The sequence below is a fragment of the Zea mays genome, chromosome 4 (genome assembly GCF_902167145.1).
Source record: "Zea mays cultivar B73 chromosome 4, Zm-B73-REFERENCE-NAM-5.0, whole genome shotgun sequence".
Lineage (NCBI taxonomy): Eukaryota > Viridiplantae > Streptophyta > Magnoliopsida > Poales > Poaceae > Zea > Zea mays.
In genome coordinates, this window is record NC_050099.1 from 224,860,723 (window position 1) to 224,932,811 (window position 72,089).

Genomic DNA, 72,089 nt, shown 5'->3' on the forward strand with positions numbered 1-72,089 from the left:
TTAGAAAGAATCAGAGTAGCAAAGGTAAGTAGGTAAGGGTTATCTAGTTTTGTTTAGGTTACGTCCTGCAGTACATTGCCTCTGATACCACTTCTGTCACACCCGGATTTAAGGGGCAAACCGGAGGCAAATCAAATGTGTGCTAGGATCAAGTCTCACACATATGATGACTCATGGTATAGAAACAAATGTCACATCTTTAATACATAATGGAGTTCTATACAAAATAGTTAAATAATTACATCATATGAGGACAAAGATCCAGCAACCATAGTTGACTGGGAGACGACAGCCTAGACCTCTCACGAACACATTGCGACATCATTCATGCTCCTTATCCTGCAGCACCTATTGTTGACCCAGGGTGATGTGAGTACAACAATAGTGAGCTCACATACATTCATCGCTAAACAAGTTGTGGGGAATAAAGTGAATGAGCTCACTTACAATGGGACTCATGTGAAGTGTAAGCCTTACCAAAGAGGATGGATAAAGCTGAGCATTGCTTTTAAAGTTGGTCAAAATTTTATTAGCATTTAATAAGTATAAGTAGATACCAACCCAAATAAATAAGAGATCAAAATTAATATTAACAGCCAAAATGCAATGCATATGACAGATTAAGTTTAATTCTATAAATTAATCATGCGAGAGTCCTGAGTCGCTCTTGACCGTAAGCACGACTGATATACCAGTTTTACACTCTGCAGAGGTTGCACATCTTTACCTATAAGTCATGTTACCCATTTGCCACGAGGTTGTACGGACCCCATACACCTCTACCAAGGAAGCGAGGCAGGGTAGCACTACGAGGCCTTTCCAAAGTTCCACTAGCTCAAAAAAACCCATTATGGTTTCAGGAAGAAGGAAGCATATGAATCCCTTATCCGAAATGCCCTCGCAGCAGTTCGACCCGAGGACCTCCCTATACTCTACAGAGACGCCTCCCCGCTTGCCCTTTCTGGTAAGGTAATCTCTCCCTAGCTTTCCTAAGTACTTGGCCAAGGGCGTCCCATTCCACCCTTGTGGTAGCACTGTAATATATATTAAGTTAAGCTCCATTTTCCAATTAACACAATAGTCTTTTCATGAACAATAATTAAATCCACAAGAATATTGGAACATGATCATAATTCAACATATCATTAATCCCAAAACCAGGTAGAGCAATAGCAATACTACCCAATAGATCATTTGTTTGCAAGTTGTGGGATAAACAATACTAGGGAAACCTATTAGGTCCCATCAAATTAACCTGAGCATGTCACAGTGATTAACAAGAACATTATTAGGTAAAGAGAAAAGTGATCAAGGGCACAACTTGCCTTATACTTGAGATTCCAAGGTATTTCACCAAATTGGTCTTCAGGTGACTCGTAACCTCACTGCTACTCATAGCAATACATACAAATAGACAAGAAGTACATAAAAAGAGCAGTACACCAAACATGAGAACAAACAACGTAAGAATATTCTATGCGCTGCTACGAGAGCGTAGGTTCGAGGATCACTAAACTTGTAGTTACGGTTAGTAAGATATGGTTTTTCGAAGTTTTATGTGTTTAAATAATAAAACTATATTTTACTAACATAAGTTATGTGAGAGGATATATAACTATCTTCGTTCAACTTTTAATCTGAGTTATTACTTGATTAGAGATTATCTTTTAGTCAAATTATAACTATAAGATCATAATATTATATTAATGCTGGAAAAGCTAATCCAATAATCATAGATTAGTCAAATTAGTTACCTAATTATAAAAGTATGTGATATCATATAGTTAATGTTGTTACTGTGTAGTAAACATTTTTACGAGGCTAATGCAATTCGAATGGATCAAATCGGAGCTAAAATAAATAAAATATGGATTTTACAAGTTAGATTTATTTTTACATATATTATTCAATTTTTCGGATTAAATTCATAAGTATACCAAATTATTGGACTGTGACCACCATTACTGGAAAGTTCAGGGGAGCAAGTATAAATAATGGGACCTACTTGTGATTATTTGCCACAACAAGAGGATGGCGGGTTAATTTAGAACATCTTCAGGGGCTCTTTATAAAGTTTGCCACGCGATGGGGTATGGGTGGATTCTGGATGTCCAGATCAAGCTTCTATGGCCGAGATTGATTTGATCGCGACCGAACCGGTATCAAACGACCACCGTGAGAACAGCGATCAACGGTTCTACTTTAAAACGCCAAGATCGGAATATACGCGTCAGATCCAAATCGAACAGTCCATACTAGATTTATCCGAACCGGTAGCTGGGATCTAATCCCAGCCCTTCATCTACGGGTCGATGGCTAGGAGCCTTCCTCCTTTGACAGTGTTGGTCCGAGGTGGCGCCGCCGGCCATCACAGTGGGGTCTTCGCTGGCGGACATATCCACGGCCCTGGTGACCCAAAGCCCCATACGAAACACTAAGAACGTGACTGAAAGCGGCTAGCGATGGAGATGTGTCGAGGCCCGACCACGTAAAGGAGCGGCTGGTGGCGCTTTTCTATGTCCGGTGAGAAATCCGCCATTCCCCAAGGCTCCTCCACACCTGGTGAGGCCACAGGTGTCTTCCTTGCAACTGGCGAAGATCCTGAGCACGACACCGATTGCGTGACGATGATGGGTCTACGGGATTGAATTTGGTAGCGGCTTCCAATGTCCTCGCGACGATGAGGGTGGCTCACGGTTGACAGCACCGATGGATGAGGATAGGGGAAAGGGGCACGAGTTTTATACCGGGGCAGAGTCCGCTTTGTGGAATCCATGGACAAGAATCTCGCCGGCGCCGTTGGCCGACCCGCGGATGCGGTTGATTTGGTTGGGGAGGAAGAGGAAGCTGGTGACCAGGGTGGTTGACAGGGCCGGCCCACAAGTCGGTGAGATACCAGGGCACGCGTGCAGCTCAGCAGCTGTGATATGGAGGTCTGACTAGTGGGGCCCGCATGTAAGTGGCTGTGACCAGGTTATGGCGTTGGGCCGTGTGGGAGTGAAGGGAAAAGGGAATATGGGCTTGGCTAGCGAAAATAAAAGTGTGCCGAGGAGGTGGTTTTCGGTCCAGCGAAGTTTTCTTCTTTTTGTTATTATTTTTATGTTTTCTTTTCCTTTTTGATTTAGAATCAGAATTTGATTCAAGTCTAAACCTCTAATTTCGAAAATGCATCAAACCAAGATTCCAACATGTTCTGAAGAAATATTTTATTTATTATTAATGTATTTATTTATTCATTAATATTTTAGACTACATAGTTTTTGAAAGGAATAACTCGTTTTAACACACAAGAAAAATCTTCTTGTTATTAACTATCCAAATCATATGTTTTAAAGACACAACTACTATTACATAATTTTATACTAAAAGATAGTTTTATCTCAACCCATTAGAGAATATATCCATTTATTCTATCCAAAAGAAGACTTCGACTTATATAAGACCTGCTTATTCTAATCTTTTACTATTAGCTATATTTATTTTAGGATATATGACTTTCAAGGTGAGAAAATTCTTATTTAAAACTATTTTGTTTTACGATCTCTGTATTGTTTTAGTAAGTACTTAAAATAAAATTTTGGGGGTACTACATCTGCATTCACTTAGGAACGACTTGAGAGCTTTTTCATCGTTACTTGGGTGAAATGAAACATAGCTCTGCATTTCCTTAGGAACGACTTTGGAGCTTTTTCACGGTTGCTTAGGTGAAATGAAACGTAGCTTTTTCATCGTTACTTGGGTGAAATGAAACATAGCTCTGCATTTCCTTAGGAACGACTTCGGAGCATTTTCACCATCACTTAGCCAAAGATTCAATTGCAACATTTTTGTCATTGCACTCAAAGGTGCGAGATTATAACTATATTAACTTGCATGATTTAGGAAAAGTCTACGAAAGTATAATGACTTCTTGATAACTTCAGCCTCATTTACCCATCCCCTTGGGGTCTTTAATATATGTGTTTCATCTTTAGGACCATACTGTTGATTGTATGGGTTTTAGATCCCTCCCTTCTGTCCCTTTGCTGCAAGTTTTGCCTTGGTAACTTGGGTTGACCAGTAGGCACTTGGTCATAAGGAGGTGGTCCTAGGACGAAGGAAGCAGATGGTGACCACACACTCATCGTTGGGTTAGTTGAGGCATTTGAGGCTGAAGGCAGACTTTGCCTTGGCTCCTGCGACTGAGGCTAGACATACTGTGGGATGTAAGGTGAATAGTATGAGGATGTACTGAACACCTCTTTTTACTGTGAGGGTTGCGTGGCTGATGAAGCAAGATCCTTCTTCTTGTTGTTGGTACGATGACATGTTCTTGTGGTGTGGCCTTTGTCCTCAACACAAAACAAGTAGAATGGTTTCCTTGGGGTACATTGAATCTACCACCAAAGCTTCAGCCTCCCCTTCCTCCTCTCGGTGTAGGTGGACGAAGCGGGCTGTGCAAAAATTGGTGCTGAGAGCTTGCCTGTTGCTGGCCTGATTGACCCTAAGATTGGGCCATCTTTTCCTCACCCTGCACCGGGTTATGCACTTTGAATGAAAAACTTGCATCGTAATACAAAGTAGCTAGATTGCCACCAACAAATTTAGTTCGTTTGTATTATACTAGTGCATGATGGTATATGTTCCAAAAAGAAATAGAAAATAAACATATTATATAGAGGTTTGGTCATCATCGACGAATAGGATAGAACCCTAGCATCTATCAAAATGGACCTCGTCCAACCAACGATAAGCTCTTCTAAGGCTGGCTCCAACAGATCATATATATGGACATGCAAAATAATATTTTGTATCTAGATAGTATTGTTTATAGAGTGAAGTTTAAAATAGAAAGAGAGAAAGTATTTTGTCAAAAGAGAGGAACAAGGATGATCTTATAGGACTGCAACAAGGCAACAACACAACTGCTTCTACTTTAGGGGTGTCTTGTAGTATCTTCTGTAATTCTTTTATGTACTTTGAGTTCCATCCATGTATCGTAAGTTCTAACCCTATTTGACCTTGTTGGGGTGTTTGCAGCTTGCACACCTACAAGATATTCTGATTAGAAATCAAGCAAGGAAAATGTGGAAACTATTGAGCAAAATAAAACAACTTGTTGAACTACTTTAATGTTTGATGTTCCACAGTTGTACATGTTTGGCACGATTGTTTATGACCTACAAAAGTATACCTTTCACTCAAATCGTAACTCAAAGGTATTATCAATTTTTTAAGAAATGGAGGCAGTGGATCGTCTGGGATAGTGCAAAGAGTTCCAAAAATAACATAAATCCCATCTCCTAGGAGTGATCTTGTTGGGGGTCTGCTTCGTCACCGAAGGTCCTGTCAGATGAAGCGCCTTCAGAAGATCAGAACAAGAACAATGCCGAAGCTACCAGTCACGAAGCTTCGTAGTATATTTCAAAATGCACCGACTTAAAGATGAGATGACCAATCGGCCCATGATAAACTGTGTAATAATTGTAATCATTTGTAGATGACATAAATGTAAATTCACACAGGCTGCGCCCTATGCCTATAAATAGGTGAACAGTATCCCTGTACTGTTCATGCTTTCGCATCACATTTATATCTTCGTATTCAGTCAAGCTCAAGGTACAAATGTAATTTAGTTTAACTTTCATGTATTCATGATTATTTAACAATAAATGTTCATATTTCGATATTATGTAATTATTTATGTTATTGTCTTATGTTTCATGACCTTCATTCTTTAATTACACATGTCATGTTTATGAAGGTATGTCCTTCATAACCTTCATCTGAAGATCATTATATCCTAAGGGAAATAATGCTTCGAAGGACGAAGGACATTAACATTTAACATTTTTCTTGTGTGTTGCCTTGTTCTTGATTCATAGCATTTGAGAACAAGTCCCCAACATTGGCGCCCACCTCCGGTGAACTCACTTCCACTGTTGAGCTGATGGCTTCGTTCAACAACCAAGCTGAAGCACCTTCGGCTACGAAGCTTGTGCTCCCGATAATAGGTGGCTCAAGTTCAGAGCCGGCTAGCAAGAAGCAGAAGAAGGAAGCACAAAGAACAGTGCAGCATGTTGGGGTGCAGGGACCCTTAATCTAGTCAAAATGGTCTCACATCCCAATCACATTCACCCAGGAGGACCTTCAGCTCAAGGATTATCCTCACAATGATGCTATGGTCATATCTTGCGTCATCAAGGGTTTTCTGGTCCACAATGTTCTGGTTGATACAGGTAGTGCCGCGGATATCATATTTGCTAAGGCCTTCAGACAAATGCAAGAGCCAGAAGATAAGATTAACGATGCTACACATCCCCTATGTGGCTTCGGGGGAAGACAGATCATAGCACTTGGCAAAATCACAATGCCAGTTACCTTTGGCTTTGTTCATAATACAAGGACTGAACATGTTGTTTTTGACATTGTTGACATGGAGTACCCCTACAATGCAATCATTGGTCGTGGGACATTCAATGCTTTCGAAGCAATACTTCACCCAGCATATCTATGCATGAAGATACCTTCGGAACAAGGGCCCATTGCTATTCATGGAAGTCAAGAGGCTGCTAGAAAGGCCGAAGGAAATTGGACAGATTCAAAAGCAATCCACAATATAGATGAAGTCGAAGCTTGTGAACAGTACAAGTATAGAAGAGAGAAGGCTGCTTCAGCTGATCAATCGAAACCCATGCTTCTATGTGAAGACATAGCAGAGCAGAAGGTACTGCTGGGGTCTCAACTATCTGAAGAGCAGGAGAAAACTTTGATAAGGTTTTTATTCAACAACAAAGATGTCTTTGCTTAGTCAGCCAATGACCTTTGCGATGTCAACAGAGATGTCATTGAACATTCACTCAATGTCGACCCATCCTTCAGGCCAAGAAAGCAAAGACTTCGGAAAATGTCTGATGATAAAGCCGAAGGTGCTCAAAATGAAGTAAAAAGACTCCTCAGTGCTGGGGTCATCAAAGAAGTAAAATATCCAGAGTGGCTAGCTAATACTGTTATGGTGAAGAAGTCCAACGGCAAATGGAGAATGTATATTGACTTCACAGATCTTAACAAGGCCTGTCCAAAGGACGAATTTCCATTACCAAGAATAGACTCTCTTGTAGATGTAGCAGCTTCTTTAGAGCTTATGAGTCTGTTGAACTGCTACTCAGGATATCATCAAATATGGATGAAGAAGGAGGATGAGGCAAAGACTAGCTTAATAACTCCCAGTGGCACCTATTGCTATCTTCAGATGCCTGAGGGGCTCAAGAATGCTGGAGGAAGCTGCAGCAGAATGACAGCCAAGGTCCTTCATTCCTAGATAGGGAGAAATGTGCTAACATACGTTGATGACATCATAGTAAAAAGTATGAAGCAAGAAAATCACATTTCTGATCTGCAAGAAACATTTGCTAATTTTAGGCAAGCTGGCCTGAAATTAAATCCAGAAAATGTGTCTTTGGAGTGAAGAAGGTTAAGTTCCTTGGATGTCTAGTTTCAACAAAGGGGTTTGAAGCTAACCCAAGCAAGATCGAAGCTATCCTTCGGATGGAACCACCAAGTACAAAGAAGGGGGCCCAACGGCTGACAGGAAGACTGGCATCATTGAATAGATTCATATCTAGATCAGCAGAAAGAAATTTGTCATTCTTTGAAATACTAAAGTCAGCCGAAGTCTTTCAATGGGGCCCAGCTCAACAGAAGGCCTTCGAAGAGCTGAAGCAATATTTGATTGATCTAACAACATTAACTCCACCTGCGCTAGGGGCTCCGTTACTATTGTATGTGGCAGCTTCGCACTCTGCAGTGAGTGCGGCGCTTATACAGGAGAAGCTTGAAGGACAAATTAAAAAGCAAGCCCCAGTATACTGTGTTAATGGCCTCCAGGAAACTTCGGCACTATTTTCAAGCATACCATATAATTGTTCCTTCATCACAGCCTCTGAAGGATATTATGAGGAACAAAGAAGCTACTGGAAGGATTGGAAAGTGGGCTGCAGAGCTTAACGAATTCACTATTGACTATGTCCACAGATCCTCAATTCAGTCCCAAACGTTAGCAGACTTCATTGCTGATTGGACGCCAGGGGCTCAGGAAGAAGAAGCAAATAAAGATGCCGAAGCCTGGACAGTGTTCTACGACAGTTCCTAGGAAACCTTCGGTGCAGGTGCGACTGCTGTCTTAGTTGCACCTTCCAAAGTCAGAACATGCTTTGTGGCAAGGCTTGATTTCAGCTGTACAAATAATATTGCTGAATACGAAGCATTACTTTTGGGACTTCGAAAGTTAAAGGAAATGGGAATGAGAAGGGCAGTCCTCAAAACCGACTCTCAAGTTATTTCTGGACATGTTGACAAGAGTTGCAAGGCAAGAGATCCGAAGCTTGAAAGATACCTGGACATAGTTCGAAGGCTTGAAGCTTCTTTCGAAGGATTTTCTGTTAAAAATATTCCAAGAGGGGAAAATGAGCATGCTGATCTGCTAGCCAAGTCAGCAGCACAGGGGCTCCCTCTACCTTTGGAAGTGTTTTTCGAGACAATAAGAGCACCTTCGGTAGAACTCCTCGAAAGAGCAGTACTCACAATATCTCCTGTCCATAGTGAAGATTGGAGGACTGAGATTATATCTTTCCTCCAAGGTAATCATCTCTCGGATGATGAGGTTTATAATAAAAGAATGGAAGCAAGAACAAGACCATATGTCATAATAGAAGGGGAATTATATAAACATGGAGTTTGTTCCCCACTTCTCAAGTGCTTATCCAGAACCGAAGGTATAGAACTGATGAAGGAGATACATGTAGGATTGTGTGGATCTCATATTGGGTCCAGACCTCTTCTGGGAAAGGTTTTCCGATAAGGATTCTATTGGCCGAAGGCAACTTCGGACGCAGCATATTTGGTTCAAAAGTGTGAAAATTGCCAAAAATGTGCAAGAAATCAGAAACAACCTTCGTCTTTGACTCAGCTAATACAACCAACCTGGCCATTGCAAAGATGGGGCCTGGATTTGTTAGGTCCACTTCCACCAGCACAAGGCAATTTAAGATATGTTGTGGTGGCTGTAGAATATTTTTCCAAGTGGATTGAAGCAAAGCCTTTGGCTACAATATCTTCGGCTACAGTCCAGAAATTTTTCTGGCTGAATATAGTTTGTCGCTTTGGTGTGCCGAAGGCTATAACTGTGGACAATGGAACGCAGTTTGATGCCGAAACTTTCAAAGATTTCTGCGATCAGATCGGTACAAAAATTCATTTTGCATCAATCAGGCACTCGAAATCAAACCGATTAGTTGAGGGCAAATGGTATTATAATGACAGGAATAATGAAGTTAATAGTCAATCAGCCTAGAGGAAAGTGGCCAGATGAGTTGGTTAAAGTGGTGTGGAGCCACAATACAACTATATCAAGGTCAACAGGTTTTACACCATTCAAGTTATTGTTCGGTGACGAAGCCATAACCCCCGAAGAAGCTAAAGCGGGATCAATAAGAACAGTAGCTTCAGCCGAAGACGAAGCTCATTATTCTATGACAAAAGATACTATAGAAGGGACCAGACTTCAGGCTGTGAAAAATATCAATAAATATCAAGCCTAAACAATAAAATGGCGCGATAGAAAAGTTTGATTGAAAGACATTAAGCCAGGACACTTGGTGCTTCGAAGAATAGCCAACCCTGACACAGTAGGCAAGCTTCAGCTGAAGTGGGAAGGACCCTTTCTGGTAGTATCTTCGTCAAGACCCGGTTCTTACAGGTTAAAGGACATGGATGGCAACGACATTTCTAGATCCTAGAATGCGGATGAGCTTCGGCGATATTATGTATAAATTGATGTAATCTTTTTCATTTTTCCTATGGCACCCTTTTCCTTTCTAAAGGGGAGAAAGGTTTTTAATGGGGCCATAGATTGTAATTTCTCCTTTTTTATTCAGCCCTACGAGGGAAAAATCCCCCAAGACATGTAAATGTAAAATCTGAGCATGCACCATCGAGTGCAGAGAGAGAGAGAGAAAAAACAGGGAGAAGCTTGAAAGTCGTCCGTAAGGGGATGCAGAGCACGATGAAGCTACAAAAAGTCGTTCCTAAGGGAGCGCAGCGTAAGTTTTCTGCTCAAAAGTCGTTCCTAAGGGAATGTAGAGCCAAATACCTCCAAAATATAAGGCGAAGCGAGAAAAGTCAACGCGAATACCGCCGAAATAGAAGGCGAAGCACGAAAAGTCCACATGAATACTGCCGAAATAGAAGGCGAAGAAGTTCAAAAGATGTTCCTAAGGGGATGCAGAACTTACACCGAAAAATAAGCGGTGCAGCCGAAAAATAAACGGCAAAGAGACTTCAGTCATTCCTAAGAGAATGAAGATTATGGATGTGGCTTCGTATGTGTGTGTCTGGGCATTCACTTGCACGATACATTTCATCATACATTGCATTCATAAACATTCATTTAGGCATACATAGGATCATCATCATCATATCATACAGATACAGACAGTTGCTTCGGCTTTATGGATACGGCTTCGAAAGCAATTTTATGCTTCGTTGTGAACGAAAAGAAGGGAAGGTGTTTTTCGCCTTCGGCTCAAAAATACAGGTTTCGTCCACATCAAAGCAGTTCATACATGGACGAAAAGGTAAAAATATATTACAAGGTATGGACGAATTTACAGAGTAGTATCTGATTCTCAATTTACAATATTCTTTACAAAGGAAAATACAAGAGTTTCTTTTAGAGTTTTTTCACAGCTAGGTTTTCAGCTTCATCATCATCCGCTAAGCTTCGGATCGTCTGTTAGGCTTCGGCTCAATGCTCCTCGGCTTCGTCATCCTGTACATATCAAAGCATTATAAGGTAAATTCAAGTATTAAGGAAAAGGTAAGCACAATGCATGAGTTTATTACCGGTTTAAGGTGACTTTGAGCTTTGTCACCAGCCAAGTTCCGCCCGCCCTTTGCCCAGATTTGGGTAACGAATCTGTTTCCGATGCTTTGGGCCAGGCCGGGAATGTCATCCAAGTCTGCTGGTGACAGGCTGAAGTTTGGTCTGTTTACAATATTTCCATGTGTACAGCCAGCCTTCATGAAAGCGACAGCTGTGCCTTGAGAAGCTAGCAAGGCACAAAAGTCGCCATGTCCAGCTATAACTTCGTCGAGGGCATCAACTTCACCTTCAATATGATCAAGTGTGCCCGACAGGTCTTCAGCCGAAGGTTTAAATTTTTCGGAACTGGCCCCAACTGAGTTAAAGACCTGTTTCAGCCATTGAATGCACCGGGTGCCGAAGCCTAAGCATTTTTCCTGAAGATCCTTGAGTGATTTCTGTAGATTTGAACTTTTTCAGCCTCGGCTTCAAGTTTTGTTTTGAAATCTTTCTTCTCTTGCTCAAAGCTTTTTGACTGTAGGGAAAGTTCACTGTTTAATCTAGCGATCTCGGCTTGAGCTTCTGCCAGTGAACCTTCAATCGTTTGAAGCACGAAGTCTTTCTTTTCTAAGGCAGCTTCATGATCTTTAATCTTCTTCTCTAAACCCTCAATTATAACTTCGTTTTTCTTGTCCTCGAGGTCTTGTTGCATCCTCAAGGCTTTGCTTAGCAGTAAGCTCTAACAAAATAACCTTCATCAAAAAACATCTTCATATCAAAACAATAAAAAGTAAAGGGAAAAATTTAACCTTAAAGTTAGAATAAAACAGACTACCGGCGATATGCTATCGCCGGTATCTGCTGAGATCAGCTTCGAGCTTTGGGAAACCAACACTTTTTGATAAAGTGCTGACAACCTTTGCCCCAACTCGGTCCCGAAGGGATCCTAAACTCTCTTCGGAAACACCGCCGAAGAGCAGTGCCCCTGGCTGGTACCCACACGATATGGCATAGTCCTCCAGCTCTTATTTTTCAGCCTTTGACAATTCTTGCCCAATTATGTTTTGAAAGTTGAAATTTTCTTCTTCTGAGGTATCTTCGGCAGGCTCCTTCTCTTTTCCAGGCATCTTATCCCCTTTTTCAAGCACTGCGGCCGGGGTTTCCTCAACAGCTGCAGCAATTCCTTCCTCAGCCATATTCAAAATCATTTCATCAATATCATTGAGTGTGTTTTCCAAATCTGTGGCTTCGGCTGCTGCAACTTCGGAAGTAGAAGCTTCGGCAGGAGCAGCTTCGGCTGCTGCTGTTTTCGGCGCTGAGGCCGGTGGCGGTGTTTCTTCAATAGCCTCAATGACAGTAATAATTCTTCGCTTTTTTGGCTCAGCAGGCTTCTCGGCAATCGAAGGCTCCTTCTTCTTCTGTAAAAGCTTCATCAGTTCCGGTCCCAGCGGACTTAGCTTATTAGGTAGAGATTCAGCCATTACCTTTAAAATTTCTTCTGCGTCAGGGGCAGAAGGTGTTGAGGGAACTTCTTCTTCTTCTAAATCAGCTTTTGGCTTCGAGGCTGGAGCTTTTCTTTTCTTCGACACAGCCACCTTCGGCTCAGGACTAGATTTTTTCTTTTTTGCCAAATTTTCATCCTCTTTTACCATCCTGGCAGCTTGTCTTTGTATAATACTGACAGTCCTTTTTTGTTTTGGCCCTTCGACACCTTTGCCTAACCTTTCATAGTCTGGGTATTCAAATTTCAAAGCGTCCATTACTCGGTTTAACCTTCGTTTCGGCCGAGTGCCGAAGGCTGCTATCATCAGTTGATCCTCTTTTTTTTGTATAATTGACCAAGATTTTATTGCACATAACTTCAATTGTATCCAACCATTCCTGGCAGGGTTCTTTGAAGTGTTTCTTGAACTTAAAATGATAGGGCAATCAGGCGAGTTCATTCTTTTTCTTCTCTCCTTTAAGCTTCGGCATACCCCATTCCTTTAATGTTGGGAATACCCTATTGGCTAAGTGTTCCTGGACTAAATCCCTAGTACCAATATGCTCAGACACAACCCTAAATTCGCCCACAACATTTGGGCATGATGTTCCCGGCGTCATGTTGCACTGAGGCCTAGTCAACTCGAAGGTTAGCTCCAGCGGGCTCTGAACTAGCTTCTCCTTTTTCTCGTCAATCTTAACATAAAACCATTCAGTTTTCCAACTGGTCGGCCATTTGGTGCGATAGCTAACCACCGGTGTCTTCATGTCTTTGCGATAAGCAAAATTATAGCAGCCAAAGTTCTCGTGCAGTCCATCTTCTCTAGCCTTCGTCTGATAGTGAAGTTCGTGTACCCGGCAGAAGGCTTCGGCAACCGACTCCACTCCTTGGCTTTGGAGAGCCTAGATAAAGACGTTGAGCCTAACGATAGCGTTAGGAGTCAGCTGATGAAGATAAACTTCGAAATTTTCCAAAACATCTGCAATCATCCCATGCAGAGGAAATCTTAATCCTGCTTTAAAGAAGCTTCTGAAGACTACCACCTCATCGCTTTCTGGCTTCGGAGTGGTCTCTTCCCCGCCAAAGCAAATTAGCTTTTTCTCGGCTTCCCCGAAGTAGCCTAGTTTTGTCATTATCGGCATATCAGCTTCGGAGACAGTCGACTTCCCAAAATCCAAGTGGCTGGGCTTAGATGGCGCGGCGGAATAATCTATATCTTCCTCGTCAGCTTCACCTTCTTCAATATCTGCCTGCTCGGCTTCGGCAGCAGGTGCACTTTCGTCAGTAGTACCCTCTGGCACAACTAGTCCCAACTGCCTCATTACTTCGGAGATCGGGGCAGTTTCAGCAGCTTCGGCCTCCTCTTTGTCCCGTGTAACCCTAGCTGTTGAACGGACCCTGTCCATTTGATGCTGAATTTCTTATGTCTTGACGAAGTTGAAAACTTTTTATTTTTGCCGAAGCTCCTCTTGTGATGAAGCTTTGATTTGGAGTATGGTGAATAAGCTTCGGCTGTGGTCAATTTTTTTGGCAGCACAACAGTGCAATAGTAGTAAATGCTGTGGTAACTTCACACCTACTCGTCTGTATATATAGTGCTGCAGGTGGGAAGGTAAATTGACAAGACAATCGCACCTGCTGAACAGCCGCCCGCACCCACTGAACGGTGGACCATACTACGCGAGAAGACAAATCACCAGATCGAGTGTACCCGTCTTATGGTGGGAACGCCTTACACTTGGAATATTTAAATCGTTTCTCGGCAACGAGCTCAGGGAAGGTGTTTTTGGACCTTCGGCATTCCGAAGCATAAAAGTTTTTTCACGGGTCGAGCTCGTTATGAAAAACGATCTGGCACCGTGAAGGGGCTACTGTTGGGGGTGTGCTTCGTCGCTGAAGGTCCTGTCAGATGAAGCGCCTTCGGAAGATCAGAACAAGAACAATGCCGAAGCTACCAGTCACGAAGCTTCGTAGTATATTTCAAAATGCACCGACTTAAAGATGAGATGACCAATCGGCCCATGATAAACTGTGTAATAATTGTAATCATTTGTAGAGGACATGAATGTAAATTCACATAGGCTGCGCCCTGTGCCTATAAATAGGTGAACAGTATCCCTGTACTGTTCACGCTTTCACATCGCATTTATATCTTCGTATTTAGTCAAGCTCAAGGTACAAATGTAATTTAGTTTAACTTTCATGTATTCATGATTATTTAACAATAAATGTTCATATTTCGATATTATGTAATTATTTATGTTATTGTCTTATGTTTCATGACCTTCATCCTTTAATTACACATGTCATGTTTATGAAGGTATGTCCTTCATAACCTTCGTCTGAAGACCATTATATCCTAAGGGAAATAATGCTTCGAAGGATGAAGGACATTAACATTTAACATTTTTCTTGTGTGTTGCCTTGTTCTTGATTCATAGCATTTGAGAACAAGTCCCCAACAGATCTTTTTGTGGAGGAGAGATTGTAGGTTCGCTTTGGAGTCGACAAGCCATCCCAATTGTCTCAAGATGACGTGGAACCAAAAAGAGGTGAAGGTTAGTATTGGAAAACAACAACTAGAGCTAAAACTAGGTCTAACCTAGGATAAAGAAGAACATAAAATATAACTGGTTTTGGATCGATTGATTGTATTTCAATCGAGCGTACCCCTTTATATTTATAGCAAGGAGGTCTAAACCCTTTCCTAAGCGAAGTCCAATAAAATCTCCTAAAAACCCGGATAGTCCCACAAGAGATCAAAAATCTAGCCCGAAGTGATCTATCCTGAATTGTCTAGGCTAACACGTTGGACTGTCTAGGACATAAACTGTCTAGGCTACTATGCCGAACTTGAAAGTCACTGTTGGGACCATGCTTTGTCGCCGAAGGTCCTGCAAAAAGAAACAGCTTCAGCTGAAGCTGCTTGAACATGATGCCGAAGATACCGTTCACGAAGCTTCGGAACTACATCATATCCGAAGACGAAGGATCGAACTGACTTAAAGATAAAATGACCTTTTAGCCTTCAACGGTCTGAGTCATTGTTGTAAACTTTTATGAGGGGCATAATTGTAATTCTTCATGAGCTGTGTCCTGTGCCTATAAATAGTGAACAGTATTCCTTTACTGTTCACACATTCCTGTAATCGCTAACGCATCACTCGGGAATTATTGCTTGTCAAGGCAAAGGTACGAATGTATTTAAATGTTGTATTCAAACATCTTAAATTCATATAATGATGTATGTGAATAAGATCATTTGTTTTTCAATACATTTATCTTTAATGTTTCATGTTTTAACTTTACTTTATATTATCTTTATAAGCTTAATTACGAAGGTGAAACCTTCGTAATACTATGTTCGTGACCTTCGTCCGAAGTTTATTAAATCCTTGTGGAGATAATGTTTCGGCGGACGAAGGGCATTGATATTTAACATTTTATGTTGCCTTGTTCTTAATTCATAACATTTGAGAGCAAGCTCCCAACATTGGCGCCCACCTCCGGTGAACTCACTTCCACTTTTTTGAGCTGATGGCTTCGTTCAACATTCAAGTTGGAGCTGCTTCGGCTCTGAAGTTGGTACTCCCGATAACAGGCGGTTCATGCTCAGAGCCAGCCAACAAGAAGCAGAAAAAGGAGGCACATAGAAGGGTACAGCATGTCGGAGTGCAAGGACCCTTCATCAAGTTAAGATGGTCTCACATTCCAATTACCTTCTCCCAAGAGGATCTTCAACTCAAGGATTACCCACACAACGATGCTATGGTTATCTCTTGTGTGATCAAAGGATTTCTGGTCCATAATGTTTTGGTTGATACAGGCAGCGCAGCTGATATCATATTTGCTAAAGCCTTCAGACAGATGCAAGAGCCTGAAGATAAAATTCATGATGCCACACATCTCCTCTGCGGCTTCGGAGGAAGGCAGATTGTAGCACTCGGCAAAATCACAATGCCAGTGACCTTCGGATTTATCAACAACACAAGGACTAAACAAGTTGTGTTTGATATTGTTGACATGGAATACCCTTACAATGCAATCATTGGTCGTGGTACTCTCAATGCTTTCGAAGCAATTCTTCATCCAGCTTATCTTTGCATGAAGATACCTTCGGACCAAGGGCCCATTGCTATTCATGGAAGCCAGGAAGCTGCCAGAAGGGCCGAAGGAAATTGGACAGACTCAAAAGCAATCCATAATATAGATGGAGCTGAAGCTTGTGAGCAATACAAGTTCAGAAGGGAAAAAGCTGCTTCGGCTGATCAGCCGAAGCCCATGCTCTTATGTGAGGACATAGCAGAGCAGAAGGTGCTATTGGGATCTCAACTGTCCGAAGAACAGGAGAAAACCTTGATAAGGTTCTTGTTCAACAACAAAGATGTTTTTGCTTGGTCAGCTAATGATCTTTGCGGAGTTAACAGGGATGTTATTGAGCACTCGCTCAATGTTGATCCATCCTTCAGACCAAGGAAGCAAAGGCTTCGGAAGATGTCTGATGACAAGGCCGAAGGTGCTCGGAACGAAGTAAAAAGACTCCTCAGTGCCGGAGTTATTAGAGAAGTAAAATATCTAGAATGGTTGGCTAACACTGTTATGGTAAAGAAGGCCAATGGTAAATGGAGAATGTGTATCAATTTTACTGATCTCAACAAGGCCTGTCCGAAGGACGAGTTTCCATTGCCAAGGATAGATTCCTTAGTCGATGCAGCAGCTTCATTAGAGCTTATGAGTCTGCTGGATTGCTATTCAGGCTATCACCAAATCTGGATGAAGAAGGAGGATGAACGGAAAACCAGCTTCATAACCCCCAGTGGAACATATTGTTACCTTCGGATGCCTGAGGGGCTTAAGAATGCCGGAGGAAGCTTCAGCAGAATGACAGCGAAGGTCCTCCATTCTCAGATAGGCAGGAATGTGCTAACTTATGTTGATGATATCATTGTAAAAAGCACGAAGCAAGATAATCACATTGCTGATCTGCAAGAGACCTTTGCTAATTTTAGACAGGCTGGTTTAAAGCTGAATCCGGAAAAATGTGTCTTCGAGGTGAAGAAGGGGAAATTTCTTGGTTGCCTAGTTTCAACAAAGGGCATTGAGGCTAATCCAAGCAAAATCGAAGCTATACTTCGAATGGAACCACCAAGTACAAAGAAGGGGGCCCAAAGATTGACAGGAAGGCTGACATCTCTCAACAGATTCATATCTAGATCAGCAGAGAGAAATTTACCATTTTTCGAAGTGCTGAAGTCAGCCGAAGTTTTTCAATGGGGACCAGTCCAGTAGAGAGCCTTCAAAGAACTGAAGCAATATTTGATAGATCTAACAACACTAACTCCACCAACGCCAGGGGCTCCTTTGTTATTATATGTGGCAGCTTCGCACTCAGCGGTAAGTGCAGCACTTGTCCAGGAGAAGCTTGAAGGCCAAGTCAAGAAGCAGGCCCCAATATATTTTGTATCCGAAGTTTTTAGTTTATCAAAGAAAAATTATACAGAATTGGAGAAAGTACTGTATCCTGTTTTGATGGCCTCCAGGAAGCTTCGGCATTATTTTCAAGCTTACAACATAATTGTTCCTTCTTCACAACCTTTGAAGGATATTATGAGAAACCGAGAAGCTACTGGAAGGATTGGAAAATGGGCTGCAGAGCTCAATGAATTTTGTATTGATTATGTCCACAGATCTTCGATTCTGTCCCAAGCGTTGGCAGACTTCATTGCTGACTGGACGCCAGTGGCTCAGGAGGAAGAAATGAATAAAGATGCCGAGGCATGGATAGTGTTTTGCGATGGGTCTTGGGGAACCTTCGGAGCAGGAGCAGCTGCTGTGTTGGTTGCACCTTCCAAAGTTAAAACCTGTTATGCGGCGAGACTTGATTTCAGTTGTACAAACAATATTGCTGAATACGAAGCTCTGCTCTTGGGTCTTCGGAAGTTAAAGGCAATGGGGATCAGAAGGGCCATTCTTAAAACTGATTCCCAAGTTATTTCTGGTCATGTTGACAAGAGCTATAAAGCAAGAGATCCGAAGCTTGAAAAATATCTTGATACAGTCCGAAGGATCGAGGCTTCCTTTGAAGGATTCTCTGTTAAAAATATTCCTCGTGGAGAAAATGATTATGCTGATCTATTGGCCAAGTCAGCAGCACAGGGGCTGCCTTTACCTTCGGAAGTATTTTTCGAAACGATAAAAGCACCTTCGGTCGAGCTTCTTGAAAGAGCGGTCCTCAATATATCCCCTGTCTATAGTGAAGATTGGAGAACTAAAATCATCTCTTTCCTTCAGGGTAATTTTCTTTCGGACGACGAAGCTTACAACAAAAGAATAGAAGCAAGAGCTCGACCATATGTCATAATAGAAGGAGAGCTGTCCAAGCGTGGGGTCTGTTCCCCATTGCTCAAGTGTTTATCCAGATCCGAAGGTATAGAATTAATGAAGGAAATACACGCAGGCCTGTGTGGATCTCACATTGGATCTAGGCCTTTGCTTGGGAAAGTTTTTCGTCAAGGATTTTATTGGCCAAAGGCAGCTTCGGATGCAGCGGATTTAGTCCAAAAGTGCGAAGGTTGTCAGAAATGTGCAAGAGATAAAAAACAACCTTCGTCTTTAACTCAATTAATACAACCCACTTGGCCGTTGCAAAGGTGGGGCCTTGATTTACTAGGTCCATTGCCACCAGCACAGGGGAACTTAAGATATGTTGTAGTGGCAGTGGAATATTTTTCCAAGTGGATTGAGGCAAAGCCGCTAGCCACAATAACTTCGGTTACTATTCAAAAGTTTTTCTGGTAAAATATTGTTTGTCGCTTCGGAGTGCCGAAGGCCATTATTGTGGATAATGGGACACAGTTTGATTCTGAATCTTTCAGAGAATTTTGTGATCAAATTGGCACGAAGATCCATTTTGCATCAGTTCGACATCCGGAGTCAAACGGACTTGTCGAACGAGCTAACGGGATCATAATGGCAGGAATAATGAAGTCAATCTTCAATCAGCCCAGGGGAAAGTGGCCAGACGAGTTAATCAAAGTGGTGTGGAGCCATAACACAACCATGTCAAGATCAACAGGCTTTACACCTTTCAAAATATTGTTTGGGGATGAAGCAATAACCCCGGAAGAGGCCAAAACAGGATCAATAAGAACGGTAACTTCGGCAGAAGGTGAAGACGAAGCTGATTGCTCTGTGGAAAAAGATGCTATAGAAGGGATCAGACTTCAGGCTGTGGAAAACATCAATAAATATCAAGCCGAAACAATAAAATGGAGTGACAGAAAGGTTAAGCTGAAGAACATTGAACCAGGACATCTGGTGCTTCGAAGAGTAGCTAACCCTGAGACAGTTGGCAAATTACAGCTGAAGTGGAAAGGACCTTTTTTGGTAGTATCTTCGTCAAGACCCGGTTCCTATAGATTGAAGGATATGGACGGCAACGACATCCCTAGGTCATGGAATGCGGATGAGCTTCGGCGGTATTATGTTTAATTTGATGTAATTTTTTCTATTTCTATTTTGTGGCACCCTTTTCCTTTCCAAAGGGGGAGAAAGGTTTTTAATGGGGCCACAACTTGTAATTTTTTCTTTCCTTATTTCGGTTCTATAAAAGTGATATCCCCCAAAAAATGTAAATGTAAAATGCCAAGGGAAAAGAAAAGAAAGCAAGGAGAAGCTCAAAAGTCGTTCATAAGGGAATGCAGAGCTTACAGCGAAAAGTCAACGCTGATTCCGCTGAAAGTAAAAGGCGAAGAAGCTCCTAAGGGAGGCTTACAGCGAAAAGTCAACGCTGATTCCGCTGAAAGTAAAAGGCGAAGAAGCTCCTAAGGGAGGCTTACAGCGAAAAGTCAACGCTGATACACTGAAAAGTAAACGATGAAGCTGAAAAGTGAAAAGATTTGAATCATTCTCAATATTCATCTCCACAATACATTTCATCATGTCATTTGCATTCATAAACATTCATTTAGACATATATAGAATCATCATCACATCACACATTCGGCAATGAGGAGAGACTTCGAAAAAGGAAAAATTTTTATGCTTCGTTATGTATGAAAAGAAGGGAAGGTGTTTTTCGCCTTCGGCTCAAAAAAGAAGTTTCGTCCACAACAAAGCAGATTGTACACAGATAGCGGAAACAAAATATATTACAAGGTATGTACAAATTTACATGAGTTTTTCCATAATAATATTACAAAAGTCTTTCCAGAATTTTTGCAGGAAAGAATATTGCAGCAACTATCAAGCTTCAGCTTTGTCATGTTTCAGCTTCGTTATACTTCAGCTTCCTTATACTTCAGCTTCGTCATCCTACGAATATTAAAGAACAGAATAAGAAAGGTGCAAATTTCAAGGAGAAGGTAAAGGTAACAAATATAAGCTTCTTACCGGCTTAAGATGACTTCGAGCTTCGTCACCCGCCATTTTCCGCCCGCCATTTACCCAAATCTGGGTCATAAATCTATTTCCAATACTTCGAGCTAGACTTGGAATATCTATCAGATCTGATGATGATAAGCTGAAGTTAGGCCTATTAACAATCTTTCCATGCGTGCAGCCAGCCTTCAGAAAAGCGGTAGCTGTGCCCCGAGAAGCTACCAGGGCGCAGAAGTCAGCATGGCCACCAATAACTTCATCAAGAGCGTCAACCTCGCCTTCAATATATTCTAATGTGCTGGGCAAGTTTTCAGCTGAAGGTGTAAATTTTTTAGAGCTGGCTCCAATAGAATGAAACACATCCTTCAGCCGCTGCACGCACCGGCTGCCGAAGCTTAGACATTTCTCTTGAAGCTCCTTCAAGGATTTTTGCAAATTTGAATTCTTTTCCATCTCAGTTTTAAGACTTGCTTCAAGCTGTTTCTTCTCCTGCTCAGATTTTTCTAGTTGTTTGAGCAATTCATCCTTTAAATTGTTATTCTCGGCTTGGACCTCAGCCAAGGAGCCTTCCATAGACTGAATAACAAAGTCTTTCTTCTCTAATGCACCTTCGTGTTCCTTAGTCATCATTTCAAGGTCCTGGATGGTGAAGTCCTTCTTTTTCAGAACAGCTTCGTAATCTTCAACTTTTTCTTCCAAATCTTTGATGATAGTTTTGGTCTTCTCTTCTTCGAGATCTTGTTGCATTTTTAGAACCTTACTCAATAGTATACTCTGCCAAAACAATCTTCGTCAGTAAATGACCTAAAACATAAATAAAACAATAATAATAAAATTTGTTACCTTAAAATTAGCATAAAGCAGGCTTCCGACGATATGGTGTCGTTGATATCTGCAGAGATCAACTTCTAGTTTCGGTAGGCCAATGCTTTTGGAGAGGGTTCTAACAACTTTGGCCTCGGTGCGGTTCCGAAGGCATCTTAACTTCCCTTCGTTGACCCCACCAAATAGCGTAGCCCCTGGCTTATACCCGCAAGATATGGCATATTTTTTCAACTCTTCCTTTTCGGCAACTGTTAGCTCTTGCCCAAGCAAGTCTTGAAAGTTAAAACTTCCTTCTTCTAAAGTGTCATCGATCTGCTCCTTTCCCTTTCCAGTTGCAGTGGTTACCGCAGCTACAGTAGCTTCTTCCTCAGCCATTTTCAGGAGAATATTGTCAATAACTTCAAGGGTAGTTTCCAGATTCGAACCTTCCGTGGTCCCAGCTTCGGCCCCAGCAGCTTCGACGTCGCCGGTTTCAGCTTCGGTGGTCTCCACTCTTGAAGCTTCGGCTGCGGCGCCTTCGGCTTCAGCGGTCTCGACAAAAGCAATTTTCGACATTGTCGTCGGTGGCGGCGTCTGATGAATCACATCTGTATTTGAATAATTCTTCGTTTTTTCGGCAGTACAGGACTTTCTTCTGCCGAAGCTGCTTTGTCCCTCTGAAAAAACTTCGTCAGTTCCGGCGCTAGCGGACTTAGCTTGACAGGCAAGGGTTCAATCATTACCTTCATAATCTCTTCTACTTCGGCAGCAGAAGGTGTCGCAGGAGTTTCTTCTTGAACCAATGCTTCCGGTTCTGGAGATGCAGTTCTCCTTTTTCTTGCAGCAGCCACCTTCGGCTCAGGGCTCAACTTTTCAGAAGTTTCCTTTTTCTTTTTGGCCACTTTGGTGCTTTTTTCGTCAACAGCGCTGGCGATTCTTTTTCTCTTCGGGCCTCCACCATCTCCGCCCAATCGACCATAGTCAGGATATTCAAAGCCTATAGCATCAAGTACTCTATTTAGCCTTCGTTTCGGCCGGGTGCCGAAGGCTGCTGTCATCAATTGGTCCTCCTTTTTAGAGTAATTTCCAAGAATCTCTGTGCTCATTATTTCGATTGTTTCGAGCCATTTTTGGCAGGGTGCCTTAAAGTATTTCTTGAATTTATAATGATAGGGTAACCGGACAAGTTCCCCCTCTTTCTTCTCTCCTTTAAGCTTCGGCATAGCCCATTCCTTCATAGTTGGAAATACTTTGAAAGCCAGAAATTCCTGCACCAAATCCCTAGTGCCAATGTGCTCTGCAATAATTCTGAATTCAGCCAACGCCGTTTGGGTTGGGCCTTCTGGTGTCATATTGCACTGAGGTCGGGTTTCTCCGAAGATCAATTCAAGCGGACTCTGCACAAGCTTCTCCTTGTCGTCATCAACTTTGACGTAGAACCATTCTGATTTCCAGCCTGCCGGCCACTTGCTTCGATAGCTGATCACAAGAAATTTTGTAGTTTTCCGATATCCAAAGTTGTAACAACCAAAATTTTCATGTAGCCCATCCTTTCTGGCCTTAGTTTGGTAGTGTAGCTCGTGTACTCGGCAGAAACCTTCGGCAAATGGCTCCACTGCTTGGCTTTGGAGAGCCCAAATATAAACACTAAGCCTAACAATATCGTTAGGAGTTAGCTGGTGAAAATAGATCCCAAATTTCTTTAGCACATCGGCAATCATCCTATTCAAAGGAAATCTCAGACTAGCTTTGAGCAAACTCTTAAAAATCACTATTTCATCTTTTTGTGGCTTCGGGGTAATCTCTTCTCCACCAAAGCGAATCATCTTCTTCTCATCTTCGCTGAAGTAGCCCGACTTCACCATCTTTGGGAAATCAGCCTTCGAGATAGTCGACTTTCCGAACTCCAGGTGACTAGGTTTGCTCGGTACTGCGATATTGTAATCATCGTCAGTACCAGCCTCCTCAATATCTGCTTGTTCTGCTTCAGCAGCAGGGATGTCTTCTGATGTCATCAATCCAGATCGCTTCATTGCTTCAGAGATAGGAACAGTTTCCGCACCTTCGGCTTCGTCTCCCTCGCGCTCAACTCTAGCAGTAGAGCGCACTCTGGCCATTTAATTTTGAATTTCTTGAAAAATTTCTTGGAAAATAATAGCCTTCTCTTCCGAAGCTATTCTTCTGACGAAGCAAATTCTAAATTGGAGCTTCGTTTCAATGCGAAAGTTAAGCTTCGGCTGTGGTTGAAAATTTTGGCAGCAAAACAGTGCAATAGCAATGAATGCTGTGATAACTTCACACCTACTCGTCTATTTATATAGTGTTGCAGGTAAGAAGGTGAATCGTCAGGATTTTTACACCAGGCAAACAATTGCTCGCACCCGCTGAACGGTGGGCCGCAAAAACTAGAACAGTGAACCTGCATGGTGGGACCGCTGCACGCTTGAAAGATGTATCGTTTCTCGACAACGAGCTCAGGGAAGGTGTTTTTCGGACCTTCGGCTTCCTGAAGCCTAAGAGACTTTTTTCACGGATCAAGCTCGTTACGAAAAACGATCTAGCACCGTGAAGGGGCTACTGTTGGGACCATGCTTCGTCGCCGAAGGTCCTGCAAAAAGAAACAGCTTCAGCTAAAGCTGCTTGAACATGATGCCGAAGATACCGTTCACGAAGCTTCGGAACTACAGCATATCCGAAGACGAAGGATCGAACCGACTTAAAGATAAAATGACCTTTTAGCCTTCAACGGTCTGAGCCATTGTTGTAAACTTTTATGAGGGGCATAATTGTAATTCTTCATGAGCTGTGTCCTGTGCATATAAATAGTGAACAGTATTCCTTTACTGTTCACACATTCCTGTAATTGCTAACGCATCACTCGGGAATTATTGCTTGTCAAGGCAAAGGTACGAATGTATTTAAACGTTGTATTCAAACATCTTAAATTCATATAATGATGTATGTGAATAAGATCATTTGTTTTTCAATACATTTATCTTTAATGTTTCATGTTTTAACTTTACTTTATATTATCTTTATAAGCTTAATTACGAAGGTGAAACCTTCGTAATACTATGTTCGTGACCTTCGTCCGAAGTTCATTAAATCCTTGTGGAGATAATGTTTCGGCGGACGAAGGGCATTGATATTTAACATTTTATGTTGCCTTGTTCTTAATTCATAGCATTTGAGAGCAAGCTCCCAACAGTCACCTAGAGGGGGGGGGGGTGAATAGGCGAAACCTGAAATTTATAAACTTAAACACACACTAAGGCCGGGGTTAGCGTTAGAATTAAATTCGATTCCGAAAGATTGTTTCTCTTGCTAAGAGTTACTCAAAGGATGCGGATGACGTATGGGAGCAAACTCAAAGCAATATTAGCAAGGAAACAAGAGAGAGGAAATAGGGAAAAACAAATCAAATGGAAATCAACACAAGCGAACATGGTGATTTCTTTTACCGAGGTTCGGTTCCAAAGAACCTAGTCCCAGTTGAGGAGGCCACAAAGGCCGGGTCTATTCCAACCCTTTCCCTCTCTCAGACGGTCACTTAGACCGAGTGAGCCTTCTTCTTAATCAATCGGGTCACTAAGACCCCGCAAGGACCACCACACACTTAGGTGTCTCTTGCTAGCTTTACAAGCACTTAGAAATAAGAATGAGGAAGGAAGAGAAGGCAATCCAAGCGACAAGAGCACAAATGAACACAAATACTCTCTCTCTCTCAACTCACTAAGTGGTAGAGTTGATTTTGGGACTTGGAGAGGATTTGATCTTTTGCAATGTGTCTAGGAGTGAATGCTATTGCTCTTGTGTTGAATGAGAACCTCAGAAAAACTTGGATGGCTTTGAATGAGGTGGTTGGGGGTATTTATAGCCCTCAACCACTTCCTAGCTGTTGGCTATTTCTGCTGGTGATGGGAAAACCGGATAGTCCGGTGGTACACCGGACAGTCACTGTTCACTGTCCAGTGCACGCCACGTCAGCGCGCCCGTTGGGGTTTGGAGCTGTTGACCGTTGGAACCCTTTGTCCTTTTGCTGCACCGGACAATCCGGTGACACACCGGACATGTACGGTGATCTCTGACTTTGCGGCTCTGACTTTGCTGCATACTGTTCACTTTTACTGTTCACTAGCAGTCGACCATTGTGTGCAGATAGTTGTTGCTCCGCTGGCTCACCGGACATGTAAAGTGCACACCGGACAGTCCGGTGAATTATAGCAGAGTGAGCTCAGAAGAAACCCGAGAGTGGCTGGTTGGATTGTGTACGGGCTTGGTGCACCATTTTTCAGCACACCCTATGTCCTTGGCTCCAAATTTGATTGTGTCCCCAACTGAATTTCTTTCTTGGTTTGTGTTGAACCTTATGCACCTGAGATAAATGCCATCTAGACAAACTAGTTAGTCCATGTGATTTGCGTTGGGCATCAACCACCAAAATTGATTATAGGAAATGATTAGGTCCATTTCCCTTTCAATCTCCCCCTTTTTGGTGATTGATGCCAACACAAACCAAAACAAATATGAAGTGCAGAAATGTAACTAGTTTGCAATTGATATACATGTGCATAGGTTACTTGGATTTGAACAATTGAAAGACTTTATGCACGTGTCTAAAATGAATGGATTGCTTTTCTCTTATTTAACATTTTGGACCACATTTGCACCACCTGTTTGTTTTTGCAAATCTTTTGGAAAAATCCTTTTCAAATTCTTTTGCAAATAGTCAAAGGTATAGGAATATGATTTCAAGAAGCATTTTCAAGATTTGAAATTCCTTCCCCTGTTTCAAATGCTTTTCCTTTGACTAAATAAAAGCTCCCCTGAAGAAATTCTCCCCTTAGCTTTCAAGAGGGTTTTTGAAATCATTTCCCTTTTTGAAATTGATTATCCAATGAAATTATACCAATTGAAAATCTTTATATTATCTTGAAATTTTGAAGTCAAATAAGATACCAATTGAAAAAAGATACTAAATTGAAAATTTTCATACCAAATGATATACCAATTGAAAATTCATTTTGAGGCTAACTCAAATATCAATTGTAATAATTTCTTCCTTTAGTTGTTTTGAAAATTGGTGGTGCGGTGGTGCGGGTGGTGCGGTCCTTTTGCTTTGGGCTTAATGCTTTCTCCCCCTTTGGCATTAATCGCCAATAACAGTGAACTTGAGAGCCCATTGACACTTTCTCCCAAATGATAAGATAAATATGAGTGAAGGGTCATACCAATTGAGAGTTATATGAGTAACGGCAAAAGGGTAAATGATACCGTTAGAGTTGGAGTGGAAGCCTTGCCTTTGCCAAATACTCCATTTCCCTTTCAATCTAAGACTAAGTATAGGAATACACTTGAAAGCACATTAGTCTTAGCCTTGACACAAGAAGAATAAGAAATATGCATCTGTACCAAATGAAAGAGACATGACCAAAGGTCTATAAATTAGCTATGTTTGCAATGTTTCAATCAAAGTTCCAAGAATCAAGTATATTTAGCTCATTCCTAAGTTTGCTAAAAGTCTTCTCATCAAGTGGCTTGGTGAAGATATCGGCTAATTGGTTGTGGGTATTGACATAAGCAATTTCGATATCCCCCTTTGTTGGTGATCTCTCAAAAAGTGATACCGGATGTCTATGTTCTTAGTGCGGCTGTGTCCAATAGGATTTCCCATCATGCGGATTGCACTCTCATTGTCACATAGGAGAGAGACTTTTCTCAATTTGTAGCCATAGTCCCTAAGGGTTTGCCTCATCCAAAGTAATTGTGCACAGCAATGGCATGCAACAATATACTCGGCTTCGGCAGTGGAAAGAGCTACTGAGTTTTGTTTCTTTGAAGCCCAAGACACCAGGGATCTCCCCAAAAACTGACAAGTCCCTGATGTGCTCTTTCTATCAATCTTACATCCGGCATAATCGGCATCGAAATACCCAATTAAATCGAAGGTAGATCCCTTAGGGTACCAAAGCCCAAACTTAGGAGTGTAAACTAAATATCTTATGATTCTTTTCACAGCCCTAAGGTGAACTTCCTTAGGATTTGCCTAGAACCTTGCACACATGCATACGGAAAGCATAATATCCGGTCGTGAAGCACATAAATAGAGTAAAGATCCTATCATCGACCGGTATACCTTTTGATCTACGGATTTACCTCCCGTGTCGAGGTCGAGATGTCCATTGGTTCCCATGGGTGTCTTGATGGGTTTGTCATTCTACTTTCCAAACATCTTGAGTATATCTTGAATGTACTTAGTTTGGCAGATGAAGGTGCCTTCTTGGAGTTGCTTGATTTGAAATACAAGGAAATACTTCAACTCCCCCATCATAGACATCTCGAATTTCTGTATCATGATCCTACTAAACTCTTCACATGAGGACTTGTTAGTAGACCCAAATATAATATCATCAACATAAATTTGGCATATAAACAAGTCTTTGGAAACAGTTTTTGTTGGTCACTTGTTCTTAAATGCTATGAGTTAAGAACAAGGCAACACAAATGTTAATGGTTAAAGACCTTCGTTCTTCGAAGCATTATCTCCCTTAGGATATAATGATCTTCGGACGACGGTTATGAAAGACAAGCCTTCATCATATCAATATGTAAGAATATGAGCAGGGATATCGAAGAAGACATGAATAATTATATCAATCCATCATTTTACTCATATTATCATTATACGATTATGGATAAACATTAATAATATCAAATTACATTTGTACCTTTGGCTTGACAGAAGGCAAAAGTCCAAGAGTGACGTGCGGGCAATTACAAGTCAACGTGAACAGTACGGTGTTACTGTTCATCTATTTATAGACACAGGACGTAGTCTGTGTAAAATTACATCCATGTCCTTGACACTATTAGCTAAAGGGTAATCTATCGAGGATTAAGCAGTCTTTTCCCCTTTAGGTCGGTTCCATTCTCCATCACCGTATTTGCGCTAAGCCGAAGCTTCTCCATCCACAGCTTCGGAACTGATTCATCCTTCTTCCAGATCGCACCCTTCATACCGTGCACACCTTCATCCCAAAGCCGAAGGTTCCTATGATAGTATATTATACTGGAAAGCATGTTAGTCGTGTTTTTGAGGACCTTCGGAAGATGAAGGCCCCCAATAGTAGCCCTCGCATTATTAATTTGTTGTATGTAACAAATTCAGACTGCGACGTGCAAGAAGGCCTTTAGCCGAAGGTCTGAAAAACACCTTCCCTTCGCTAGAATAGCGAAAGTCAATGACAAACGGGGCCCACCAAGTTACAATGCACTAGGCATATAAATAGAAACCAATAGCGGCAGCATTTGTTACGCCATTTCAGTTGCTTGTGCTGTTTTCTCAAATTTTAATTCTCTTGCTATCAGCTCTCGCTTGATTTTTGAGCTTCGTGATATACACAAGTGCTTGTTGCATGTCTGAAGAGAAGAAGATGTCTGAGGAGAAGAAGGTTGTGGACCCTTTTCTTGCTGGGTTTTACGAATCTATGGCAAAAAACAAATACAGAGAAGATCACAAAGGAAATAATGGCGGATTTATCTGAAGATTCTAATGATAGTGATGACTATGATGTGGAAAGTGGGGATGAAGATTCTGAAGACTGGCCCTGGCGGCCAAGCCATACTATCTTCAGAAAGTCGACCATTAAACAAAGTCAAATTGACGCCATGAAGGGAAGAAACTTTCATGTCATGTCTATTGTGAGGGTTGGAGGGGACATCACTGCCCCTGTTCCTGAAGAAAATGAGGTTGTTGTCTACAGAAGCTTTATGAAGGTGGGTCTTCGGTTCCCATTGAGCAAATTTTTAGTTGAAGTGTTGAAGATATTCCAGATCTTTCTTCATCAACTTACTCTTGAAGCTATAATCAGAATGGGTATGTTCATTTGGGCTATGAGAAGCCAAGGGCTGGAACCGAGCGCAAAGTGTTTTTGCAATATGCACAAACTATTATACGAGAGGAAGGCCACTAGCAAAGAGCAGTATCACAACAACTTCGGTTGTTGTGGATTTATTGCTTGTTCTAATGCAAGCTACCCGGTTCCAACATTTCGGAAGAGGTGGCCTAGGGCCTGGATGGAGGAATGGTTTTATGTTAAGAATAATCTGATTGAAAGGGAGGACATAAAGGGGATTATCCAACGCCCCATCTGGTCTCGTTTTGGCCTTCGAAGGCCGACAGTGGCGATTGAAAATGATGTCAAAGCATGTCAAAAGGCTTTTAGCAATGTCTGTGCTTTCATTGGTACAAGAGACCTGATCCAAGAGCACATAGCCTACAGGGTATGGCCACTTGTGGATAACTGGGAGATGTCGAAGGAGACTGCCGTCGGGTCCAGTCAAGGTGGATTAATTCACTTGAAATACACCTTCAGATACAGAGACTAGTTTGACGAACCAAACAATGAGTGGCTGAAATGTATTGAAGATACTAGCGACGAGTTACTTGGGGCATATACCAGAGCCGAAGATGACGCTTTGTCCTCAGCCTTCGGAGGTCGAGGCAAGAAAAGGTTGAACCGAGTTTTTGATGCGATTGGTTTCGTATACCCTGATTATTATTACCCCTCACGAAAGCAGGGAAAAAAGAGGAAAACTGCCGCTTCGGCCATCTTTGCTGTGCCGAAGGGCAAGAAAATCAAGGTTTTGACCCACCGTCCAAGATATATTGAAACATCCATAGTGCCAAAATTTGGTGAAGAGACATCTTCTACTGCCGAAGCAGAACAAGCTACTCTCGCCGTTCGGAGCGCTGAGGAACCGACTATAGTGCCGAAGGTGCCTATAGTTGAGCCAGTCGAAGCCGAAGATGGGGCGGCCAAAAAGCCAGAGTTAGAAAAAACAATAGTGTTGCCAGAAATTCTGAGCACCCCGACAGAAGCAGAATTGCCGAAGGTTGTAAAAGCTCTCGCCACAACTCCTAAGAGGAGAAGAATGGCTAGCGTGCTAGACGTCATCATGGAGACCACAAAGGCATTAACTCCTGCCCCTACAAGGAAAGTTGCCGAAGCTGCCATAAGTCACACTGAAACCGAAGCTGGGCCCTCGGTGCCTACTGAGACGAAGCCTGCCACAGCTAAGGATAAAGCTGAGCAAGAATCTCCAAATGCTGGCATGGATGTGGAGCAGGATGTGACGGAAAAAGCTAAATCTCCTGTTCCCGAAGCATCGTCTGAGGATATTAATTTTATTATTCGACACGCTTCGGGAAAAAGGTTATCTAAAGAAGTTATGGAAGCCAAACACTACGCCCGAGAATTGAAATATCCGAAGGGAGCCTTAGTGTTCAACGACACGGGCAAAGATGATTTCCTATACTGTCTCCCGGACAACAAAGAGATATCCGTCTACTGGGAGATGGCTAAAAGTATGGGATTTCCGAACCTCGAAGTTGGCCTCTCCGCCATGTCGAAGGATGACCTTGCGGACAGCCTTGCATACAACAGTTTGAAGGTACAGAAGTTGTGAACTTAGCAATAGTCTTTCATTTTCATGCTAATTCTTTGTCCTTTTTTACAGGGCTTAATTCTTAGCAACGCCCTGAGGGCGCAAAAGAATGTTGAAGATGAAAGCTGCACGATAGCTCTTTGCAACCTTCGATCAGAAGTCATAAAGCTGAGAAATAAAGCCCTGGAGAAGGATAAAATTCTACTTTCATTGGTGGATAAAGTGAAGGAAGGTGAAGCGAAATTTAACACTCAATCCGAAGCTTATAAAGCTGAAATTGAAGGCCTTCGTAAAAAAACTTGTCGAAGCAAATGAAAATTGTGCACTCGCAAAAGCTAATCAAGAAATTAGTGAATGGTGGAAAACTAAGCTAGAGAAAAATGTTGAGGAGCTTCGTGAATCCAAGGAAAGGTGCTTCAGGAAATCCTTGGATTGCGTGAAAAAATTGAAAACCAGCTTTGCCAAAGTAGGTGCTTATTCTTCGGAAGAGAACTTCATTCGAGGCGACCCCGAGGGCGTTATTGACTAGATAAGCGGGGAAGCCTAAGCCAGGCGACCGTGGGGACATCGTGCCTTCTCCGGCGCTCGAGGGATTGCGGCTATCCTAGAGGAGGCTGGCTGCGATCATGTAAAGGCTGTGGCCCAGGCTGAAGCCACCTTCTCCGTAGACGACACAAAAGACACTTCGACCGAAGCTACTTTGGTGGGCAGAAAATTTTATTCCGATGTCTGGGTGAACGGTGGCCGGGAATTGGCCAACGAAATCATCAAGAAAAATGAAAAAGAAACCCATGAAGCCTAGGAAGAAGTTAGGCGATCCAAAGAAGCTGCTAAGCGTGAAAGGCGTATAGGTATTATTATTGAGTTTTTAGCTTTGGTGTTTGCTTTCTAGCTTTGGACTAATGATTTTTTACTACAGCTGTACTCTCTCCGCTGCCAGAGCCATTCGACCCCCTTGTCGATCCCGTTATGAAGGAGGTGCTAGATATAATGAGCGTTGCTAACTCCATCATCGATGAAGTCATCGACAAGCTGCTGAATGAAGCCGCGGAAAAAATACTTAAGGAAGATTGAACTTTATTGTAATAATACCATGTAACATTTGGTGTATGGAATAATCAATTAGACATGTAAATTGTTGTAATATATTTCTTTGCGATGCATGAAATTTACGCACATACCATTTTTGAGCCTTCAACGAAAAAAACACCTTCCCTTCTTTTCATGCTTCGTAGAGAAAGAAACCCCTTCTATAGCGTCTTACACAATTGTTTTCCCAAAGTTTGCTTCGTGCCTTTCAACAAAGTATTGCCAAAGATTTGCTTTGTATCCAAACTTTTTGTCGTTGATGCAATATGATGTATGATGTAATGTTATGTGAAATGATGCGATGATATGATGCAATATGATGGTGATGTCGAATACACACACACGCACGCCCACACTAGAACACGAAAGACTCTGCATCCCCTTAGGAACGACTTTGGAGTCTTTAAGCTCTACATCCCCTTAGGATCGACTTTGGAGCTTCTTCACCTTATATTTCGGTGGTATTTAAGCTCTGCATCCCGTTAGGAACGACTTTGGAGCTTCTTCACCTTCTATTTCGGTGGTATTTAAGCTCTGCATCCCCTTAGGAACGACTTTGGAGCTTCTTCACCTTATATTTCGGTGGTATTTTTGGCTCTGCATCCCCTTAGGAACGACTTCTAAGCTTCGAAAACTTACTCTGCGCTCCCTTAGGAGCGACTTTTGTAGCTTTGGAACATACTCTGCGCTCCCTTAGGAACGAGTTTTGTAACTTCAGAAATCTGTTTAAGACGTATTTTACTTGTTGACACAGGCATAATTTTTACATAAAATCGAAATTCAGTTCTTCATGACTTGTTTCTCATACAAAAATTAAAATGGCATAAAAGATAAAGATACAGTAAGAATAGGATATTCTTTAATAGATATGCTTGGATTCTGGCACAACGCTGTTGACTGTACGAGCTTCAGATTCCTCTCGAAAATCGCGCTGCTGCTGTGCGTGTGAATGCCCTTCTGGCTGCTGGCTTCGGGCCTGAGTGGGTGGTAATGGTGACGGTAATGGGAGCTAGGCCCAGGAAGCTTGAGAGTGACTTGCCGAAGCGACAGAAGCTGAAGGTTGTTGATTGCCTACGTACTCTGGTACATAGGGAGAGTAGCATGAAGCAGTATGTAAGACCTGTTTCGGCTGATTCTGCCTCCCCTCAGCTACAACAATCTCCTTTTGCTTCTGTATTGTGATTTGGCATGTTCTTGTGGTGTGGCCCTTATCTTCACTGCAAAATAAACAATATAGCTTTCTGGGCTGATCTCCATATCTTCCGTCGAAGCCCCTGCTGCCACTGCCCCTTAGGACTGGTGGCCTGAAAGAGCTTTGTTGTTGCCCTGAAGATTGGGAGCTGTGTTGTGGCCTTTGAGTCTAGCTTCCTCTATCATCACTTTGCCTGGAATTATGAATTGATCTGACATGTCTGGGGTGGATTCTTCCTCCAAAGCCCATGGTCATCTCAGAGAACCTGTAGGCTTCTTCCCTTCTTTGGCGGAAATCATTATCAGCCCGGATATATTCATCTATCTTCTGAAGAAGCTTCTCCAGGGTTTGTGGGGGTTTCCTGGCAAAATATTGAGCCGTAGGTCCTGGCCAAAGCCCCTTGATCATGGCCTCAATGACAATTTCATTGGGCACTGTAGGAGCTTGTGCTCTCAGACGCAGGAACCTTCGGACATACGCTTGAAGGTACTCTTCATGGTCTTGTGTGCACTGGAACAAAGCCTGAGCAGTGACTGGCTTCGTTTGAAATCCTTGGAAGCTAGTGATTAACATATCTTTAAGCTTCTACCATGATGTGATTGTCCCTGGCCGGAGAGAAGAGTACCATGTCTGGGCCACACTTCATACTGCCATGATGAAGGATTTCGCCATGACTGCAGTATTGCCTCCATATGAAGATATGGTTGGTTCATAGCTCATCAAAAACTGCTTCAGATATGTGTGTCCATCATACATAGGAAGCTGTGGTGGCTTGTATGATGGGGGCCATGGAGTAGCCTGCAACTCTGCTGCCAAAGGAGAAGCATCATCAAAAGCAAAATTGCCATGATGAAAGTCATCGTACCATTCATCGTCGTTGAATGAACTCTCTTGACAAAGCTCCCTGTGTTGGGGTCTTCGGTCCTGGTCATCTTGAGTAAGATGACGCATTTCCTCAACAGCTTCGTCAATCTTCTTCTATAAATCGGCCAGACGGGCCATCTTCTCCTGCTTTCTTTGTACTTGCTGGTGAATGATTTCTAGGTCCCTGATCTCCTGGTCTAGCTCCTCCTCCTGAAGTGTTGGGCTAGTATCCTTTCTCTTCTGGCTTCTTGCTTCGCGTAGCGTCTCCTGATTGACGTCTAGTGGCTGCAATGCAGCCCCTAGCGCTGCTGTCTTCTTCGGTGGCATGACGAAGGTCGATGCTTGCCGAAGGTGCTCAAATGAGTTCACCAGAGGTGGGCGCCAATGTTGGTCACTTGTTCTTAAATGCTATGAGTTAAGAACAAGGCAACACAAATGTTGATGGTTAAAGACCTTCGTCCTTCGAAGCCTTATCTCCCTTAGGATAGAATGATCTTCGGACGACGGTTATGAAAGACAAGCCTTCATCATATCAATATGTAAGAATATGAGCAGGGATATCGAAGAAGACATGAATAATTATAGCAATCCATCATTTTACTCATATTATTATTATACGATTATGGACAAACATTAATAATATCAAATTACATTTGTACCTTCGGCTTGACAGAAGGCAAACGTCCAAGAGTGACGTGCAGGCGATTACAAGTCAACATGAACAGTATGGTGTTACTGTTCATCTATTTATAGACACAGGACGCAGCCTGTGTAAAATTACATCCATGTCCTTGACACTATTAGCTAAAGGGTAATCTGTCGAGGATTAAGTAGTCTTTTCCCCTTTAGGTCAGTTCCATTCTCCATCACTGTCTTTGCGCTAAGCCGAAGCTTCTCCATCCACAGCTTCAGAACTGATTCATCCTTCTTCCAGATCGCACCCTTCATACCGTGCACACCTTCATCCCAAAGCCAAAGGTTCCTGTGACAGTATATTATACTGGAAAGCATGTTAGTCGTGTTTTTGAGGACCTTCGGAAGACGAAGGCCCCCAACAGTTTTAGTGAAGAAAATAGAACCGGCCTTTCCGACCTTGAAGCCATTAGTGATAAGGAAGTCTCGCAGACATTCATACCATGCTCTTGGGGCTTGCTTGGGCCCATAAAGCGCCTTTGAGAGCTTATAGACATGGTTAGGATACTCATTATCTTCAAAGCCGGGAGGTTGCTCAACATAGACCTCTTCCTTGATAGGGCCATTTAGGAAGGCACTCTTCACGTTCATTTGATAAAGCTTAAAACCATGGTAAGTAGCATAGGCAAGTAGTATACGAATTGACTCAAGCCTAGCTATGGGTGCATAGCTTTCATCGAAATCCAAACCTTTGACTTGTGAATAACCTTTGGCCACAAGTCGTGCTTTGTTCCTTGTCACCACACCATGCTCATCTTGCTTGTTGTGCCATACCTCATTCCTCGTGAAGTTGTTGAGCTCCTCTTGCATAGCCACCACCCAATCTGGATCCCTTAGTGCATCCTCTATCCTGTATGGCTCAATATAGGACACAAAAGAGTAATGTTCACAAAAATGTGCAACTTGAGATCTAGTGGTTACTCCCTTGTGAATGTCACTGAGTATGGAGTTGACAGGGTGATCTCTTTGAATTGCTTGGTGGACTCTTGGGTGTGGCGGTCTTTGACCCCGAATCTCTTGGTCATCTTCTTGTCATTATTATCTTCATCTCCCCCTTGATCAATGTCCTCCTCTTGAGGTGGCTCATCGTCTTGATTTTCATCTTCTTCTTCTTGAGCTTGATCTTCATCTTGGGTAGGTGGAGATACTTGCATGGAAGATGATGGTTGATCTTGTGTTTGTGGAAGCTCTTCAAATTCCTTAGGACACACATCCCTATTGGACATGTTCCTTAATGCGACGCATGGAGCCTCTTCATCATCTAATTCATCAAGATCAACTTGCTCCACTTGGGAGCCATTAGTCTCATCAAACACAATGTCACAAGAAACTTCAACTAATCCAGTGGACTTGTTGAAGACTCTATATGCCCTTGTGTTTGAGTCATAACCAAGTAAAAAGCCTTCTACTGCTTTAGGAGCAAATTTAGATTTTCTACCTCTCTTAATAAGAATAAAGCATTTGCTCCCAAAGACTCTAAAATATGAAACATTGGGCTTTTTACCAGTGATGAGTTCATACGATGGTTTCTTGAGGATTCGGTGGAGATATAACCGGTTGATGGAGTAGCAGGCGGTGTTAATCGCCTCCGCCCAAAACCGGTCCGGTGTCTTGTACTCATCAAGCATGGTCCTTGCCATGTCAAGTAGAGTTCTATTCTTCCCCTCCACTACACCATTTTGTTGAGGTGTGTAGGGAGAAGAGAAATCATACTTGATGCCCTCTTCCTCAAGAAATCCTTCTATTTGTGAATTCTTGAACTCCGTCCCATTATCGCTTCTAATCTTTTTGATTCTTAATCCGAACTCATTTTGAGCCAGTCTCAAGAATCCTTTTAATGTCTCTTGGGTTTGAGATTTTTCCTGCAAAAAGAATACCCAAGTGAAGCGAGAATAAACATCCACAATAACTAGACAGTACTTACACCTGTCGATGCTTATGTAAGCGATCGGGCCGAATAGATCCATGTGGAGTAGCTCAAGCGGCCTGTCGGTTGTCATGATGTTCTTGTGTGGACGATGGACTCCAACTTGCTTTCCTGCTTGGCATGCGCTACAAATACTGTCTTTCTCAAAATGAACATTTGTTAGTTCTAAAATGTGTTCTCCCTTTAGAAGCTTGTGAAGATTCTTCATTCCAACATGGGCAAGTCGGCGATGCTAGGGCTAGCCCATATTAGTCTTAGCAATTAAGCAAGTGTCTAGTTCAGCTTTGTTATCATTAAAATCAACTAAATATAGCTGACCATCTAACACTCCCTTAAATGCTATTGAATCATCACTTCTTCTAAAGACAGTAACACCTATATCAGTAAAAAGACAATTGTAGCCCATTTTGCATAATTGAGAAATAGAAAGCAAATTGCAATCTAAAGAATTTATGAGAAAAACGTTAGAAATGGAATGGTCGGGAGATATAGCAATTTTACCCAAACCTTTGACCAAACCTTGTGTTGGGGGCCTTCGTCCTCCAAAGGTCCTCAAAAACGTAATTTAACAATGTTTTCCAAGTATGGTTTATAAACAGGCACCTTCGGATTCAGGATTAAAAGCATGCACCTGAATCTGAAGGTGCCTGTTTATAAACCATACTTGGAAAACATTGTTAAATTACGTTTTTGAGGACCTTCGGAGGACGAAGGCCCCCCAACACCTTGATTTCCATCCCTGAATGTAATAGCTCGTTGGGGATCTTCATTTTTATCGTATGAGGAGAACATCCTTTTCTCCCCTGTCATGTGGTTTGTGCACCCGCTATCGATTATCCAACTTGATCCACCGGATGCATAAACCTACAAAACAAATTTAGGCCTTGTTCTTAGGTACCCAAATGGTCTTGGGTCCTTTTACATTAGAAACAAGCACCTTGGGTACCCAAACACAAGTCTTTGGACTCTTGTGTTTGCCCCCAACATATTTGGCAACTATTTTTCCTGATTTGTTAGTGAGCACATAAGAATCATCAAAAGTCTTAAATGAAATATTGTGCTAATTTGATGCATTAGGAATTTTTCTTTTTAGGCATTTTGACAGGAGTTGTATGCCTAGAACTAGAAGCCTCATTTTATACATAAAAACATGATGCGAATAGTATGAGGTTTTCTAGTATGGATTTTCCTAATTTTATGTTCAGGATAGTTTGCAAGATATAAAATATAACCCTCTCTATCCTGAACCATGGGAGCCTTCCCTTAACAAAATTTGTCAATTTCTTAGGGGCATTAAGCTTGACATTGCTTTGGTTCCCTTGTTGGAAACCAATGCCATCCTTAATACCAGGGTGTCTCCCATTATAGAACATGTTTCTAGCAAATTTAAACTTTTCATTTTCTAGCTCATGCTCGGCAATTTTAGCAGTTAATTTAGCTATGTGATCATTTTGTTGTTTAATTATAGCAAGGTGATCATCAATAGCTTCAATGTTAACATCTCTACATCTAGTACAAATAGTAACATGCTCAACAGTAGATGTAGAGGATTTGTAAACATTCAATTCATCAATCTTAGAATTTAATATGGCATTTTCATCTCTAAGACAAGAAATTGAATCATTGCAAATGCTAAGCTCCTTAGATAAGTTTTCATTCTTCTCTACTTCTAGAGCATAAGGATTTTTCAACTTAACAAATTTTTATTTTCTTTAACGAGTAAGTCCTCTTGGCATTCCAAGAGATCGTCCTTCTCGTTAATGGTTTCTATCAATTCATTAAGTTCTTTCTTTTGGTCCATGGTAAGGTTGGCAAAGAGAGAAATTAAATCTTCTTCATTATCACTAGAACTAGCCTCATCATCAGATGTTGTATACTTGGGGGTACTTCTAGAATGTACCTTCTTCTTTTTGTCATCCTTGGCCATGAGACACTTGTGGCTGACGTTGGCGAAGAGGAGGCCTTTGTTAATGGTGATGTTGGCGGCGTCCTCGTCGGAGGAGGAGTCGGTGGAGCTCTCGTCGGAGTCCCATTCCTGCCCCATGTGTGCCTCGCCGCCTTTCTTCTTGTAATACTTCTTTTTCTCCATTTTATTCTTCCCCTTCTTGTCTTTGTCCCTATCACTTTCACTAGAATATGGACATTTAGCGATAAAGTGACCGGACTTACCACATCGGTAGCACACCCTTTTGGAGCAGGGCTTGTAGTCCTCCCCCCTCCTTTGCTTGAGGATTTTACGAAAGCTCTTAATGATAAGAGTCATCTCCTCGTTGTCGAGCTTGGAGGCATCGATCGGGAGCCTACTTGGTGTAGACTCCTCCTTTTCTTTCGTTGCTTTGAATGAAACAGGTTGCACCTCAGGTGTGGAGGTGGCGCCTTGCTCCAAGTTGACAATGTGTTTGGAGTCTTTGATCATAAGTTCAAAGCTCACAAACTTGCCAATAACCTCCTCGGGAGACATCTGTTTATATCTAGGATCCCCACGTATTAATTGAACTTGAGTAGGATTACGAAAAACGAGGGTCATCCCATTTTGTGCTCCCGAGGTTGCGCACTTGGTTGACCATCGTCTTGAGCCGATTGTACATCGCTTCCGGCTCTTCTCCTTTGTTGAGGACGAATTGACCGAGCTCTCCCTCGCTCGTCTCCCACTTGGTGATTTTGATCACCTCGTCCCCTTCGTGCATCGTTTTGAGGACATCCCAAATTTCTTTGGCATTCTTTAACCCTTGCACCTTGTTACACTCCTCTCGACATAAAGAGGCGAGAAGTATAGAAGTTACTTGGGAGTTAAAGTGCCTAATTTGGGCGGCCTCGTCCGAGTCGTAGTCCTCATCGCCTACTTGCGGTGCCTGCGCTCCAAACTCAACAATATCCCAAATACTTTCGTGGAGTGAGGTTAGATGGTGCCTTATTTTATCACTCCACATGAAATAATCTTCACCATCAAAATATGATGGTTTGCCTAGGGGTACCGAAAGTAATGGAGCGCGTTTGGAAATACGGGGATAGCGTAGGGGCATCTTACTATACTTCTTGCGCTCATGGCGCTTAGAAGTAGTGGACGACTCGGTGCCGGATGTAGAGGGTGTTGAAGAATCAGTCTCGTAGTAGACCACCTTCTTCATCTTCTTTTTCTTCTTGTCACCCCTCCGATGTGACTTGATGGAGGAATAGGGTTCCTCCTTGTACTTGTTGCCGGACTCTTTTGATAGAGTCCTTCCCGAGCCCGTGGGCTTGTCGCCGGTCATGATCTCCCTCTTGGCATGATCTCCAGACATCACTTCGAGTTTGTTAGACTCTTAATGAAGCACTAGCTCTGATACCAATTGAAAGTCGCCTAGAGGGGGGTGAATATGCGAAACCTGAAATTTATAAACTTAAACACACACTAAGGCTAGGGTTAGCGTTAGAATTAAATTTGATTCTAAAAGATTATTTCTCTTGCTAAGAGTTGCTCAAAGGATGCAGATGACGCATGGGAGCAAACTCAAAACAATATTAGCAAGGAAACGTTAGAGAGAGGAAATAGGGAAAATAAATCAAATGGAAAATCAACACAGGTGAACATGGTGATTTATTTTAATGAGGTTCGGTTCCAAAGAACCTAGTCCCCATTGAGGAGGCCACAAAGGCCAGGTCTATTCCAACCCTTTCCCTCTCTCTGACGGTCACTTAGACCGAGTGAGCCTTCTTCTTAATCAATTGGGTCACTAGGACCCCGCAAGGACCACCACACACTTAGGTGTCTCTTGCTAGCTTTACAAGCACTTAGAAATAAGAATAAGGAAGGAAGAGAAGGCAATCCAAGCAACAAGAGCACAAATGAACACTGTTGGGGACTTGTTCTCAAATGCTATGAATTAAGAACAAGGCAACATAAAATGTTAAATATCAATGCCCTTCGTCCGCCGAAGCATTATCTCCACAAGGATTTAATGAACTTCGGACGAAGGTCATGAGCATAATATTACGAAGGTTTCACCTTCGTAATTAAACTTATAAAGATAATACAAAATAAAGTAAAACATGAAACATTAAAGATAAATACATTGAAAATAAATGACATCATCCACATATCTTATTATATGAATTTAAGATATTTGAATACAACGTTTAGGTACATTTATACCTTTGCCTTGACAAACAATAATTCCCGAGTGATGCGTTAGCAATTATAGGAATGCGTGAACAGTAAAGGAATATTGTTCACTATTTATAGGCACAGGATACAGCCTGTGAGGAATTACAATCATGCCCTTCATAAAAGTTTACAACAATGACTCAGACCCTTATGGACTAAAAGGTCATTCTATCTTTAAGTCGGTTCGACCCTTCATCTTCGGATATGCTGTAATACCGAAGCTTCATGAATGGTGCATTCGGCGTCACGTACGAGCAGCTTCAGCCGAAGCTATTTCTTTCTGCAGGACCTTCAGCGACGAAGCATGGTCCCAACAGTAGCCCCTTCGCGGTGCTAGATCGTTTTTTCGTAACGAGCTTGATCCGTGAAAAAAGTCTCTTAGGCTTCAGGAAGCCGAAGGTCCGAAAAACACCTTCCCTGAGCTCGTTGTCGAGAAACACTATTTTGGTCCCACCATGCAGGTTCATTATTTTGGTTTTTGCGGCCCACCATGCAGTGGGTGCGAGCAACTGTTTGCCTGGTGTAAAAATCCTGACGATTCACCTTCTTACCTGCAGCACTATGTAAACAGACAAGTAGGTGTGAAGTTACCACAACATTCATTGCTATTGCACTGTTTTGCTGCCAAAAATTTTAACCATAGCCGAAGCTTGACTTTAGCATTCAAACGAAGCTCCAGTTTGGTGCCTGCTTCGTCAGAAGAAGAGCTTCGGAAGAAAGGTTATTAATTTTCAAGAAATTCAAAATCAAATGGCCAGAGTGCGTTCTACTGCTAGAGTTGAGCGCGAAGGAGCCGAAGCCGAAGCTGTGGAAACTGTTCCTATCTCGGAAGCAATGAAGCGATCTGGATTAGTGACATCGGAAGACAACCCTGCTGCTGAAGCAGAACAAGCAGATATTGAAGAGACTGATTCTGAAGGTGATCACAGTATCGCAGTACCGAGCAAGCCTAGCCACCTGGACTTCGGAAAGTCAACCATCTCCAAGGCTGATTTTCCGAAGATGGTAAAGTCGGGCTACTTTAGGGAAGATGAGAAAAAGCTGATTCGCTTCGGTGGAGAAGAAACTACCCCGAAGCCACATAAAGATGAAATAGTGATTTTCAAGAGTTTCCTCAAAGCTGGTTTGAGATTTCCTTTGAATAGGATGATTGCCGATGTGCTAAAGAAGTTTGGGATCTATCTTCATCAACTAACTCCTAATGCTATTGTTAGGCTTAGTGTTTCTATTTGGGCTCTCTGAAGCCAGGGGGTGGAGCCATTTGCTGAAGGTTTCTGCCGGGTACACGAGCTACATTTCCAAACTAAGGCCAGAAAGGATGGGTTACATGAAAATTTTGGTTGTTACAATTTTGCCTATCGGAAGACTACGAAATTTCTTGTGATCAGCTACTGAAGCAAGTGGCCGGCAGGCTGGAAATCGGAATGGTTCTACGTCAAAGTTGACGATGACAAGGAGAAGCTGGTACAGAGTCTGCTTGAACTGATCTTCGGAGAGACCAGACCCCGATGCAGTATGACACCAGAAGGTCCAACCCAAACCTCGTTAGCTGAATTCAGGATTATTGCAGAGCACATTGGCACTAGAGATTTAGTGCAAGAATTTCTGGCTTTCAAAATATTTCCAACTATGAAAGAATGGGCTATGCCGAAGCTTGAAAGAGAGAAGAAAGAGGGGGAGCTTGTTCGACTACCCTACCACTATAAGTTCAAGAAATATTTTAAGGCACCCTGCCAAGAATGGCTCGAAACAATCGAAATAATGAGTACTGAAATTCTTGAAAATTACTCTAAAATAGAGGATCAGTTGATGACAGCAGCCTTCGGCACCCGGCCGAAGCGAAGGCTAAACAGAGTGCTTGATGCTATAGGCTTTGAATATCCTGATTATGGGCGATTGGGCGGAGATGCCGGAGGTCCGGAGAGAAAAAGAATTGCCAGAGCCGTTGACGAAGAAAGCACCAAATTGGCCAAAAAAGAAAAAGGAAATTTCTGAAAAGCCGAGCCTTGAGCCGAAGGTAGCTGCTTCAATAAAAAGAAAAACTGCATCTCCAGAACCAAAAACATTGGTCCGAGAGGAGGAAACTCCTGCGACACCTTCTGCTGCCGAAGTAGAAGAGATTCTGAAGGTAATGACTGAACCCTTGCCTGTCAAGCTAAGTCCGCTGGCACCGGAACTGACGAAGTTTTTTTAGAAGGACAAAGAAGCTTCGGCAGCAGAAAGTCCTGCAAAGCCGAAAAAACGAAGAATTATCCAAGTCGCAGATGTGATTCATCAGACACCGCCACCGGCGACGGTGTCAAAAATTGTCTTTGCCGAGACTGCTGAAGCCGAAGGCGCCGCAGCCGAAGCTACCGGAGTGGAAACCACTGAAGCTGAAACCGGCGAAGCCGAAACTACCGGGGCCGAAGCCGGGACCACCGAAGATTCGAACCTGGAAACCACACTTGAGGTTATTGACAATATACTTCTGAAAATGGCTGAAGAAGAAGCTGTTGTGGCTGCGGTGAACACGGCAACTGAAAAGGGGAAAGAGCAGATTGATGAAATTTTGGAGGAAGGAGATTTTAACTTTCAAGATTTGCTTGGACAAGAGTTAACAGACGCCGAAAAAGAAGAGTTGAAAAATATGCCATATCTTGCGGATATAAATCAGGGGCTATGCTATTTGGTGGGGTCAACGAAGGGAAGGTAAGATGCCTTCGGAATCGCACCGAGGCCAAAATTGTTAGAACCCTCTCCAAAAGCGTTGGCCTGCCGAAGATAGAGGCAGACCTCTGCAGGTACCAGCGACATCATGTCGCCGACAACTTGCTCTATGTGAATTTTAAGGTAAAAATATTATTATTATTTTATTATTATTATTATTTATGTCTTTTTCTGACGAATGTTGTTTTGGCAGAGTATATTATTAAGTAAAGTGCTAAAAATGCAACAAGATCTTGAAGAGGAGAAGAACAAAGCTATCATCAAAGATTTTGAAGAAAAAGTTGAAAATTACGAAGCTGTTCTGAAGAAGAAGGACTTCACCATTCAAGATCTTGAAATTATGGCTAAAGAACACGAAGGTGCTTTAGAGAAGAAAGACTTTATTATTCAGTATATGGAAGGCTCCTTGGCTGAGGTCCAAGCCGAAAATGACAGTTTAAAGAATGAACTATTCAAAAAGTCAGAAAAATATGAGCAAGAAAAGGAGAAGCTTGAAGCAAGTCTCAAGACTGAAGTCGAGAAAAATTCAAATTTGCAAAAATCATTGAAGGATCTCCAAGAGAAATGCCAGTTCTGAAAAATTTTCACCTTCAGCCGAAAACCTGCCCAGCACCTTGGAACATATTGAAGGCGAGGTTGATGCTCTTGACGAAGTTATTGGTGGGCATGCCGATTTCTGCGCCCTGGTAGCTTCTCGAGGCACAGCTGCCGCTTTTCTGAAGGCTGGTTGTACGCACGGAAAAATTGTGAATAGACCAAACTTCAGCTTGTCAGCAGCATATTTGATTGATATTCCAAGCCTAGCCCAAAGCATCGAAAATAGATTTATGACCCAGATTTGGGTAAATGGCGGGCGAAGGATGGTCGGTGACGAAGCTCGAAGTCACCTTAAGCCGGTAAGAAACTTATATTTGTTACTTTTACCTTCTCCTTGAAATTTACACCTTTCTTATTCTGCTCTTTAATATGTGCAGGATGACGAAGCTGAAGTATGACGAAGCTGAAGTATGACGGCCTGAAGCTTGATAATTGCTATAATAGACTTTCCTACAAAAAATTCTGAAGGGATCTTTGTAATATAATTATGGAAAAAACTTATGTAAATTTGTACATACCTTGTAATATATTTTGTCTCTTTTATCCGTGTACAATCTGCTTTGCTGTGGATGAAACTTCTCTTTTTGAGCCGAAGGCGAAAAACACCTTCCCTTCTTTTCGTACACAACGAAGCATGAAAAATTTTCTCTTTCTTCGAATTTTTTCCTCATTGCCGAAGCATCTTTCTTTTTTGTGTGGTATGATGATGATTCTATATATGTCTAAATGAATGTTTATGAATGCAAATGACATGATGTAATGTATCGTGCAAATGAATATCGAAACACATATTCAAAAACCATAATCATAGCCCTTCATCCCCTTGGGAATGATTCAAATCTTTTGGCCGTTTACTTTTCGGCTTCACCGTTTACTTTTCGGTGTATCAGCGTTGACTTTTCGCTGTAAGCCTCCCTTAGGAGCTTCTTTGCCTTTTACTTTTAGCGGAATCAGCGTTTATTTTTCGCTGTAAGCCTCCCTTAGGAGCTTCTTCGCCTTTTACTTTCGGCGGAATCAACATTTATTTTTCGCTGTAACCTCTGCATTCCCTTAGGAACGACTTTTGACCTTCTCCCTGTTTTCTTTTCTTTTTCCTTTGCATTTACATTTACATTTTTTGGGGGATATCACTCTTATAGAATTAAAATAAGGAAAATTACATGTTGTGGCCCCATTAAAAACCTTTCTCCCCCTTTGGAAAGGAAAAGGGTGCCACAAAAAAGAATAGAACAAGGAAATTACATCAAACTAAACATAATATCGCCGAAGCTCATCCGCATTCCATGATCTAGGAATGTCGTTGCCGTCCATATTCTTCAATCTGTAGGAACTGGGTCTTGACGAAGATGCTACCAAAAAAGGTCCTTCCCACTTCAGCTGTAATTTGCCTACTGTTTCAGGGTTGGCTATTCTTCGAAGCACCAAGTGTCCTGGCTCAATGTTCTTCAGCCTAACCTTTCTGTCACGCCATTTTATTATTTCAGCTTGATATTTGTTGATGTTTTCCACAGCTTGAAGCCTGATCCCTTCTATAATATCTTTTCCACAGAGTGACCAACTGCATCTTCGCCTTCTGTCGAAGCTACTGTTCTTATTGATCCTGCTTTGGCTTCTTCCGGGGTTATTGCTTCGTCACCAAACAATAGTTTGAATGGCGTAAAACCTGTTGATCTTGACACTGTTGTGTTATGGTTCCACACCACTTTGATTAATTCTTCTGGCCACTTTCCCCTGGGCTGATTGAAGATTAGCTTCATTATCCCTGTCATTATGATCCTATTAGCTCTTTCAACAAGTCCGTTTGACTCCGGATGTCGAACTGATGCAAAATGGATCTTCGTGCCAATTTGATCGCAAAATTCTCTGAAAGCTTCAGAATCAAACTGTGTCCCATTATCCACAGTAATGGCCTTCGGCACTCCGAAGCGACAAACAATATTTTGCCAGAAAAACTTTTGAATAGTAACCGAAGTTATTGTGGCTAAAGGCTTTGCCTCAATCCACTTAGAAAAATATTCCACTGCCACTACAACATATCTTAAGTTCCCCTGTGCTGGTGGTAATGGACCTAGCAAATCAAGGCCCCACCTTTGCAACGGCCAAGTGGGTTGTATTAATTGAGTTAAAGACGAAGGTTGTTTTTGATCTCTTGCACATTTCTGACAACCTTCGCACTTTTGAACTAAATCCGCTGCATCCTAAGCTGCCTTTGGCCAATAAAATCCTTGACGAAAAACTTTTCCGAGCAAAGGCCTAGATCCAATGTGGGATCCACACAGGCCTGCGTGTATTTCCTTCATCAATTCTATGCCTTCGGCTCTGGATAAACACTTGAGTAACGGGGAACATACCCCCCGCTTGTATAATTCCCCTTCTATTATGACATATGGTCGAGCTCTTGCTTCTATCCTCCTGTTATAAGCTTCGTCATCTGAAAGAAAATTGCCCTGAAGGAAAGAGATGATCTCAGTTCTCCAATCTTCACTATAAACAGGGGATATGTTGAGGACTGCTCTTTCAAGAAGCTCGACCGAAGGTGCTTTTATTGTTTCGAAAAATACTTCTGAAGGTAAGGGCAGCCCCTGTGCTGCTGACTTGGCTAATAGATCAGCATATTCATTTTCTCCACGAGGAATATTTTTAACAGAGAATCCTTCGAAGGAAGCCTCAATCCTTCGGACTGTATCTAAATATTTTTCAAGCTTCGGATCTCTTGCTTTGTAGCTTTTGTCAATATGACCAGAAATAACTTGGGAATCAGTTTTAAGAATGGCCCTTCTGATTCCCATTGCCTTTAACTTCCGAAGACCCAAGAGCAGAGCTTCGTACTCAGTAATATTGTTTGTGCAACTGAAATCAAGTCTTGTCACATAACAAGTTTTAACTTTGGAAGGTGAAACCAACACAGCAGCTTCTCCTGCTCCGAAGGTTCCCCAAGACCCATCGCAAAACACTGTCCATACTTCGGCATCTTTATTCGTTTCTTCCTCTTGAGCCCCTGGCGTCCAGTCAGCAATGAAGTCTGCCAACGCTTGGGATTGAATCGAAGACCTATGCACATAATCAATACAAAATTCATTGAGCTCTGCAGCCCATTTTCCAATCCTTCCAGTAGCTTCTCGATTTCTCATGATGTCCTTCAATGGTTGTGAAGAAGGAACAATTATATTGTAAGCTTGAAAATAATGCCGAAGCTTCCTGGAGGCCATCAAAACAGCATACAGTACCTTCTCCAATTCCGTATAATTTTTCTTTTATAGACTAAGAACTTCTGATACGAAGTATATTGGGGCTTGCTTTTTGACTTGGCCTTCAAGCTTCTCCTGGACGAGTGCTGCACTTACCGCTAAGTGCGAAGCTGCCACATATAATAACAGAGGAGCCCCTGGCGTTGGTGGAGTTAGTGTTGTTAGGTCTATCAAATATTGCTTCAGCTCTTCGAAGGCTTTCTGCTGAACTGGTCCCCATTGAAAAACTTCAGCTGATTTCAGTACTTCGAAAAATGGTAAGTTTCTCTCTGCTGATCTAGATATAAATCTGTTGAGAGATGCCAGTCTTCCTGTCAATCTTTGAGCCCCCTTCTTTGTACTTGGTGGCTCCATTCGAAGGATAGCTTCGATTTTGTTTGGATTAGCTTCAATCCCTTTTGTTGAGACTAGACAGCCAAGAAATTTCCCTTTCTTCACTCCGAAGACACATTTTTCTGGGTTCAACTTTAAACCAGCCTGTCTAAAATTAGCGAAAGTCTCCTGCAGATCAGCAATGTGATTATCTTGCTTCGTGCTTTTTACAATGATATCATCAACATAAGTTAGCACATTTCTGCCTATCTGGGAATGAAGAACCTTCGCTGTCATTCTGCTGAAGCTTCCTCCAGCATTATTGAGAGCACCTAGAGGGGGGGGGGGTGAATAGGTGATCCTGTAAAACTTAAACTTATAGCCACAAAAACTTGTTAAGAGTTAGCGTAATAATGCCAAGTGGCTAGAGAAAGTCTTGCACAATACGATAACCACAAAAGATCAAACACAGAGAAGACACAGTGGTTTATCCCGTGGTTCGGCCAAGCACAAATACTCGCCTACTCCACGTTGTGGCGTCCCAACGGACGAGAGTTGCACTCAACTCCTCTCAAGTGATCCAATGATCAACTTGAATACCACAGTGTTATGCTTTTCTTTTCTTATCCCGTTTGCGAGGAATCTCCACAACTTGGAGCCTCTCGCCCTTACACTTTTGATGTTCACAAAGAATTACAGAGTAAGGAAGGGGATGAGCAACACACACAAGACTTCAAAAGATCATAGCAACAGCACGCACACAAGTCGCAACAAGAGCTCGCAACACAACCCAAAGAGTTCACAACTCCACAAGAGCTCTATATGCTATCACAATGAAACAAATGCGCGAGATCGATGTCTTGGTGCTTAGGAGTGTTGTAGGAATGCTTGGTGTTCTCCTCCATGCGCCTAGGGGTCCCTTTTATAGCCCCAAGGCAGCTAGGAGCCGTTGAGAACACATCTGGAAGGCTATCCTTGCCTTCTGTCGTTGGGCGCACCGGACAGTCCGGTGCACACCGGACACTGTCCGGTGCCCGATTTATTTCCATAAATAGCGCATCCGACCGTTGCTGTCTGTTGCAGATCCGGGCGCCGTTAGCGCACCGGACATGTTCGGTGCACACCGGACAGTCCGGTGCCCCATTCCGACCGTTGGCTCGGCCACGTGTCGCGCGCCGATCGCGCGGCCGACCGTTGGCCCGGCCGACCGTTGGCTCACCGGACAGTCCGGTGCACACCGGACAGTCCGGTGAATTTTAGCCGAAGTCGCCGGAGAAAAACCCGAGAGCGGCTGGTTTGCTCCGCGCTGGTCTGGCGCACCGGACACTGTCCGGTGCACACCGGACAGTCCGGTGCCCCAGCCCGAAGCAGCCCTCCACTCCTCTTCTTCTTCCTGTTTCTAACACTTAGACAAGAATATTAGTACACAAACCAATGTACTAAGGCTTAGAAACATACCTTAACTTGTGATTTGCACTTTGTTCATCCTTGGGCATATTTTCACATTTAAGCACTTGTGTTTGCACTCAATCACCAAAATACTTAGAAATGGCCCAAAGGCACATTTCCCTTTCAATCTCCCCCTTTTTGGTGATTTATGCCAACACAACATAAAGCAAGTGGAACAAGTGCAAAACTACTTCAAATAAAAACTTAACTTTGAGTTTTATTCAATTTTGGCATATATGGATCATTCTTTGCCACCACTTGGTTTGTTTTTGCAAATCAAACTCAAATCTCTATCTCTAAGTCAAACACACATGTTGAAGCATAAAGAGAGTCATTCCAAAGAAATTTGACCACGGATTTCAAAAACTCCCCCTTTTTCCCATAATCAACATTTCTCCCCACAAGAAGCCAACTTTTGACAAAAGAGACAATACAAGAGTTTTGACAAACCAAAAGCTCTATTATACTTTTTCAAAATTTCTCAAGTGGTAGCTGATCCATTTATTGCTTTGGCCTTTATTTTCTCCCCTTTTGGCATCAAGCACCAAAACGGGATCAATCTTGGCCCTGGAACCCCATTGCCTCACCAAAATTTTCAATTAAGAGCAAATGGCAATAAGAGTTCATGAGATGAACTTGGAAGTAATTACCCTCTCATCGGAGTGCAGTGGAAGTCTTTCATGGTCCAAGTCCACCTTTTCCCTTTCAATTCTCCTTCGAGACTAGATCAAGCAAACTCAAGCATATGGTTAGTCTCAAAGGGTCAAGTTGTAACACATCTCCCCCTAAACATGTGCATCACTTTGCAATGGACTTGTGAGGTCCAGGGAGTGTTTGTACAACTTGAGCACCACAATAAGCAACAAAATGCAGAATGAACATGATCAAGGGCATAAACACATGTATGCTACAATTCAATCCAAGTTCCGCGAATCTAAGACATTTAGCTCACTACGCAGCCTGCAAAAGGTCTTCTCATCTAGAGGCTTGGTAAAGATATCGGCTAGCTGGTTCTCGGTGCTAACATGAAACACTTCGATATCTCCCTTTTGCTGGTGGTCTCTCAAAAAGTGATGCCGGATGTCTATGTGCTTTGTGCGGCTGTGTTCAACAGGATTTTCCGCCATGCGGATAGCACTCTCATTATCACATAGGAGTGGGACTTTGCTCAGATTGTAGCCAAAGTCCCTGAGGGTTTGCCTCATCCAAAGTAGTTGCGCGCAACACTGTCCTGCGGCAACATACTCGGCCTCAGCGGTGGATAGGGCAACGGAGGTTTGTTTCTTAGAGTTCCATGACACCAGGGACCTTCCTAAGAATTGGCACGTCCCCGATGTGCTCTTCCTATCGACCTTACATCCAGCATAGTCGGAATCTGAGTATCCAACTAAGTCAAAGGTAGACCCCTTTGGATACCAGAGCCCGAAGCAAGGCGTAGCAACCAAATATCTAAGAATTCGCTTCACCGCCACTAAGTGACACTCCTTAGGATCGGATTGAAATCTAGCACACATGCATACGCTAAGCATAATGTCCGGTCTACTAGCACATAAATAAAGCAAAGAACCTATCATTGACCGATATGCTTTTTGATCAACGGACTTACCTCCTTTGTTGAGGTCGGTGTGTCCGTCGGTTCCCATCGGCGTCTTTGCGGGCTTGGCGTCCTTCATCCCAAACCGCTTTAGTAGATCTTGCGTGTACTTCGTTTGGGAGATGAAGGTGCCGTCCTTGAGTTGCTTCACTTGGAACCCAAGGAAGTAGTTCAACTCGCCCATCATCGACATCTCGAATTTCTGCGTCATCACCCTACTAAACTCTTCACAAGACTTTTGGTTAGTTGAACCAAATATTATGTCGTCGACATAAATTTGGCACACAAACAAATCACCATCACATGTCTTTGTAAAAAGAGTTGGATCGGCTTTCCCAACCTTGAAAGCATTAACAATTAAGAAATCTCGAAGGCATTCATACCATGCTCTTGGGGCTTGCTTAAGTCCATAGAGCGCCTTAGAGAGCTTACACACATGGTCGGGGTACCGTTCATCCTCAAAGCCAGGGGGTTGCTCCACGTACACCTCCTCCTTGATTGGTCCGTTGAGGAACGCGCTCTTCACATCCATTTGGAACAACCTGAAAGAATGGTGAGCGGCATATGCTAGCAAGATATGAATTGATTCTAGCCTAGCCACAGGAGCAAAAGTCTCCTCGAAATCCAAACCTGCGACTTGGGCATAACCTTTTGCCACAAGTTGAGCCTTGTTTCTCGTCACCACCCCGTGCTCGTCCTGTTTGTTGCGGAACACCCACTTGGTTCCCACAACATTTTGCTTGGGACGAGGCACCAGTGACCAAACTTCATTGCGCTTGAAGTTGTTTAGCTCCTCTTGCATGGCCAACACCCAGTCCGGATCTAGCAAGGCCTCTTCTACCCTGAAAGGCTCAATAGAAGAGACAAAAGAGTAATGTTCACAAAAATTAACTAATCGAGACCGAGTAGTTACTCCCTTGCTAATGTCACCCAGAATTTGGTCGACGGGATGATCCCTTTGGATCGTCGCTCGAACTTGGGTTGGTGAAAGTTCCCTTTGACCCGGGAACAGGATCTGGATGTCGCCTAGAGGGGGGGGGTGAATAGGCGAATAAAACTTATTACTTTAAAACTTAAATTCTTACTCTACTCGAAGACTTAGTACGCAGTGGAGTGAGAAGACTCTTCGAGTAGGTTGCAGCGGAATCAGAGATCCTGTCTCAAAAATGTCCTGCACTCAAATAAAGCTTATACCACAGATAAGTATTGAAGTGCAGATATAAAGACGAGTGAGACAGAGAGTCAGGGTACAATACAGAACAGAGCACACAGACGCAAGGATTTATCCCGAGGTTCGGCCAAGCCTGAAATGCTTGCCTAGTCCTCGTTGGAGTTAGCCACACCTGGGCTTGGAGTCTATTTCAACTCCTTCCTCCGTTTGCTCAGATCTGTCAGTATGACAGATAGAGCCTTTCACTATTGAGTGGGGTTACAACAGAACCGCGGCTGCTTACAAACTTCTTGGCAGCACCCCGGTAGAGTAACGATACGCTCAAGACCTTGCTCTAGCTCTTTGCAGCACTATTCCTCTCTCTAAAGGCTTATAGCTGTGCCTTCTACACAAACTATAGAGTTACACACAAGAGGGAGAGCGAGAATTGATTCCAGTGAAGTCTACACTTGCTGGCTGCACTTGTGTATTGCTTGAGGCGCCTAGGGATCCCTTTTATAGGCACAAGGGGCCTAGGAGCCGTTGGAAGCAAACCAGGAAGGCAAATCTTGCCTTCTGTCGGGTGGCGCACCGGACAGTCCGGTGCACACCGGACACTGTCCGGTGCCCGATTCCTTTCCTTCTATGGCGAGGCCGACCGTTGGCAGTCTTGGAGCCGTTGGCGCACCGGACAGTCCGGTGCACACCGGACAGTCCGGTGCCATCTTCTAGCCGTTGGCTCGGCCACGTGTCCCGCGCAGATTGCGCGGCCGACCGTTGGCCCGGCCGACCGTTGACTCACCGGACAGTCCGGTGCACACCGGACAGTCCGGTGAATTTTAGCCGTACGCCGTCAGCAAATTCCCGAGAGCGGCCAGTTCGCTCGAGTTCAGCCTGGCGCACCGGACAGTCCGGTGTGCCAGACTGAGCTGCCTTGGCTGTACATAGCCAAGCCCTTTGCACCTCTCTTCTTTTCTTCTTCTTTCTGTTTCTAACACTTAGACAAGTATATTAGTCCACAAAACCAATGTACTAATTATAAAAACATACCTTCTCTTAATCATTAAATCTATAGTATTCCAAATGCTTGAGCTTTGATGTTGGACTCATAAATCATCAAGTCGGCTTGACTTGATCTAGATTGACATCACTTGGCTCCAACATCCTGTAAAGGTCACATAGGACATCTCCAAACATAGGAACAACCCAAACTAAAGATCAAGGTGAACTTAGCTCTTTTGGGCTGCTTCCAGTTCTGGTTTTGACACTTGTTCTCCTTCTAGTGACCTTGATCTCCTTCTTAGAGCTTGTTCTTGAGCCTTATGACTTACACCACATAACTGTAGCTGTTACCTCATTGGCTGTAAGTCACGTTCTTATGTAGTGATCCTTGATGTGCCGTAGCTGTTCTCAACTCGATCACCCTTGACTTTGCAAGCCTTCTTCTTCACCCTTGGCTTTGGGTTCCTCAGCCTCCTTGACCTTCTCCCGTGCACTTGGTACCTCGAAGCTCTTCTTGCCTCCGTCCTTGGCTTGATCAGTTGTCTCCGAGCTACGCACCCGAGTCTCACTTTTGCAATGTCCATCTTACTTGTGATGTCCATTATGTATCCATAATCCAGTTCTTGGACCATCACATTTGTTCACTTGTGTTGAACCCTGTAGGCTTTACTTTAAGCACCTGTTCAACACTTAGTACACTTGTTAGTCCTTTAATTGAGTTGTCATCCAAACACCAAAACTCACAAGAGAGCTTTCAATCTCCCCCTTTTTGGTGATTGATGGCAACACAATTAAAGCTTACATAAGAATAAGATTTGAAGCACAAATTTTAATTCTAAGATTATAGAATGCTCCCCCTAAATAAGTGCTTACTTCAAAAACATAATTTTGGCCTCAGACGCCAATTTGCACATACTTAGGCAAATCGAAACATTTCTACACCTTAGCACTTTTTAGTATGCATTGTGGCAAGAATCAAACCATGATGTTATAACACACAAATGCACATAATCAGAGTTAAACACCATTCAAAATAGTGGATATATCACAGGAATATCAACCTACCACTATTCATCATTAAGATACCAATTCAAACTAATACCAATTTAAACTAAGACACTAATTTAAGACAATCTTAAAGCACCATTAACCACATGCACCATTAACCACATGACTATCTATTTCAGAAAGAACACAATAGATGTCAATTAATTCATAGCAGCACAAGCACTAGTCCATATGATGCAACACATATAATACTGCAAGAAGAAGCATATGAATAACACACTAGCAAAGCTTAAACTAACACATCACCCCTTAGGATAAGCTTTCCTCTCAGGTTGAGATAAGCTTTAATACACAAATTCTCCCCCTTTGACATCAAACACCAAAAACCATACTTAAGCAAGAACATAAGATGATGTCAAGGGACAACAGGGTGTTTAAGGAGGAAAAACGACTACCAAAACTCCCCCTTACTTATTGAACATATGCACTATCAACATTTAGGTAAGATACATATATGCAAAAAGATTAATACTTCCTTTTGTACCTTTACCATGTTGTAGTGTACTTCCCATCTTGAAAGTATTTAATCTCTCGAGAGCTTCTCCACACTTGTGCCTCATTCTTTATCCTGACTTTTTCTTGTTGCTAAGACACCAACCTTAGAACAAGTTATAGTATTTGGCACAAGAAGAAACTTCCATTCTAATGATTATCAAAAGATGTCAATTGAAGTAGACTATCACGGCTACTAATTGAAAGATACCAATTGCAAAAGTTCATGTATTATCATAGCTCCATGATATTTAAGCATCTATTATCACCAGATATTATAGAGCATGAGCAATCTAAAGATATGCACTTACTCACAACTTGAGATACCAATTTCTTGACTTATCTTCTCTTTTCCACCTAGAGACTATACAAGATCGCTTCAAGAAACAGTTAGTCTCAAAGGACACAAGTTATGTGTGCTCCCCCTCAAGTTGTGCATCAAGTATTTGAATGACTTGCACTTTGCACATTCTAGCTTCCTTAGAACTAGAGGGGATCACAACATACCTTGGTCAAGGCATACTCTATCACTTCCATCACACAAGGATGCCAATTTGAATATCAATTGTAAAACCACTTAACACCAATTTAAGGCTAAATGAAAGGTTGACTAAATTCAACAATGCATGCCTCAGTGGCACCTAAGCCAATTCAATACTCAAGGAAGTCTAACATTTACTCAACCTGTACATGCTTCATATTTAACTATCATTGCATATACCAATTGAAGATCAACACAATCATGTATATAAAGCGAAATATCTAAGCATGTCATGATTAAGAAGGTTTCTTAGGTGCACAAAAGAAACAACATTTTAAAGGCATAAATTACCTAAACCAAGATATTACTAATTGAAAGACACGAACATAGCTATGATCACAATGAATGGAATTTCAAGAATATTTAATGAAATTGTATAGCTCCATTTTCCATACCTTTGCCTTTATGAGAGCACTTGTTATCACCAATTCAGGGCTCCTTTTGCTCACGCACCTCATAGCTCATGGATTTGAAATTCACACAATACTAAACTAGGGTAATCATGTGAACATGGACTAAACAAAATGTCATAATTGCACATAGCATGATTTGCAAAAAAAAGTTACAGGTTTATCCATATACACCAAGAGAGTTAATCGTTGTGAATATAACAAATGAAATAGCTACCCATGAATGATTCAAAAGATATATCCTATATAGCACCAGTCATGATTAAGCAAACATCATTATGATTCATTTAACACAGGCAATCATAAAGCATAACTACTCCAAAGACAGGTAGCACAACAAGCCAACTTAAGAGCAATACTAAATTGCAATTATGTACTTAAAATACACGGGGTACCGTCCTTTGGAGAGCTAGCTGTAGATTCTCATCAAAGTCCTTTTACTTGATTCACCAATAATGATTAAGGACCTATACACCTTATTTTACTTGAGATGAATCATGGGATTAGTGTCTCACAATAATTCAACCTTGGGACAATAAACACCAAAACAATTAACAGCTTAAGCATAGAGTTTTAGATAACCGTCTTAAGCTCTCCCATGGTCTCCAGTCCATCTCAAGGCACCTGCATGGTCTAGTTAGCACAGTTTGGTACCCATCTCGGGATGGGTCCATAATGATCATCTAAATGTGCCCTTGGTACCCAAATTGCCTTTGTGCTAGTTCTAGGTGATCTCGTTATAGATCTAGCACAAGTGTATGATTTGGGTCTCCTACGCGAATAAGATTGACACAAATTCACTTGCATAGGAATCTTACCTTTATAACATACCTTGGATAGATGACCCTGCTCACCACACTTGTAGCAGAAGCGTCGCTCAACCTGACATGACGCTTGCTGTGTGTTATTTTCCTTGGTGAGGGTCACCTTGGAGGATGCATATCTTTGATTCTTCATGACCGGACATGAAGTGATTGTGTGATCCTTATTGTTGCATCCAAAACAACTTCTTGTCCCTTCATCCTTGTTTTTGTACGGACAAGACGCGATGAAGTGGCCTATCTCCTTGCATTTGAAGCACCTCCTTTTCCCTCTTCCCTTTTTGTGCTTGAATGACATGGAGAGAGGGTCAGTGCAAACAACATGATTAATTGAATCTTTACCTTTTTCCAAGCTCATGTTGATTTCTTCATCTTTAGGAACATTTTTCTTATTGAGCTTGACACTTGCTGCAGTTTTTCCTTTCTCAAGCTTCTTCACCACGCGCCCGTGGATATCTTGAGAGAGTTGAGCAAAGTGTCTTCTTCTCAGTTGTCGTTGCTTCTTATTCCCACAGAATTTCTTTTGTGACCCTAAAACTTGTTGCTCAATCAATGATTGGCTTTCTTTTGAGCAACAGGGGTTAGCACATGATGATATACAATTCAAATGCGCACACGTGCGAGAATGGGGTTCACATGAATTTAAGTTTGAAATTACAACCTCATGAGCAATATTAAGCATGATATGGTCATCAACTAATTTATTATGAGAATAAGATAGCATATCATATTTTTCACTTAGAGCAAGTTTTTCTAAATTTATCATTTCTACTTGACTCTTAAGCATAGAATTCTCAGTTTTAAGTTGAGCAACATCAGATAATACATCATGATTATTTCTTTGCTCAAATAAAATAGATTCATACCGATGGACCAAATTATCATGAGAGCACTTTAGCTCCTCATGTTCTTTGGTCATCTTCTCCAGGCTGTCGTTGGTTTTGATGAGAGTCTCCTCTAGCCTGAGAAGCGTCTCGCCTTGTTCCTTGTTCCTCCTCAACAACTTAACCAAGAGCACTTTGTCTTCTTTGTTGAGATGGGTGTAGAACCGGCGAATCTCCTCTTCTTCCACATCACCGGTCTTATTTTCCCTGTCATTATTATTAGTGGAAGCAGTACAGGAAAATGTACCTTGTGGTGATGAAGACTCATCCTCGCTATCATCCTCATATTCCTCCTCATCATCGCTTTCGTCTCCACCATCATTGTTAGCAATAAGACATTTATAACTAGTGGAAGACAAACCTGTCGACGAGGTGGATTCATCGTTGGGTGCCCATCGTTCTTGATCTTCTCCCTTTGAAAGGTTAGTATCACAAGCAATATAGGGAGTAGAAGCAGTACAATTTGCCACACAATATTTTACTTTAATTATATTCCATAAATGATGAGCATCAACAATTAAATAATTACCACTACTCATGATGGCAAAATAAGCACCTCTAGAAAGAGAATCAACTAAGATGCTGCAAGCACGGTGATTGAGAGAAAAACATCTTAGTTCATCATTAGAGGGATTTTTACTAATATCAGATGGAAAAATACTTCTCCTAAAGATCTGTCTCAAATCAGGATCAACACTCATGAAAGCATTATAAATAGAGACAGACCAAGATTTGTAATTAGAGCCATCGCCTAAAAGAAGTTCTACAGTTACCTCTTGTGACGACATCGTTATCTCCGGACGGCTAAGCCCACACTGGAGAGGCCTAGCTCTGATACCAATTGAAAGTTCCCTTTGACCCGGGAACAGGATCTGGATGTCGCCTAGAGGGGGGGGTGAATAGGCGAATAAAACTTATTACTTTAAAACTTAAATTCTTACTCTACTCGAAGACTTAGTACGCAGTGGAGTGAGAAGACTCTTCGAGTAGGTTGCAGCGGAATCAGAGATCCTGTCTCAAAAATATCCTGCACTCAAATAAAGCTTATACCACAGATAAGTATTGAAGTGCAGATATAAAGACGAGTGAGACAGAGAGTCAGGGTACAATACAGAACAGAGCACACAGACGCAAGGATTTATCCCGAGGTTCGGCCAAGCCTGAAATGCTTGCCTAGTCCTCGTTGGAGTTAGCCACACCTAGGCTTGGAGTCTATTTCAACTCCTTCCTCCGTTTGCTCAGATCTGTCAGTATGGCAGATAGAGCCTTTCACTATTGAGTGGGGTTACAACAGAACCGCGGCTGCTTACAAACTTCTTGGCAGCACCCCGGTAGAGTAACGATACGCTCAAGACCTTGCTCTAGCTCTTTGCAGCACTATTCCTCTCTCTAAAGGCTTATAGCTGTGCCTTCTACACAAACTATAGAGTTACACACAAGAGGGAGAGCGAGAATTGATTCCAGTGAAGTCTACACTTGCTGGCTGCACTTGTGTATTGCTTGAGGCGCCTAGGGATCCCTTTTATAGGCACAAGGGGCCTAGGAGCCGTTGGAAGCAAACCAGGAAGGCAAATCTTGCCTTCTGTCGGGTGGCGCACCGGACAGTCCGGTGCACACCGGACACTGTCCGGTGCCCGATTCCTTTCCTTCTATGGCGAGGCCGACCGTTGGCAGTCTTGGAGCCGTTGGCGCACCGGACAGTCCGGTGCACACCGGACAGTCCGGTGCCATCTTCTAGCCGTTGGCTCGGCCACGTGTCCCGCGCAGATTGCGCGGCCGACCGTTGGCCCGGCCGACCGTTGACTCACCGGACAGTCCGGTGCACACCGGACAGTCCGGTGAATTTTAGCCGTACGCCGTCAGCAAATTCCCGAGAGCGGCCAGTTCGCTCGAGTTCAGCCTGGCGCACCGGACACTGTCCGGTGCACCACCGGACAGTCCGGTGTGCCAGACTGAGCTGCCTTGGCTGTACATAGCCAAGCCCTTTGCACCTCTCTTCTTTTCTTCTTCTTTCTGTTTCTAACACTTAGACAAGTATATTAGTCCACAAAACCAATGTACTAAGTATAAAAACATACCTTCTCTTAATCATTAAATCTATAGTATTCCAAATGCTTGAGCTTTGATGTTGGACTCATAAATCATCAAGTCGGCTTGACTTGATCTAGATTGACATCACTTGGCTCCAACATCCTGTAAAGGTCACATAGGACATCTCCAAACATAGGAACATCCCAAACTAAAGATCAAGGTGAACTTAGCTCTTTTGGGCTGCTTCCAGTTCTGGTTTTGACACTTGTTCTCCTTCTAGTGACCTTGATCTCCTTCTTAGAGCTTGTTCTTGAGCCTTATGACTTACACCACATAACTGTAGCTGTTACCTCATTGGCTGTAAGTCACGTTCTTATGTAGTGATCCTTGATGTGCCGTAGCTGTTCTCAACTCGATCACCCTTGACTTTGCAAGCCTTCTTCTTCACCCTTGGCTTTGGGTTCCTCAGCCTCCTTGACCTTCTCCCGTGCACTTGGTACCTCGAAGCTCTTCATGCCTCCGTCCTTGGCTTGATCAGTTGTCTCCGAGCTACGCACCCGAGTCTCACTTTTGCAATGTCCATCTTACTTGTGATGTCCATTATGTATCCATAATCCAGTTCTTGGACCATCACATTTGTTCACTTGTGTTGAACCCTGTAGGCTTTATTTTAAGCACCTGTTCAACACTTAGTGCACTTGTTAGTCCTTTAATTGAGTTGTCATCCAAACACCAAAACTCACAAGAGAGCTTTCAGTTGGAGGTGCCGGTTGCGCTTCTTCCTCCATCACGTGATCATCTTGTGCTCCCCCTTGATCACACGCCTCCTTTTGATGAACCTGTTCATTGTCTTGAGTCGGGGGATGCACCATAATTGAGGAAGAGGGTTGATCTTGCTCATCTTGTTCCTGTGGCCGCACTTCTCCAATCGCCATGGTGCGTATGGCGGCCGTTGGAACGTCTTCTTCATCTGCATCATCACAATCAACAACTTGCTCTCTTGGAGAGCCATTAGTCTCATCAAATACAACGTCGCTAGAGACTTCAACCAAACCCGATGATTTGTTGAAGACTCTATACGCCTTTGTATTTGAGTCATAACCTAATAAAAACCCTTCTACAGCTTTGGGAGCAAACTTAGAATTTCTACCCTTCTTCACTAGAATGTAGCATTTACTCCCAAATACACGAAAGTACGATACATTGGGTTTGTTACCGGTTAGTAGCTCATACGACGTCTTCTTGAGGAGGCGATGAAGGTAGACCCTGTTGATGGCGTGGCAAGCAGTGTTAATGGCTTCCGTCCAAAAGCACTCGGGGGTCTTGAACTCTCCTAGCATCGTCCTCGCCATATCGATGAGCGTCCTGTTCTTCCTCTCTACCACACCATTTTGCTGTGGTGTGTAGGGAGCGGAGAACTCGTGCTTGATCCCTTCCTCTTCAAGGAACTCCTCCACTTGAAGGTTCTTGAACTCGGATCCGTTGTCGCTCCTTATCTTCTTCACTTTGAGCTCAAACTCATTTTGAGCTCTCCTGAGGAAGCGTTTGAGGGTCCCTTGGGTTTCGGACTTTTCCTGCAAAAAGAACACCCAAGTGAAGCGGGAAAAGTCATCAACAATAACTAAACCATACTTACTTCCTCCTATGCTCAGATAGGCGACGGGTCCAAAAAGGTCCATATGCAGCATCTCCAAGGGTCTTGATGTCGTCATCACATTTTTGGTGTGATGAGAGCCTCCCACCTGTTTCCCTGCTTGACAAGCTGCACAAGGTCTATCTTTTTCGAATTGAACATTAGTTAGACCTATCACGTGTTCTCCCTTTAGAAGCTTGTGAAGGTTCTTCATCCCCACATGTGCTAAGCGGCGATGCCACAGCCAGCCCATGCTAGTCTTAGCTATTAAGCATGCATCTAGACCGACCTCTTCTTTTGCAAAATCAACTAAATAAAGTTTGCCGTCTAATACACCCTTAAAAGCTAGTGAACCATCACTTCTTCTAAAGACAGACACATGTACATTTGTAAATAGACAGTTATATCCCATATTGCATAATTGACTCACAGATAGCAGATTATATCCAAGAGACTCAACTAAAAACACATTAGATATGGAGTGCTCATTAGAAATTGCAATTTTACCTAAACCTTTTACCTTGCCTTGATTCCCATCACCGAATATAATTGAATCTTGGGAATCTTTATTCTTGACGTAGGAGGTGAACATCTTCTTCTCCCCCGTCATATGGTTTGTGCATCCGCTGTCGATAATCCAGCTTGAACCCCCGGATGCATAAACCTGCAAGGCAAATTTAGGCTTGGGACTTAGGTACCCAACTCTTGTTGGGTCCTACAAGGTTAGTCACAATTTCCTTAGGGACCCAAATGCAAGTTTTATCACTTTTGCATTTTGCCCCTAACTTCCTAGCAATTACTTTTCTATCCTTTCTACAAATTGCAAAGGAAGCATTCAAAGCACAATAAATTGTAGAGGGTTCATTCACTACTTTTCTATGAACATTTGCAACATTTCTTTTAGGAACAACATTTCTCCTAGTAACATTTCTATCATACACATAAGAAGAACTAGGAGCAAACATGGCATGAGAATCATAAACATATGAATCAAAAGCATCATAACTTCTATTTACATTTCTAGTTTGTCTTCTATCATGATACAAAAAGGCATGGTTCCTTTTAGCACTAGTAGCCATAGGGGCCTTCCCTTTCTCCTTGGCGGGAATGGGAGCCTTATGGCTTGTTAAGTTCTTGGCTTCCCTCTTGAAGCCAAGTCCATCCTTAATTGAGGGGTGTCTACCAACCGTGTAGGCATCCCTAGCAAATTTTAGTTTTTCAAAATCGCTTTTGCTAGTCTTAAGTTGAGCATTGAGACTAGCCACTTCATCATTTAGTTTTGAAATTGAAATTAAGTGTTCACTACAAGCATTAACATCAAAATCCTTACACCTAGTGCAAATTGTAATATTTTCAACACAAGAGTTACTTGCTACTTCTAGTTTAGCAGTTAAAACATTAATTTCACCTTTTAAAGAAGAAATGGTTTCATTACAAGTAGAAAGTTCACAAGAGAGTATTCCATTTCTTTTAACTTCTAGAGCAAGTGAATTTTGAGCACTAACAAATTTATCATGCTCTTCATATAAAAGGTCTTCTTGTTTCTCTAAGATTCTATCCTTTTCATTTAAGGCATCAATCAGCTCATTAATCTTAGCTATCTTAGTTCTATCCAATCCCTTGAATAAACTAGAGTAATCAATTTCATCCTCACTAGATTCATCATCACTAGAAGAATCATAAGTATTAGCATTACGAGTGATTACCTTCTTTTCCCTTGCCATGAGGCAAGTGTGATGCTCGTTGGGGAAGAGAGCCGATTTGTTGAAGGCAGTGGCGGCGAGTCCCTCATTGTCGGAGTCGGAGGAGGAGCAATCCGAATCCCACTCCTTGCCGAGATGCGCCTCGCCCTTGGCCTTCTTGTAATTCTTCTTCTTTTCCCTCTTGTTTCCCTGTTCCTGGTCACTGTCGTTATTGGGGCAGTTAGCGATAAAATGACCAATCTTACCGCACTTGAAGCATGAGCGCTTCCCCTTTGTCTTGTTCTTGCTTGGCTGCCCCTTGTGACCCTTCAGCACCGTCTTGAATCTTTTGATGATAAGAGCGATCTCTTCATCATTGAGCCCGGCCGCCTCAACTTGCGCCACCTTGCTAGGTAGCGACTCCTTGCTCCTTGTTGCCTTTAGAGCAATGGGTTGAGACTCGTGGAGTGGACCGTTCAACGCGTCGTCGACGTATCTTGCCTCCTTGATCATCATCCGCCCGCTCACGAATTTTCCAAGTACTTCTTCGGGCGTCATCATCGTGTACCTGGGATTCTCACGAATATTGTTCACGAGATGAGGATCAAGAACGGTAAATGACCTGAGCATTAGGCGGACGACGTCGTGATCCGTCCAACGCGTGCTTCCGTAGCTCCTTATCTTGTTGATAAGGGTCTTGAGCCGGTTGTAAGTTTGAGTTGGCTCTTCTCCCCTTATCATGGCGAATCGTCCAAGCTCGCCCTCCACCAACTCCATCTTGGTGAGCATGGTGATGTCGTTCCCCTCGTGAGAGATCTTGAGGGTGTCCCATATCTGCTTGGCATTGCCCAAGCCGCTCACCTTATTGTACTCTTCCCTGCACAAAGATGCTAAGAGAACAGTAGTAGCTTGTGCATTTTTATGAATTTGTTCATTGATAAACATAGGGCTATCCGAGCTATCAAATTTCATTCCATTCTCTACAATCTCCCATATGCTTGGATGGAGAGAGAATAAATGACTACGCATTTTGTGACTCCAAAATCCATAGTCCTCCCCATCAAAGTGTGGAGGTTTACCAAGAGGAATGGAAAGCAAATGCGAATTCGAACTATGTGGAATACGAGAATAATCAAATGAAAAGTTCGAATTGACCGTCTTCCTGTAGTCGTTGTCGTCGTCCTTTTGGGAAGAAGAGGACTCATCGCTGTCGTAGTAGACGATCTCCTTGATGCGTCTTGTCTTCTTCTTCTTCCCATCTTTTCGCTTGTGGCCCGAGCCCGAGTTGTTGGACTTGTCATCCCTTGGCTCGTTGACGAAAGACTCCTTCTCCTTGTCGTTGATCACAATTCCCTTCCCCTTAGGATCCATCTCTTCGGGCGGTTAGTCCCTTTCTTGAAGAGAACGGCTCCGATACCAATTGAGAGCACCTAGAGGGGGGGTGAATAGGTGATCCTGTAAAACTTAAACTTATAGCCACAAAAACTTGTTAAGAGTTAGCGTAATAATGCCAAGTGGCTAGAGAAAGTCTTGCACAATACGATAACCACAAAAGATCAAACACAGAGAAGACACAATGGTTTATCCCGTGGTTCGGCCAAGCACAAATACTCGCCTACTCCACGTTGTGGCGTCCCAACGGACGAGAGTTGCACTCAACTCCTCTCAAGTGATCCAATGATCAACTTGAATACCACAGTGTTATGCTTTTCTTTTCTTATCCCGTTTGCGAGGAATCTCCACAACTTGGAGCCTCTCGCCCTTACACTTTTGATGTTCACAAAGAATTACAGAGTAAGGAAGGGGATGAGCAACACACACAAGACTTCAAAAGATCAGAGCAACAGCACGCACACAAGTCGCAACAAGAGCTCGCAACACAACCCAAAGAGTTCACAACTCCACAAGAGCTCTATATGCTATCACAATGAAACAAATGCGCGAGATCGATGTCTTGGTGCTTAGGAGTGTTGTAGGAATGCTTGGTGTTCTCCTCCATGCGCCTAGGGGTCCCTTTTATAGCCCCAAGGCAGCTAGGAGCCGTTGAGAACACATCTGGAAGGCTATCCTTGCCTTCTGTCGTTGGGCGCACCGGACAGTCCGGTGCACACCGGACACTGTCCGGTGCCCGATTTATTTCCATAAACAGCGCATCCGACCGTTGCTGTCTGTTGCAGATCCGGGTGCCGTTAGCGCACCGGACATGTCCGGTGCACACCGGACAGTCCGGTGCCCCATTCCGACCGTTGGCTCGGCCACGTGTCGCGCGCCGATCACGCGGCCGACCGTTGGCCCGGCCGACCGTTGGCTCACCGGACAGTCCGGTGCACACCGGACAGTCCGGTGAATTTTAGCCGAAGTCGCCGGAGAAAAACCCGAGAGCGGCTGGTTTGCTCCGCGCTGGTCTGGCGCACCGGACACTGTCCGGTGCACACCGGACAGTCCAGTGCCCCAGCCCGAAGCAGCCCTCCACTCCTCTTCTTCTTCCTGTTTCTAACACTTAGACAAGAATATTAGTACACAAACCAATGTACTAAGGCTTAGAAACATACCTTAACTTGTGATTTGCACTTTGTTCATCCTTGGGCATATTTTCACATTTAAGCACTTGTGTTTGCACTCAATCACCAAAATACTTAGAAATGGCCCAAAGGCACATTTCCCTTTCAATTATTAAGCCCCTCAGGCATCCGAAGGTAACAATATGTTCCACTAGGGGTTATGAAGCTGGTTTTCGGTTCATCCTCCTTCTTCATCCAAATTTGGTGATAGCCTGAATAACAATCCAGCAGACTCATAAGCTCTGATGAAGCTGCTACATCAACTAGGGAATCTATCCTTGGCAATGGAAACTCGTCCTTCGGACAGGCCTTATTGAGATCAGTAAAATCGATACACATTCTCCATTTACCATTGGCCTTCTTTACCATAACAGTGTTAGCCAACCATTCTGGGTATTTTACCTCTCTGATAACTCCGGCACTGAGGAGTCTTTTCACTTCATTCCGAGCACCTTCGGCCTTGTCATCAGACATCTTCCGAAGCCTCTGCTTTCTGGGTCTGAAGGATGGATCGACATTGAGCGAGTGCTCAATAACATCCCTGTTAACTCTGCAAAGATCATTAGCTGACCAAGCAAAAACATCTTTATTGTTGAACAAAAACCTTATCAAGGTTTTCTCCTGTTCTTCGGACAGTTGAGATCCCAATAGCACCTTCTGCTCTGCTATGTCCTCACATAAGAGCATGGGCTTCGGCTGATCAGCCGAAGCAGCTTTTTCCCTTCCGAACTTGTATTGCTCACAAGCTTCAGCTCCATCTATATTATGGATTGCTTTTGAGTCTGTCCAATTTCCTTTGGCCCTTCTGGCAGCTTCCTGACTTCCATGAATAGCAATGGGCCCTTGATCCGAAGGTATCTTCATGCAAAGATAAGCTGGATGAAGAATTGCTTCAAAGGCATTGAGAGTACCACGACCAATGATTGCATTGTAAGGGTATTCCATGTCAACAATATCAAACACAACTTGTTCAGTCCTTGTGTTGTTGATAAATCCAAAGGTCACTGGCATTGTGATTTTGCCGAGTGCTACAATCTGCCTTCCTCCGAAGCCACAAAGGGGATGTGTGGCATCATGAATTTTATCTTCGGGCTCTTGCATCTGTCTGAAGGCCTTAGCAAATATGATATCAGCTGCACTGCCTATATCAACCAAAACATTATGGACCAGAAATCCTTTGATCACACAAGAGATAACCATAGCATCGTTGTGTGGGTAATCCTTGAGTTGAAGATCCTCTTGGGAGAAGGTAATTGGAATGTGAGACCATCTTGACTTGATGAAGGGTCCCTGCACCCCGACATGTTGTACCCTTCTATGTGCCTCCTTCTTCTGCTTCTTGTTGGCTGGCTCTGAGCATGAACCACCTGTTATCGGGAGTACCAGCTTCGGAGCCGAAGCAGCTCCAGCTTGATTGTTGAACGAAGCCATCAGTTCAAAAAAGTGGAAGTGAGTTCACCGGAGGTGGGCGCCAATGTTGGGGACTTGTTCTCAAATGCTATGAATTAAGAACAAGGCAACATAAAATGTTAAATATCAATGCCCTTCGTCCACCGAAGCATTATCTCCACAAGGATTTAATGAACTTTGGACAAAGGTCATGAGCATAATATTACGAAGGTTTCACCTTCGTAATTAAACTTATAAAGATAATACAAAATAAAGTAAAACATGAAACATTAAAGATAAATACATTGAAAATAAATGACATCATCCACATATCTTATTATATGAATTTAAGATATTTGAATACAACGTTTATGTACATTTATACCTTTGCCTTGACAAACAATAATTCCCGAGTGATGCGTTAGCAATTACAGGAATGCGTGAACAGTAAAGGAATACTGTTCACTATTTATAGGCACAGGATATAGCCTGTGAGGAATTACAATCATGCCCTTCATAAAAGTTTACAACAATGACTCAGACCCTTATGGACTAAAAGGTCATTCTATCTTTAAGTCGGTTCGACCCTTCATCTTCGGATATGCTGTAATACCGAAGCTTCATGAATGGTGCATTCGGCATCACGTACGAGCAGCTTCAGCCGAAGCTGTTTCTTTCTGCAGGACCTTCGGCGACGAAGCATGGTCCCAACAAACACAAAAACTCTCTCTCTCTCAAGTCACTAAGTGGTTGAGTTGATGGATTTGATCTTTTGCAATGTGTCTAGGAGTGAATGCTATTGCTCTTGTATTGAATGAGAACCTTAGAAAACTTGGATGCCTTTGAATGAGGTGGTTGGGGGTATTTATAGCCCTCAACCACTTCCTAGCTATTGGCTATTTCTGCTGGTGTTGGGGACCTTCGGCTTCCGAAGGTCCTCAAAAACATGATTTAACAATGTTTCTGGAGTATAATACATGAGCAGGTACCTTCGAACTTGGACCTTTCGGACTTGAGTCAAAATCACAGTGTGAAGAAGCACAAGGGATACGAAGGATGGAACGAAGCCGAAGCTGCGCGCAAGGGAGCTTCGGCGTGATAACAGAAAAGGAAACCGACTTAAAGGGGAAAAGGCTATCTAGAACCCGATGAATTACTATAGAATTATTAGCAAATGTAAAGGGCATGAGTGTAATTTTACATGGCTGCGTCCTATGCCTATAAATAGATGAACAGTGCTCCAGTACTGTTCAGGCTAACTTGGCATTTGCTTTTGTGTCACGCTTGTACTCTTTACCTTCCCTCAAGTCGAAGGTACACTTGTAACATGATATCATTTCTATTTCTTCATAGTAATAAAATAGAAATGATTCAATAATAACAACATATTTAATCGTTCATGTTGTCTCTTATACTTCATATGATTTCCTCTCTATTTTATATGTCATGCTTACGAAGGTATGTCCTTCGTAACCTTCATCTGAAAGTCGTTATATCCTAAGGGAAATAATGCTTCGAAGGATGAAGGACTTTAATGTTTAACATTCTTTGTGTTGCCTTGCTCTTAAGCCGAAGCATTTGAGAGCAAGTCCCCAACATTGGCGCCCACCTCCCGTGAACCCTTTTCGACCACTTTCGGCAAGCATCAACCTTCGTCATGCCGCCAAAGAAAGCTTCAGCAACAGGGGCTGCCGCTCTGCAGCCGCTGGATCCGAACCAGGAGACCCTTTCTCTTCGGGAGGCCCGAAGCCAGAAGAGGAAGGCCACCAGTCCAACGCCTCAGGAGGACAACTTGGATCAAGAAATCAGGAATATGGAGATGCTTCATCAACAAGTGCAATGGAAGAAAGAAAAGATGGCTCGGCTAGCTGACCTGCAAAGGCAGATAGACGAAGCCTCTGAAGAAGTTCGTCATCTTGCTCAGGATGAGCAAAACCGAAGGCCCCAGCACAGGTAGCTTCACCAAGAGGGCTTCGTCAACGAGGATGACTGGTATGAGGACTTCCACCATGGAAATTTTGCCTTTGACGATGCTTCTCCTCTGTCAGCTGAACTGCAGGCTACACCTTGGCCCCCGTCTTACAAACCACCTCAGCTCCCCATGTATGACGAACACTCAGATCCGAAGCAATTTCTGATGAGCTACGAAGCAACCATATCTTCATATGGTGGCAATACTGCAGTCATGGTGAAATCCTTCATCATGGCAGTCAAAAATGTTGCACAAACCTGGTACTCCTCTCTTCGGCCAGGAACAATCACATCATGGCAAAAGCTGAAGGACATGCTTATCACCAGTTTCCAAGGGTTTCAAACGAAGCCAGTCACTGCTCAAGCTTTATTTCAGTGCACCCAAGATCACGAAGAATACCTTCAAGCGTATGTCCGAAGGTTCTTACGACTGAGGGCACAGGCGCCAACGGTGCCCAATGAAATAGTCATTGAAGCCATAATTAAGGGGCTTCGGCCAGGACCTACAGCCCAATACTTCGCCAGGAAACCCCCTCAGACCCTGCAGAAACTGCTTCAGAAGATGGATTAATACATCCGAGCTGATAATGACTTTCGACAGAGAAGGGAGGAAGCTTACAGATTCTCCGAAATGACCAGGGGCTTCAGAGGAAGAGTCCATCCTAGGCACGTCAGATCAATCCATTCCACTCAGAATGACGACAGAGGAAGCCAGCAACAGAGGCCACAATATTCCTCCTAGGCTTCGGGGCAGTAATAGAGCTATCCTCGGCCCCCAGCTCCAAGGGGCAGAGGCGTCAGGGGCTTCGGAGGAAGGTTTGGGGATCAGCCCAGAAAAATTTATTGCCTATTCTGCGGTGAGGAAAGGGCCATACTACCAGGATGCGCCATGTCACCATCCAGAAACAGAAAGAGATAGCAGAAGCTGCAGCCCAACAGAGCCAGCCGAAGCAAGTTATGCATCTGGCTTCGTACCACTCACACTACAGGAAACACCTAAATTTTCGTAGGCCGATATATTTTCGTCGGCCGGCCCACGAAAATATAAGGTTATTTTCGTCGGCCCTAGTGACCGACGAAAATGCGGCCTATTTTCGTGGGTCAGGCTGTATTTTCGTCGGCCTCTAAACCGACGAAAATTGTCTGTATTTTCGTCGGTCTCCTCCCGGCCGACGAACATACGTCATTTATTTTCGTCGGCCCCAGCCCGGCCGACGAAAATAAACGTTTAACGGGCCACTATTTTCGTCGGCCTCAATGAGGCCGACGAAAATAGTGGGCGTTAATCTTCCATCCCGGCTTTCTCTCTCTCGTCTCTCACGCGCCCTCTCTCTCTCGTCTCACCCGCATCCGCCGCCGCCGCCACAGCCGCAGCCGCGCCGCGCAACCGCCGCCGCGCCGCGTGCCCACGCCGAGCCGCCTACCCACGCCGCGCCCACTCCGAGCAGCCGCACCCTCGCCGCGCCGCGCGCCCTCGCCGCTTGCCCTCGCCGCGCCACGTGCTCTCGCTGCGCGCCCTCGCCCCGCCACGCCACGCCACGCCACGCCGAGCCGCTTCCCCACGCCGCGCCCACTCCGAGCAGCCGTCCCACGCCGCGGCCCCCTCCACCTTGCCACGGTAATGGTTTTATTTAATTTATAGTAATTAGTTAGGTAATTTACTTTATATAATATATAGATTGATATCTATTTACTTGTTAGTATAAATAGTTAGCTAGGTATTGATAGTTGTTCATTATGTAGCTATCGTGCAGTATTCTGTGTTGGTAACCATTGTGTTGTTGTTTTTTGCAGGTTTTAGAAACATCACTTTATAGTGGAGGTGTTGCCGATTTTTTATTGACAATAGTAATTTTTGTACATATGTGTTCTTCCGACTTGACCTTCTCCACCGTGTTCGCTGGACTCGTACATTATTCTCAGGTATACATTGTTTTCGTAATTTCGGTTAATGTGTCATTTATTATTTACTATATAGTTATTAGTAAATAAGTAGTTACTATTTATTTATTATTTAGTAAGTTCCTCGCCCGCCCGCGAATAAGAGAGCCCGCCGTCCATCCGTCCACACCGCCGTGGCGTGCCGTGCGCGTGCCGTGCGCGTGCCGTCTTTTGAATGTTATTTATCTTTTGTTTAATTAGCCTTTGAAATGGACGGTGATTGGAGGGTGATGTCTTTTGTTTAATCTCTGAGATATTTTTTAATGTTTAGAGTTCAGTTTTAATCATTAACCGTAGCGAACCGTATGCGTCACCCGTTCGGGAACGGCGAACGTCACATTGGCTTGTGAGGTTCGCCGTTCCGGAATTGTCCACGTATTTTGGACAGCCTGAGAGTGTAAGCCGATGCTTGTGATTTGTGACATGTGTCTTACGATTGACGCGGAATTTCGGTTGTGTAACCCAGTTGTTCTCCAACACACCATGTTCAGGCGTGTGCTTGGAGAGCAGCGGGGTTATGCTGCCGAAATTTCGCGGCAATCGTAGGCTACACGTCATAAATCACAAGCATCGGCCTACACTCTTGGGTGGGTTTAGGGCCTTTACCTAATAGGGAGTTCACCTAATTAAGCCACGAACGATCGTTGATGTTCTTTGACTTTTGTTTAGCCTTTGAAATGGACGGTGATCGGAGGGTGATGTATGACGGGTGGAGAAAGGATGGGGCACATTCGAATGAATGGATGGGTGTAACAAAGGCTTTTCTTGAGCACGCTTTCAAAGATGCAACTGGTCGTCTAGTGAAGTGTCCTTGCAATCGCTGCGAGAACAAGTGGCCTCAGAAGAAGGAAGAAATGGAGAAACACCTTTGCAAAAGTGGGTTTATGCCGAACTACCTTGTATGGTACCGGCATGGAGAGTCTATTAGACACGTTGACGTGGAGGTGGAGCTTGATGACGATCATGATAGGATGGACGATATGTTGCATGATCTTGGTAGGGAGGTTGAAATGAACGCTGAGGAGCCGAGGCAGCTTCCACGCGATGCTCAAGAATTCTTCCGGCTACTCGCCGCGGGAGAAGAGAGACTGCACGAGCACACTCAGATGTCAGTTCTTGGGACTCTCACAAGACTAATGGCGATAAAGTCGAAGCACAACATTTCAAACAGTGCTTACAACGACATCGTCCAACTTATGGGCGAGGTTCTCCCGGAGAATCATAAGTTGCTAAAGAATATGTACTTCGCAAAGAAGATGTTGGCTGGTCTTGGGATGACATATGAGAAGATCGACGTGTGTCCCAACAGTTGCATGCTATTCTTTGAGGAGGACGACAAGCTGGACCGTTGTAAGCATTGTGAAGCTTCTAGATATGTCGAGGTGACAAATGATGAGGGTGAATTGGTAGTTACGAAGGTCGCAGCTAATCAACTTCGTCGGTTGCCCATCATTCCTCGGCTTTCAAGGTTGTTTCTCAACAAGGAAATAGCTCTGCATATGACGTGGCCAAAGAATGGTGTACGTCTCGTCACTGATCCAGACATAATGGTCCATCCGTCGGACGGTGATGCGTGGAAGGCATTTGACGAGTTTGATCCCGAATTTGCAAACGACCCTAGGAGTGTACGGCTTGGTCTATCGACGGACGGATTCACACCTTTCAATACCAGTGCAAGCCCTTACTCGTGTTGGCCTGTCTTCATTGTGCCATATAATCTTCCTCCTGAGTTGGTCAATAAA